Source organism: Stylophora pistillata, chromosome 7, assembly GCF_964205215.1.
Source record: "Stylophora pistillata chromosome 7, jaStyPist1.2, whole genome shotgun sequence".
Taxonomy (NCBI): domain Eukaryota; kingdom Metazoa; phylum Cnidaria; class Anthozoa; order Scleractinia; family Pocilloporidae; genus Stylophora; species Stylophora pistillata.
The window spans coordinates 10,915,748-10,987,836 of NC_142525.1; the positions used below are offsets into that span (position 1 = coordinate 10,915,748).

At 38.3% G+C, this 72,089-nt stretch overlaps 2 protein-coding genes and 2 pseudogenes across 8 annotated transcripts in view; 2 read left to right on the top strand and 2 right to left on the bottom strand.

The window, feature by feature from the left end:
- Positions 1 to 15,833: 15,833 nt before the first annotated feature.
- Positions 15,834 to 17,296, top strand: LOC148726590 (uncharacterized). Its single transcript, XM_088728835.1, has 2 exons — positions 15,834 to 16,194; positions 16,662 to 17,296. The coding sequence occupies exons 1-2, from the start codon at positions 15,966 to 15,968 to the stop codon at positions 16,745 to 16,747; spliced, it is 315 nt and encodes a 104-aa protein (XP_088584961.1). The 5' UTR covers positions 15,834 to 15,965; the 3' UTR covers positions 16,748 to 17,296.
- A 986-nt stretch (positions 17,297 to 18,282) lies between these two features.
- On the top strand, positions 18,283 to 56,295 carry LOC111346135 (tyrosine kinase receptor Cad96Ca). Of its 6 annotated transcripts, none has more exons than XM_088728826.1 (22): positions 18,307 to 19,098; positions 23,463 to 23,828; positions 35,788 to 36,042; positions 44,107 to 44,373; positions 44,979 to 45,272; positions 45,883 to 46,143; positions 46,228 to 46,539; positions 48,144 to 48,232; positions 48,577 to 48,632; positions 49,182 to 49,342; positions 50,099 to 50,212; positions 50,703 to 50,721; positions 50,881 to 50,911; positions 51,440 to 51,743; positions 52,310 to 52,420; positions 52,764 to 52,954; positions 53,632 to 53,754; positions 54,082 to 54,152; positions 54,354 to 54,394; positions 54,552 to 54,648; positions 55,009 to 55,108; positions 55,340 to 56,295. In XM_088728826.1, the coding sequence occupies exons 1-22, from the start codon at positions 19,005 to 19,007 to the stop codon at positions 55,403 to 55,405; spliced, it is 3,423 nt and encodes a 1,140-aa protein (XP_088584952.1). In that variant the 5' UTR covers positions 18,307 to 19,004; the 3' UTR covers positions 55,406 to 56,295. The 6 variants fall into 6 exon arrangements, 5 of the variants coding, with proteins under 5 accessions (XP_088584952.1, XP_088584951.1, XP_088584953.1 ...); XM_088728825.1 differs by having other exon boundaries at positions 18,346 to 19,098; positions 45,835 to 46,143; XM_088728827.1 differs by lacking the exon at positions 50,099 to 50,212 and having other exon boundaries at positions 18,347 to 19,098; positions 45,835 to 46,143.
- A 2,517-nt stretch (positions 56,296 to 58,812) lies between these two features.
- LOC148726591 (uncharacterized) lies at positions 58,813 to 59,619 on the bottom strand (annotated as a pseudogene).
- A 7,124-nt stretch (positions 59,620 to 66,743) lies between these two features.
- Positions 66,744 to 72,089, bottom strand: part of LOC148726592 (uncharacterized) — a 21,302-nt pseudogene continuing 15,956 nt past the window's right edge. Inside the window, exons 7-9 of the transcript XR_015990088.1 lie at positions 70,397 to 70,597; positions 69,640 to 69,717; positions 66,744 to 66,930 (exon numbers count right to left, since the gene is read on the bottom strand). The product of XR_015990088.1 is annotated as an uncharacterized LOC148726592 (transcript). The remainder of the gene's footprint in view (positions 66,931 to 69,639; positions 69,718 to 70,396; positions 70,598 to 72,089) is intronic.

Sequence of the window (72,089 nt, forward strand, 5' to 3'; positions counted from 1 at the left end):
GAACGTGACGAGGGACAGAATCCTTGTAGAAATCCCCGTTTTATTCTGAAAACAATCAGTTAACGGCTAAATCACAATGCTGCTAAGGTTACGAAAGTTACCAACATACCGACAACCGGCTAAAATAACTAACAAGAAATCCAAAAAATAAGAACGCCAAGATAAAACAACAAAGCCTACCGATTATCGACGTTTGGTAAAGGATCCGGAGGCGGACAAGGTAAAATTAAACAGCTTCGAAAGATACAAAATAGCTCGAGCACATGCACGTGGAAAAAAGGAGCCGTGTTTTTTTTTTGTATGCCCGGATGTCGGGTGAGAAACCGCTGTCCAAATGAGGGCGTTGAGCATAGGCCTCAACAAACAGGTTCTAACTTTTTCAGCCTTTTTTCAGTGACAAGCATTAAACACTGACCCCTTGTCTATGGACTTAACCCCGATGCAATACCCAAATGAATTACTCCAAAATGGACCAACCCTTTCGGTCTTTTGTAATTTGCTAACCACAACAAATATATACTCTGAAATTTAGGTGACAATTTTAAACATTTTTAGTCCTTCTTATGAAAAATACTGGTTCCAGTCATGTTACTTCCTTCAGTAATGTTGAAAAATTGATAGTATTCACTGTTTCGTGCTTCAGTATATAGATTGGTGCAGATGTTTGCAATGTATATATCGAAGATTCTTAACAGTAAGCCAATCTTTAGATTCAATGATACATGTAGTTTATAGCATCAACCTGATCGAAAACGAAACAAAACAATGCAGCATGAACTTGTTAATAACCTAGCTGACATGTTGCTATCTCGTTGCTCTTAGCAAGAGTTCAAGTGTATACAAGCATGAATGAGTTAGAATTCAAAGCAGAAGCAATATGCTCATTGAAGTGGACACAAGTATTAAGCAAACTAAGGTACTAAAAGTATAAAGAAGACTGCAGAAACAGTTTTTTGTCTTAAATAACCTTGCATGTAAATGACCAAGGCATACACAATGTAAGTGTATAGATAGAAGTGCTTTCAACAGAACTCATTCAAAATAGGATTTTTTTTTAACCGTTTTAGGGTTAGTCCATGTTAGAGAAGTCCATTTGAATATTCCATCTGGGCATTTCAGGGACTGGGGGTCAGTGTTTTGTCTATCACCTTTATTATCTGCAATTTCTTCCATTCCAGCTTACGTATGCGAGAATCATTTCTAAACTCATAGTTCACAATCAATTCAGGCAGGTGCAGTTACCTGACAAGGAAAAAGGAAATAGAGTAAGAGCCTCGTTTACGGGGAACTCTTGCGACCGGGGCAAGTGTCCCTTGAATTGGGATGAGGTTGGGATTTGTCAATAATTTAAACCCCCAAAACAAACTATCTTTTTCGTTAATTTGGCTTGAATCTGCCCATAATCCCAGGGCAAGGGCGACAGTCAGATGCCCTTGTGTTGCCTGGAGGAGGGGGGTGGGGGGAATTGGTGAAACTTCGAATTGATTGGCACATATTTGGACATGATTTACCAGAGCTGTGTATCCCGAGCGTTCGCCTGCATTTATGTCTGTTCCTTTGTCCAACAATTTCCGAACTCTGTTTACGTTACCCTCCAACGCCGCTTGCCGTATTCCGCTCTCATGGTCCATTTCAATAGTCATTTTACACTTGTGTGCTTGGTTGCCTCCAGCCTCACTCCAAATCAAAGGCTTGGCAACTAAGTACACAACTGTAAAATGGCCTATTCGCGTGCGTTGTCGACATGATTACAGAGATCTTCCATTGCTTAGTATATAAATTACGTCATCAAAGCAAAATATTTCACAGTAGACTCTGTAGCCTCAACCAGAGTTAACTCTGCCTCAACTCAACATGTACTGGCGGTAAATATCCATGTTCGTCTCTTGTTTTCAACGGTGCAAAACAGCACCATGTTGTCTTGTCTGCTACGTATACCTTATATGAGACGACATGAAGAGTACCTTTCATAAAATCACGCAATTGGTTTTGATAGTGATAAAATGTGGGATTTTTTACATAGCAAAAGTCAACCACCATTTGTTTAAAATGTGCCAATTGTGTTGTGGAACGAAAAATATACGATTATAAGAGGGTTATTAGATAAGTTCAAAACGTTGATCGTGTGGGCTCTTGAGCTATCAATTTTTTCCCTTAATTCTTAATTCCCTTGTGTTCTAGATCTCGCTCAAAATCGAGGAGTTGTAGTTGTAGTAGAGAAAAAAGCCAAAGTAGAGAGCGCTATCATTCAAACATTATTACTTACTTGTCGTGGTCGGTTTTACTCAACCAGAAGCGATTAGGTATGATTATTCAATTTTATTAAAGGTGAGGTAATGACTTTAATGCTACCTGCATTACACTAAAGCAATACCTCGATGATTAATGGGCTCAGATGGAGACATAACGAAAAAATAAAATAAAGCTGAGTGGCAATTTTCCTTTTGACAAAAAATACTTAAAAAAAAAAAGTGAACCAGTGTGTCTAATCACGGGTGTGCAAGAACAAGCACAGGGAAGAACGTTATCGTAATACCAGACCAAGGATGGCCGTTCTTGCAAGAAAACAGTTGATGAAATTGCTAGTGGCCTATAGACAACTGTGGGCCTCGAGGAGAGGATTTCAACCAGTGACGCACTGTGACCAAACTCAGTGAAGAAGAAAAAAAAAAAAACTTTTCCCGTTTTAACGGTGATAACAATTTAGCTGAAACTTCAATAGACGCGTTCATTTTGAATTTTTCTCAGCGAAGGTTTTGCCTAGCATATACTCACCAGGTGAGCAATGGAGAACTATTTTTGAATGATGAATTGTTTGCAAGGCCTAACTTGATGGCAGACCTTTTTTGTTGACACTTGGCACCAGCATAAGATCATGGGGGGGGGGGGGGCAAACTTTCACCCGCGCTTCGACTTGAGGGCTGCCATACAGGCTGGCATTCTTGAGGACTAAATTTTCTCTCAATCGCAAGGGTTTGAGAAGAATTGTTCAAACTGAATCAGGTTTATTTCCTACAAGTGCAGATTCATCGCTACACAACAAGGTCCCTCTTCTAATGAAACTGGGATGTATATTTTGACAGTTAATGGCAAACGCCAAAAATTAAACTTCTTCCTGTCCAACCTTAATAGTTTTCATGACACCGTTAAATTGTTGGCATTAAGTTTAAAACAAATGAGTGAAGTAAGAAATGAGATAACGAGCTTTCCAAATTTCATTTCACGGCATATTTCTATTTCAATTCTTTCTGATTGAAAAAACGCCCCAGAGAAAGGTTAAGAATGCGGTTTAAGGCAAACAGCAAAAAATTAAACATCGTATGGTCGATTTCGGTCTTTTATTTTTTACAGGCATTGATAGCACGACTACCATATATGTAAAAAAGGCGAGTAAACTAAGAGTTAATTTTTGCCTTTTGCCGTAAAAAGCAAGGGTAATATTGAATGAATCAAATTCTGCTAAATTCTTTCACATTCTGAACTCATAGCTTCACTGCGTGTCAAGTTGGCACATGCAGTTCTGAAACCTGCGAAATGCACATTTTCGTTGGCGACGCAAGCACGAGCGTGAGCACAAAGGCAAGGTTTATTTGCCAAAGGAAAACGAACGTCGACAAGCACAAGCACTGGCAAAAGGAAAAGGAAAAAATCTGATCTTTGTTCTTGAGCTTGCGTTTGTGTTTATGGTAGCGTCGAGGCCGTCAGTCACCGTTAAGTAAAGACTTTTATGCTTGCACTTGTGCCTGTGTCGCGTGTAAAAACTGGGCTAAGCCGAGGTTAATTATTTTTACCTGCAAAGAGAACACCTTCTATCTGATTCAAAGTTTATTGAGAGAACAAACGCTTCTTTGTAGTGTCGGTTACATCGTTGAGATAGATGATCATCTTCAATCGATCGTTTTGTCTCCTGAAATTCTTCTCGAGAGTTATAGCTATCACAGCAGATTATCTTTTATTGGGATCAATGTGAAGATTTACCAGGTCACTTTTTTTCTCTTTTTCTCAGTTTTGTCTATGAACCAGCATTTGCTAAATGCTGGTCAGAATACCCACCCCTACTTGTTGATATTGATCACTAATTCCTACTTTACACCCGAGGATCTTAGTCTATGCCAGTTGTTAATATTTTCTCTTGCTAAAAAAAAGAGAGGTTTTTCATTCCCACCTTAAAAAAATCGCTTTGCTAAAATAGCTTTTTCAAATAATTATTTAAAATATGGGTTCTTCCTTAAATTTTCTCGCTATTTTATCTATGGGTTTGTGCCTAAATGTTGATATTGATCTATCATTTGGATATTAATAGCTAATATAGTTGACACACATTACTTACCTATCCCAATTGAGTAGTGACTTCTTTGCGGAATCAGTAATAATAATTATAAGAATAATAATCAGATACAGTGAATATATGAAAGTTCATATATTTTGAACTGCGGTTATAGAAACGTATGATGCACGACCCTCGTAGTAGAGAGCGCTATTTATGTAATAGCGAAAATCAGACCTGATAAAAATCAGGCCTGTACGGGATTCGAACCACTGACCTCTGCGATACTAGTGCAGCGCTCTACCAATTGAGTTAACAAGCCAACTGGGAGCAGGCCGTTAAGTTGATTCGTAATAAACCCTTGATGATAAATCAGATACAGTGAATATATGAAAGTTCTTAACGGCCTGCTCTCAGTTGGCTTGTCAGCTCAATTGGTAGAGCGCTGCACTAGTATCGCAGAGGTCAGGGGTTCGAGTCCCGTACAGGCCTGATTTTTCTCAGGTCTGATCTTCGCTATTGCATAAATAGCGCTCTCTACTGCGAGGGTCGTGCATCATACGTTTAATAATAATAATAATAATAATATTAATAATAATAAACTTAAACATTTAAACTGGTTACAGCGTAAGAATTTTAATGACATTATGATTTGGTTTTTATGCACAGGATTTTATGGACATTTTAAGTTAAGGATATTTTAAGAACCGAACAGTAAATCAAGAACATTATAAAAAAAAAAATAAAAAAAAAAAATCTTAGTGTTGGGCCAATTGACACTTTTATCGTTTTATATTGATCATTTATATTTAAGTAGTATTAGATATTATTATAGTTAACAGTCCTGTCATGCAGATAGGTTACGAAATTTCGCCCTATCTTGCTTAGCTCACTAGCATCCAAACGTGTATACTGCATAATAATTAATCGTATTAATTTTATTTCACAAAATCAGTAAAAATACAGGATAACAAACAAAATTAAGACAAATTAAGGTATAAATATTAAAACAAGTTTAAAAAGTCTCTAGCTAAGAGAAAAGTCTTGAATCTCCTCGGTATTAACAACTGTTCTACAGAGTAGCAGAGTTCATCTTATGTCCGCATTATTTTGCTTCAGCTTCATTCAGCAGAACAGCAAATAAATTGACGATACATGATCGACGTCCTTAATAATAATAATAAATTTTTCCTTAAAAATATTTCACAAAAAGCAGTTCTCTAAAAAAAAAAGAAAATTCAGTAAACTAAGCTACATAATAAAAAATTGACTAATTAAATTCAGGCCTGCGCACTTTCCGATGTAATGTCAGTGTCAGATATATCGGCTACTCTTCTCTTTCTCTGGTTCCTCTAAGACACAGCAAAGCTGAACGTAGAATGGCAAAGGATATCTTCGCCCTTATCCAAGATATGGTTGTAGCGTAGTCATCTCCTTTCTTTAACGCAAGTAACTCGGCGAGGCGGCTATGGAATCTCTTGCATTCATCGGCCATTCCACCTGTACTTTGTAAAAACTAATGGTGTGAATGTCGCTTGCTCCACTTCCAAAACCCGCCTGCTGTATTGCCTCGTTTTTGCGCTGCAGATTCTCTCCTCACTCTGGCCGCCATGTTTGTTTAATTTTTATTCTTCCTCAGTGAGACAACAATGCGCAAGCGCAGTAACGAAAACTTGTGTCCGCGTTATCCTGGACGCCAGTGCAAGCAAATGTTCACCTTTGATATGGCTGCTAAATTCTGATCTAACAGCTCCGCTGTGTGTCAGTTAAGCTGGCAAATAAATAAACTGCGTGTGATATGATGTGCCAATGGAGTTTAATCATTTTTACATACAAAGGGAACACCTACTGAGTGGTCGATATGTGATAATTTTCTACTGTATTGCCATTGTGATCTGAAAACCATGTCGAGGATTGTAGAGAGTGACAAAATGGGTACCCAAGTATTTTACTCATGACCATGAAAATTCCTACTATCCTGTCCTTCAGACCAGCATGGAGTTTGAAAATGTCAACTTTATGTGACCTCTACCTTCAGAAGAAATCAACGCCGAGACTGAAAAAGCTATGAAAGAATAGTGGAGAAGCATCGTCCGTTGAGGCAGAGGAAATTTCAGGAGGAAATTACCAGAGACAAGACAGGAAGGAAGACAGGAGTTACTACGCGAATCAACAGTTACAAGTATGTTGAAAGCAGTAATATGTAACTGCTTACATGATATTGTAACAACTCAAATATTGCCTTAAAAATGTTAGTCAAGTTGTTTCTGAAAAGTGCAAATTAAGTCACTGTCATCTAGATTTTTTTCTACCAAAATAAGTAGGATGCAAGGCTGTAAAAACTACACAATTGGAGGACTAGAAAATCGAAAAACAATCAAAGTAAAAGATATTCAGCTCCTTAACTGTGATAGATCACCTATTTAAAAGTAAATTTAAATTAATCTTTAAGAACATTTCCAGCATATAAAACAACTCTGATGTGACAACAATAACAACATTAATTACTTCATTTTAGGGGACGAAATAGAGGCCTATGAGAGCCTTCCAGAAGAAGAAAAGGAGAAGATCCGACCAATACTTTACAGCATGGACCGATTTTCCCTTTCACTGAAGGGTTACCATGAGCGGCTCACCAAGTGGAAAAGGCCCTTCCCCGAACCCAACGGATGGAGAGCTGTGCAAGGACTCTAGTTAAGAAATGCAATGTACAAATAACCCCTGGTAGAGCCCAGGGTGCTGAACTGCCTTTCAAGCTCCTCCATGAAAAGTTTTATGTCTCTGATAAACCTTTCCATACATGCCAAAGAAAATACGGTGACTTATGGGACCACTATTTAAGAGAGAATGTTACCAACGGTCAAACGTTTGGTGGCAACAACCAAAAAATCCATTCGGCTCATATTCTCAAGTTAGGTAGGCCTTATGGTGAAACAAAGCATTGCATACTTCGTTTGGCTGAATATCGATTTATTTTCGAGAAAATCGATAAAAGCTGAATTTCGCCCAAATGCCGCTTTTGAAGCTCAAAATTTCAGGCAAATCTCGGAGCGCCCCGCCACGAATTGTAATCACTTGGACCGATATAAACTGCCAAATCTTTAGAAACAACATCAATATACATATGTTCACAGCAACTTCAGTGAGCAATTCTTGATCGTTTATTTACGCAATCTAATTGAATTTAACCGACCTTCTAGCAAGATTAAAAATAGGTCAAAAGTAACCCGTTATTTGACTATGTGGTATAAAAAATAATCGACTGAAAATCTGGCTTTTGGAAGGCGAAGTGTGGTTCTTTTCGATCTCCAAAGGATTTTTTGAGGAAATGATTCAGTGCGATTTAATCAAATTTTAAAGTTGGATAAAATGAGCTGACTTTACGATGCCGTCAGTTGTTCGAAAATGTTCACATTCACACACAAACTCAATTGCTTCGCATTTTACATCCAATCTACAGCTCATTTAACATAATCATCTTAGCGTCCATATTTCTGAATCACAAAAGGGGATTGCAGTCCTAAAATTGTTGCATTGCTCCCTCAATAGCAAAAGAACTTGTTAGGATAGTCGACACATCCTGATAATGATTGCGTACAAAGCGTATCTCGGGGTTTCTCTATTCCCATTTCGTCGAAATTCTTCCCGTAAGAGATCTTTGTTTAAATACAAGTCTACAACCGAACCGTGAACCAAATGTAAGCGGAATGTTGCTAGCTCAGAAACATGTTTCTCGCGTGCAGAATAACGCCAATTAATTCAAAATGAGGTCTACTGAAATAAAACGCAAAAATAAAACATTGGACTGTGAAGCACGTGGCTACATGAACTAAGGTCGTGTGTTACATATCATACGAAACAGGAGCAAACAATTATCTAACTCCGATCATAATATAATGGATCATAAATGAATGTTTTGTGGTACTTCGGGGGATAAAGCTCATTTTAGGACAAAAAAAGAGCGAAAGATCTGCAAAAGGCATAGCCCATCATACATCACTGCAGATGTGCGACAAAGAAGTGTAGTGTTTGAATATTTGTTTATCTAAAGGAAGTTTTATAACGGTCAAGCCTGGAGAACCACAACCTTCGCTGAAGTGTTTTTAAAAGCCAACATTCAACAGCTTTATATTTATACTACTATGACCCAGGTAGCACGTTCACATTTTTCGCACCCACCTTATCCCGGTGTGACAGTGATATGTGTACCCCCGTGATATGTGTATCCCCGCACACATATCACTGGTGATGTGGTACCCCCGCACACATATCACTGGTGATATGTGTACCCCCGGTAGGGATACACAAAACACTGAAGCTTTGCACCCGGGCCTCCAAAGTCTTCAAGGAAAACATGGCGGTTACGAGGGACAGATTTTGTGGGTTTATATTTTAAAGTTTCAACCGATCTGACAACTAAAAAGTGTGTTTACGCAATAAGTTTTTTTGGTAAATCAAAGGTCTAGAACTCTACCGCGTGTGGAAACTATTTCGTGTTCACGTTCCGTAGTTTACATCAATCACTCAGTATACATCAAATCCTTTTGAATTCATCTTTAAAAGGGGCTTCTACATATTGTTCTTGTTGTTGTTGTATTTTGTTTTGAAATCTGTACGGCCCTGGACAACCAAGTCCTTATCAAGACGACCGAAGTCTGGGTTGTCCATTATTGCCAGTATGGACAACCTGGATGTTTTTCTGATTCCGAGCATTGTATGTTGTGTCTAATAAGTGCTCACAAAAACAACAGGCCAACTAATTTGAACTACATGCGAAAGATCAGGTATTTTTATTGATAGATCAACATAAGTAAATAACTCAAAAATGATTTTTAACTGATAGTATTAATCTACTATTAAAGGTGATTTCCACTCCATGATAAGCAATATCTGCTTGCAATGTTTCAATCTTCCTCGGATGTATATGTACTATCCAAAATAAGCATTTCAGAGCAAACTTTTTTTCTACGTTATAAATGTCCCACATTCTTGCAAAACAGCAATGAAACTACAAAAAACTTAACATTGTTCCAAAGCACAATAATGCTTATTAATTTGCGAACATAAGCCACCTGTAAATCAGGGGCAAACTCTAAAACTGCATGTGTTACAAAAGTGTAACCTATCAGTCAATGCAAAAAAAATATCAACAAACTCCAAGAAGGGGGAGTACCCGCTGGAAATAAGCATCTAAGGACAATTGTTTAACTATTTTTAAATATATATTTTTAATATAGACTAGTGAGCAGCACTTCTGCGAGCAGTAGTTGTAAAACTGTTTTTATTTTCCGACGCGTTTCATCTAATTATCGTAGATTTGTTCAGGAAGTTTTACAATTATAACTAAACGCCTGTATTTATAAGCCAAAGTTACGGGGGCCGATGACCGTAGAGGCTTGGCCTTATACGTTTTAAATTTTTCACAACTTCGCCTGTTCCTGTTTGCCTTTTCCTGTTCGCAAGTCCGGCCAAGCCTCTACGGTTTACTATTTATTAGTAAACGAAAATACCAGTTTCAATGTAATTTCTGTAATTAATCAAACAATCAATAGCGATTAAAATTGTAAAAAAGATTAAACAAATACGATTCAACTTTTCAGCGTCTTAAAAAATACTTGTAAATTATTTAAAATCCCACCTCTACTCGAGGCAATTGTCATCTCGAACGGTTCCTTCCTACACAAAGTAAGCACCAAGTGTTTCCATAGATACTCAGTGTGGTTTCAGCGATTAACGATAAAAACACCCCTCTGAGTTTCATTTGGTAGGTTTGACTGCAATTCATTTTGAATATTACATACCGTCAACAGAAGAAAATTTAGTAAGAGTGCAGGGAAGTTGAAAACTTATCAACAGTAAAATGCAGTAGTAATGTAGCAAGCAGAGGTTTTAATCACCGAACTAGGTTTATCTTTCGTTCTTTTTGTCCTAAAATGAGCTTTATCAACCTAAACAATAATTTACAAAATAAAAATATGAACTCAATAAGAATCGGAGTTAAATAATTGTTTGCTCCTGTTTCTTTTATGTAACACTCGACTTTATTTCCTATAGCCACGTGCTTCACAGTACAAAGGTGTATTTTTGCGGAGTTGTCGATTTCTGTGGATCATAATTTTGAATTAATTAGCTTTATTCCACACACGAGAAACATATTTCTGAACTAGCAACATTTCGCCAACAATTGGTTCGCGGTTTAGTTAAAGACTTATATTTAAACAAAGATCTCTTACGTGATGTAATTACAGCCTCCTTTTCAACGAAATGGAACGAGAGAAACCCTGAGATACCCTTTGTAAACAATCATTATCAGGTGTTGACTATCCTGCCAAGTTATATCGCTATTATGAGAGCAATGCAACAATTTCAGGACTGCAATCCCCTTTTGTGGTACGACAATATAGACGATAAGATGATATTATATTAAATAAGCTGTTGAGTGGATGTAAAATGCGAAACAATCGAGTTTGCGTTTGAATTTATCCATTTTCGAACAACTGACGGCATCGTCAAATCAGCTCATTTTATCCAACTTTAAAATTTGATTAAATCGCACTGAATCATTTCCCAAAAAAATCCTTTGGTGATCGAAAAGAACCACACTTCGCCTTCCAAAAGCCAGATTTCCAGTCGATTATTTTGTATAGCACATAAATAAAATAACAGGTTACTTTTGACCTATTTTTAATCTTGTTAGAAGAAGGTCGGATAAATCCAATTAAGTTGTGTAAATAAGTGATGAAGAATTGCTCAAATTGCTGTCAAATTATGTATCGATGTTGTTTTTCAAGATTTGGCAGTTTATATCGGTCCAAGTGTTTTCAATTCGTGGCGAGATGCTCCGAGATTCGTCTGAAATTTTTAAGCTTCAAAAGCGGCATTTGGGTGAAATTCAGCTTTTATCGATTTTCTCGAAAATAAATCGATATTCAGCCAAACGAAGTATGCAGTGCTTTGTTTCACCATAAGGCCTACCTAACTTGAGAATATGAGCCCAATCGATTTTTCGGCTGTTGCTACCATATTTTGAAAATGTTCGATTTTTGGCCACATTTCCTCTTAAGCATTGCTCATTATCTCCTCTTGCCTTAGGTCTAACACTTTACTTCTTCTACAGGTTAGCAATGCAGATGGCACTACTGAAGTGGAACTATAGAGAGCAGTAGAGGAAATCTCTCTCTACATTCACCGGCGCGAAGCGGATCGACAGACCTGCTCTCGAAGGCAGCGATAAGATCTTCCAGCAAATATTCATACGTGGTTCCCACGTATTTTCACCAGAGGAGTAATTCTGCCAATGGATGAAGTATTCTGTTTTTATTCCTTTAACTCGTTTTGCAACAATGCGCTCTACTTCGTGAACCTCCATTACAGTTGGCTTTACCTTCGGACGGTATTTTGAATGATAGGCACGATCGCAAATATTATGCAGTAACGGTGCGTAAATGCCTGGCTGATGTCTCGCACGCTTCGACATGTTAATTCGAAGGTATCAATTATGAACTGTCCTTTTTGTATATTTTGATTTATCAAAACGGATCCAAGTGTGAATAATTATTCAACTGTTCCCTCCGGCGCGAAGCTGTTTTAGGCGGTCGCTTACTTGTTTGTTGTTCTCTCGATGTTTTTGTTACCCTTAATTCTTCTTTTCTTTTCGGGAACAAGAAAGACTATTTTCAAACAACTATTAGGGCCTCAAAAAAATCGGCGGACTATAAAAGTGCGTTTTTCAAGTAAAAACGAGTGACTTATGCATCGCACTGCTCAGTATGATCCTGAATGATTAAGCAATTTTTTCGCGCTTTTAGATCTCTTATCGGGGTGCATCTAACGGGCAAGTCAGTTCCCAGAATAAGTTAACGCAAAACAATTCAACTAGTCACGGGTAAATCGCTGATTGAGCACCGCTATTTCTAGTCCCCTGCCGCAGCCTTTCAAACTCAAAAAGAAAAAGGGGCCGTCAAATGGCAGGTTCTAAACCGCCTGGTCGACATGAAACAATATTGACAATTCAGGTAAAGTTTTGAACAACAGGAGCTTGTTAGTCGTCTATTAGGTCAAAAAAAAATATATTGTCTCACACGAATTTGCAAACGCTTTGTGAACAGTGCGGCCGGCCTTTAATTAGTGTGCTGTTGTTAACTCTATCGCACCTTGGGACTGACATCACACACCAAACCGTTTGATCGACAGCAGCTAAAATCTACAGTGTTACTCAAGTATTCCCAAAGCTAAATTTGTTGACCAATCACAGCTGATAAGTTCTAGACATGCAAATTGATATTCCGCTCTTTGATAAACTGGGAACTGTAAGTACATGTTGAAAGTTTTACCTGTGTCACCCGATAGCCTCGTTTCTAAACTTCAAAGTCCGCTGAGCTCTCGTACAGTGGGCGTAAATGCGATAAGGGCAATAGCATTTTGCGCGATGTGACGACTGTCTCGTTGAAGTGACAGATATTTAGGTGTGAACATATGCAGAAAAATATGAAGCAGACTCAGAAAACGACTTCTCTGAATGATAGGATGAAGATATTACCTCAATTACGGTCTCTAGAATCTCTAGATCCGGGTAGCTAATTCGTATACATCTTCGCTTAGATTTCTAAGGTCGGCTTACTGTAGTTATCTCTGAGAACCTAATTGTAAAGAGGACAAAAAAACATTCTTTTTTTATCATTTCGTCAGTCCATCGCAATCGATGAAACAAAAAATATAACCAATATATTGTGCTAAAGGACTCTTCACAAGTTTGTTTTTTTTCTGACGTTCTTCTTTCCAAAATTTTGACCAGTTAAGTGGTTGAAATGGAATGTTTGGATGCAGAGGAATTGTAACTTACTAAAACACCTTTCAAACAAAGGCTGAAGGTCACTTGGAAGATCTTGAAATTATTTCATTCCAGAATTGATAAAAAGGGGTTCTCATTGACAGTGTATCAATTTTTTACTTTATTTTCGAGTTCACTCTATACGTGCCTTTCACCTACCAGTAGGAATGATTAAATTGTTTTCTTTCAAGTCCACAATGAAGCTCAATTTTATCCTAGGCCACGGTAGCCATTTTGTCGTCTGAGGTTGGATTTGTTGTTTCATATGATGTGATCCTACTTAAGCAATGAAACACATTTATTCTTTTTAATTTTTTTACTTTTCTCGCCAAGCCACAGATGGCTATTTTATCCTTTAAGGTTGGATTTCTGAAAAAAAATTTATAACTGTGAAGATTTTTTCAGTTGACGTATAATAGCGTCATGACTATATTCGATATCAAAATGGAGTCTACAAAAACATTGAAAAAAAGAATATAAATCTCACTGCTGTAGTTATAGGAAATGTTTGTTGGGGAGTGAAGAGAAGCAATATGAAAATTTTAGGAGTAAGAGGTTTTAACCAGTGAATCAGACTTTGTACAACAACTTTCAGCTACTTAACGTGAAAAGTACCACTGGATCGCATTCCTTTACCTTGTACTGCGATTGGTCTAAATCGTTGCACCGCATTCACAACCAATCCGATGCTAAATACCAAAAAAGGGCACCTTGGTGACTAACATTTTCTTGCAGTAAAAGCCAGTTTATAATGATGTGTGAGTTCATTGATCAACTTCATTGTTTCGTTATGGGTTTTCCTATGTTCTGATAATAATAATTGGTGACAGAACCCAATGATATTTTACGGTGGCAACCAAATTGAAGATTTTAAATGTGGCTCATATGTCACGCGGGAATAATTACTAACGGCGTATTGTAGTACAAAAGCGCCTTCCCCGCATAAAATTAAGCAATAAACCACACTTTCTATCGGTTTACCAGCTGATGAATCACGCAAGTCCTCGTCGTGTCCTCCACACCAAGGGCTTTTAACATATCAAAATCTGGGAACTCGCCCCGTGTGCAGCCATTTCGCGGAACGGGAAGATTTTTAATTTTCGTATGGGTATACAGGCAAATATACAATATATTTTTTACGAATCCAAGCGCGCGTCGTGTCTAAGTAATGTCATAAAAGGGGGATAACACCTCGGGTAAGGCAAGTCTCGAAAAGGAGGTGAGCCAAAACCAGGAGAGGGAGGAACGTCATTGAAACACTGGGTCATGGACGGCCATTTTTAACCCTTTGGATACGAAAAAGACCATATTTTTTCAGTTATAATTTGGCGATACAAACTTAACCTCACTTTGTTGGTCCTTACATGGAGCATTCGCTACAATATTTGCGGTTTTGAGACACCATGGGCTCAGACCTTGGGGTCACATGACCTAGATCAACAGTTCGTGTTTGGATGCGTTCAAATCGATTCAGTTTCTCGCTTTTCTGGCCGTTAATAAGTGTTTTTCGAGCCATTTTCCCTCTACAGAAGCCCTGACGACGGCATCATTAAGCTGGAATGTGGGTAGAGGCAAGCCTCTGAAGGAAAACAGAGGTGAGAGATGGTTTCATGTAGACTGGACCGCCAACGATGCTTTACTGCCAGCTTGGCGAGTGAAGTGATAAAATCAAAGTTAGCAACAATCTCTCCATATCCTTAAAAACATTTACAGAATCTTGCAGTAAACACAATTGTCATTTTGGTTACTTGTGTATGCTCATAAGTCACCATAGTCTAAAATATCCAGATTTAAAACCAATTTAGCTAAAAGAAATCACACAGTATTGCTAAATTATACAGTCAAAGCTAATGAATAAATAGCCAGGAAAACATCATATGTTATATGCCCAAAATCAAACAAACCTATCAAATATATACACAAAGACACACATTCCTCTGACTATTTTCACATGAGGTTTCTATGTATATGGAAGCCACTGCCCACCTCACAATAAGAATTATCAAACTAATAGTCCATTGCAGGGTTACCCCCCCCCCCCCCCACCCTCCCTGCCAACCAGTACCCATATTTACATCTGGAAGAGGTGAGGCACTTTGAGCTTACAGTATCTTGCATAAGAACATAATGAAATGTTCCAACACTAGACACCAAAACTGGACTAATGTCGAGTCCCGGCCAGTGCACTAAACATTCAGCGACCATGCCTCCTCCTCTGATCCTCATGGTGGAACATTGTGTAACCAATAACGACTTAACAGCTGATTCGTGCAAGAATCAAACAAAATCGGAAATCTTCGGCAAAGCTGAAAAAAATCAAATTCATTCGTCTTTGCATAGAGATAGCCTTTAGTAAATATATGAATGTCATGTAGTTTTTTCCTTGAAAGATCTGTTAATTTCTGAGAAAAACGATGAAAGCCGTGAACTTAGGCACAATTTGGCGATCACAAAAACGTGCAAACAGGGTGGAAATTAGTCATGATTCACTTGACTCGCTTGTCAAAGCTGCTTCGCTAGAAAAACCCGACATAGTTCCAATTTGTTGTAAAACTTACCATGGTCTAAACGCCATGATTTGATAAATATTAGATGTATTCGAGTCCAGAAAAGTAAAGACGTTACGGCTCTCCCGTGCTTCGAAAAACGGTAGGCGAAAAATAACAATATTTTGAGCCTGCGTCTTTGTTTACAATTTCGTAAGATAAGAATGACAATTCTTCGTTTGCACGTGACGTCACACCTAATTATGCGATCTCTGAAAACCGGAAATCGGCCATTGCTGGTGGACCACTGCCGGATGCAAACAAAGCGAAGCAAAGACTTTTCGTCACAGTTGTTGAGTTTTTGTTGTTGTTTTATTCGGCCATGGGCCATATTTATGCTGTCAAAGACTGCAGTGACAAAAGTAACAAAAGAAAAGGGGATTCTTGTATACAATATTTTCGCTTCCCCGCAATAAGAAAGAACGGAGGAGATAAACTACGCAAGCTTTGTGAAGATCGTCGACGACAGTGGTTGGCAAACATTCGGAGAAAGGATTTAGATGAAAAGAAGGCTGAAAATACGCGTGTTTGTAGCGAGCATTTTGTTAACGGTGAGTAAAAAAATAAAGAATAGATTCATGGTTTAGGAAAATGCACGCGATACGATTTACGCAAATATTTTTACGGACCTCAAGTTGATCGCACGTGTTATCATTGCATTTTAGGTTCGCCTTCTAGTATTTGGGATACCACAGATCCTGACTGGGCACCAACTCTTAAATTAGGCCATGGTGATATATGCAATTCTTCAATAGCAGTTGAACGCAATGCTGGCGCAAATAGCAGAAAAAGACGTAGACAAGAAATAGCTGATATGGAGGCTGAAATTGCTGTTGTTGAAAGTGTCGAAAGCCCACAAGTAGAGACTGAACCAACAATAGTTCAAGAATTCAAAGTTTCTGAACCAACTATTAGTGAGTTAATTTCTATTATTTCTGCATTCTATGTTTGTGTTCCGATATATTTCCTACAAAACCTTATCTTGTGGTGTTATTATTTTGAATGTTTTAATCTACAGTGCGTGATTCAAGTACTCTAAGTGACAACAATTGCCAGGCAGAACAAGCTACTACTAGAGACCAGGAATGCCAAACAGACACATAGACCTTACCCAAATGGAAAATGAAAAAAACTACCTACAACACTTGATAGAAGAACTATCCAATTTAAAGGGTCAACTCCTATCTGCTCGATTTTCAGAACAAACATTTAAGAACAATGATGAAAAAACTAAATTCTACACTGCCCTGCCAAACTACAAAACCCTGATGAGTGTATTTAATCTTACCTCTCATTGTATCAAGAGAAACTTTCAGAATGGTCTTAAATCATTTAGTGAGTTTATTCTAGTTCTCTTAAGGTTGAAACTTAATCTCACACTTCAAGACTTGGCTTACAGATTTGATATTTCAGTAGCAACCGCATCAAGAATATTTGATCGATGGATCCATGCACTAAGTATTAGACTGAAGTTTCTTATACATTGGCCAGAGCGTGAAGAACTGCAAGCAACTATGCCTAGACAGCAGGATGGCGGGATTTTTTTGAGCTTTCTTCACGATTTCCGAAAAATGGTAAAAAATTCCAAATTCATTTTCCCAAACTAAACTTTATATATTTTGAAAGATCATCAGCTCTGGTATTATCAATCGTAATCTTAAGCTTTTGACTTCTCTTGAATACTGGAATTAATCCAATCTTTATGAAATCATGGTGTTAAGACTATAACAAGTTGTACAACAACTTGGAATTGTGATAACTTTTTCTTGCTCAGTTTTTTTATACGCGAGTCACTTGAATCATGACCTATTTCAAACCTGTTCGCTGTCGCCAAATCGATCCTGGGACTGAAAACGAAACGTTTTCGTTTTTTTAGAAGCAAATAATATTCTAAGGAAAAATCTGCATACTAATTGTGTACTTTCTAAAGGCTACTTGTATGAAAAAGAACAGCGAGTTTTAGTTCTAAGCAAAACTCAAACATTGCCATGCAATGTTTGATTTTTGCACGGATTTGCTCTTAAGGTGACTCAAGGCGACTTTAGGCGTCCTAAGGCGACTTAAAGCGACTTAAGGTCCCAGAGTAGGCCTAAGACATCCAAATAATCATGCACTGCCGGAAATTGTGTACTTTCTAAAGGCTACTTGTATGAAAAAGAACAGCGAGTTTTAGTTTTTTAACTTTGCCATACAATGTTTGATTTTTGCACGGATTTGCTCTTAAGGTGACTCAAGGCGACTTTAGGCGTCTTAAGGCGACTTAAAGCGACTTAAGGTCCCAGAGTAGGCCTAAGACATCCAAATAATCATGCACTGCCGGAAATTGTGTACTTTCTAAAGGCTACTTGTATGAAAAAGAACAGCGAGTTTTAGTTTTTTAACTTTGCCATACAATGTTTGATTTTTGCACGGATTTGCTCTTAAGGTGACTCAAGGCGACTTTAGGCGTCTTAAGGCGACTTAAAGCGACTTAAGGTCCCAGAGTAGGCCTAAGACATCCAAATAATCATGCACTGCCGGAAATCACTTTTATGTGACGACGAGACCGCCTTGAACAAGAAAAACCAATTACGTAGCTATGGGCAGCTTCGACGGAGCGGAAGTTTGCGAGCTTAGGGGACTTTTCCTCCTGAACAACCTCAGCGAGGATGAAATACGGCAAAAACAACGTAGTACTTAGGCTGCAGAGACAATAGGCTGGTACTCCAGAACGGACTACTGAGAAAGGACATCATACGAGAATTTAAGAAACAAGGACTGAACACTTCTATAAGCACAAACCTAAAAATCTGCAACTTCCTCGACGTCACCCTAAACCTCACGGACGGAACTCACTATCCATACAGAAATCCCAACAACGAAACTCTCTACATCGACACCAATTCCAACCATTCGCGGCCTACAATAATACAACACCTACCAGCAGCCATCGGCCGACGGATCTCTGACATTTCCTCAAGCAAAGACTTTGACTAAGCTAAACCCCACTACGAAAGCGTACTTAAACCAAGTGGACTCGACGAAAAATCAATCTACGCTGAACGCAAGAAACCTGTATCTCACACCGTACAGAACTGCCGCAAGAACAGACAAAGAAACATGATTTGGTTTAATCCGCCCTACAGCATGAACGTACAAACAAACGTTTTCTTAAAATTGTAAATCACACAACAGTGTAGGTGACGATAGTTAAGTAGTTGAAAAATTTTTCGAGAGAAACAAGGAAGACTCTAGGACGTCTGAAGATTGGGGCTGACACAGAGACCTCAGTGTGTGACTGACCCAAAGTCGTCACGCTACATCATAGTTATGATTCGTTATCGAGTCGGTTTTAAGAACTGAAAGATATGTGCTGACACTCATGCTTAAGCCAGAGACGAAACTCTCCATCATGTTTGAGAACCGAGTTATCTTTGGTTGCTGTGTGCTTTTTGTTGCTCTGCATTCCTTTGCAGGTAAGTTACGGTGTGCTGTGGGATAAGCTCACACAATATGAATAGCCATACCGAAAATGATTTAGTAAACAGACGAATGTCGTTCATCGTGCATTCTGGGTCGACCTTATTTCCCAAATTCCGCTTAAGCATGTTTGATCATCACAATAGGCAATGGTAAGAGTACTGATGCATGCAGCGTTGGCGTCAACTTTGCCGTCATTTCTTTCGTGACCATGAAGGAGATATTGTGAAAGTGCCGGAATTGTAAAACATGATCGCCCTCGCCGTTTCATTTCCGCCTACAGACATCAGACTGAAGGTCAATTCCGATGCAATCTAGTCTACACATACAGTTATAATGTTTCATAACGATGTGAGAAGCTAATTCAGCTCATAGAAAGGTTCGCCCGGCGTACTTGTCATTTTATGGTTTCCTCTGACTCGCTTACTCTTTAGTAGAAGTCTTTGATCGTTTTGGGTTGGTTACAATCGCTCTTTGTTGAGCTCAGTGTGCTCTTTTCCTTATCTGAATACAGGGAAGCTCAAATTTAGATCACATCTTGATTGACACTCTCCCTTACGTTTGGCGACTGCTTCATAGAATTTTTGTCTACTAGGTTAGGAAGTTGTTAGACTTGTTCGATTACTCTCTACTATTGAATGTCCATTCAGCCCCTCGAGAGCATCGCTTTGGTATTTCGTCTCGCTAAAGCGCTATTTGTTTCTTTTTGGATGTTCTGCGAAATTGTTTACAGCAGTGTGAAACCTGCCACGAGGAGTGATTGCTTTATGTGACCTTATCTCTATGCGTTTCTTGACGTGATAACACTCCTATCGCGTCCACCTTCGTAGAACCTTGTAGAGAGTTGGTTACACCTACGTATGTATAGTAAATTCACTACATGAAGACCATTAGGTAATACATGGGAAAGTGGCGCAACCCTTGTACAAACTTAAAGAACTGCCTTGCAACGGTTGGATAATAGTAATAGTAATATTTTGATATTTAATAGTTTTACAATGGAACTCGAGAAAAACGGGAAACTTCAGAAATAGCATTCGGCTGGACAGAAAGGTTTACAGAAAACCAACAGATACTGGGCTGCTTCTGCATTACAATAGCCACGTTGATATGAAGTACAAACATTCTCTGTTAAGAGCAACGCTGAACGGCGCTTTTAAACTTTCTTCAAACCAGCAATTTTTTCATCAAGAATGCGGACACCTAAAGGAGATCTTCACACGTTTGCATTACCCAGTGCCCCTCATACAAAACACCATCAGGTCTTTTGTTGAAATGAATGTGATCGAGAGCACACACGTACGTCCACCGCAACAAGCAGGTGAAATTCCCGTTAGGGTACACCTGCCCTTCAAGGATCAGAGATCAGCAAACAAACTACGCGAACAACTTAGTGATCTTAGCTAAATAAATCACGAACTACATCCTGTCTTTACAAGCCGCTAGATCAAAGATTAGTCAAGTCAAGTCAAGTTTTTATTTAAACTCATACAGAATAATAATTAATGCAAATTGGTGTTTCAAATAAAAGAAATCAAGAGATTGTGAAGGAAAAATAAAATTTTCAATTGTAGGTACATTATGTAGAGTTTAGGACACCTAAATAGTTCAAGGAACTAACCGAGTAGGTGATCCAAAACAAAGAATATGTTTAAGAGGAATAGAAATTCAGAATATATTTAATATTCTATTCTATTTACATGAGCTCAAAGTTAAGGAACCTAAACCTCTAATTGTCGACCAGCAAAACGATGATATCTCTTTAAGTGTGATCTGACTTGCGATACAGATTATGTCGGCTTTACAAGCCGAAACTACATCAACGTGTGGAGGAACATAAACAATCGGTAATCGACAACCATGGGAATCGAACCATGTGAAATCGCAAAGAACTTCAAGGTCCTAAGGAAATGCTCAAACGGGTTCGATTGTTTGATTCTCGAAATGTTTTCTATTCGGGACTTTAAGCCAAAATTTAACAAACAGAGCGATTCTATTCGAGTGAAGCTGTTTGCTTAACACTTCAACACAATTTTCATCCTGTTCACCGCTTATTTACACTTCATTTTTGCGCTTTGTTATTGGTTAATAGTTCCATGGAGCGGTCGAAACGTCGTTCATATTTTTTTAGCGCTCGTTTTTATCACTAAATGTTTCCATATTTAGATCGATCCTTTCTGAGAACAAATCACACAATTTTTCATCTTTTGACGATTTTTTACACTGAAAACTATTTTTCATTTGACACCTACTTTGCCTTTGCCACCATGGCCGCAATTGTGCAACTTTTTATATTGGCTCAGCACAAAATTCCAACTTCTTTCCCATGATACTTTTATTTAGACCAACTAAAATAGGGTAGAGGAGTATGGAAATATAAAATCTGTGGCAATTTTCGGCGAACTTCTAGTACACCTGGTCAACTTAATATGCACATTATTCGAAAATTTCACCCAACAATGCACGAAGTGCGGATTCAGTCATGTAAAAAAATTACCCTACAACGCATGGTTGACGCTTGAATTGAGCAAATGAAAGCCTTTTCATGCTTGATGATACCCTAAAACAACAATTAGGAGAGAAAAATCTTCACACCCATCTGGAAAAAAGCTGCTGCCGAAAGCTGACTCTTCACTCTAAGAGACCTATTGTTTTGTTTATCACGTGGTAACGAGAAAGAAGCAAAAGAAATCACTAAAAGTCAAGATACGTATGAAAACAGTCGTGCTAATTCAAAAATAGTTCCTATTGTCCATTTAGAGAGTGCTCTTATTAAATAGTAAAGAGGAGAAGCCAGGTAAATCAAAAGCATAACTTAAAAGAGGAGAGCACCGACCAATTTCATTCATTACTAGAAGAGGATCCCTGCTTTTCAAATTCCCACCTTTTAAAACTCACATATCTTGTGATTATTATTTCTTATACAGTGGAACCTCGATTTAACGAAGTGTTAAGGGACTGGAGAAATTGGTTCGTTATATCGAGGTTCTGTGGCTTACATTTTACTGTGACTTTAGTCGGACTGGAACTGAAATATCGTTCGTTATACCGAGGACTTCGTTATATAGAGGTTCGTTAAATCGAGGTTCCTCTGTATTAAAGTTTCCTTCGTGGAGGCCAGCTAAACAACATGTACATGCTCCCTGCTACATGTACAACTTTTGAAGTTTTATGGTGCAAAGAAATAAATATGGTTATTAACAGTTACAATTAATACGTAGTTGGAATTTTGATAGCAGAAAGATACTCATTACAATATAGTCAAATCCTATATTTCCTTCCAAACATAGGGTCAATAGAGCACGTTTACTGTAGGTACTCTCGACCGATATATCGGTGGATAAGTCGGTCGAGGTTCAGTCGATACTCGAGCAAAAGTCGGTTGACACTCGGTCGATAGTCGATATCTCGACTGATTTATCGACAGACTATCGACCAAGTCTCGACCGAGTATCGGCCAACTATCGACAACCTATCCACCCGGCGTCGACCGACTATGGACCGAGTGTTGATCCAGTGTCTAGACGGTGTCGACCCAGTGTCGACAGAGTGACCAACATTCAAACCATATGTCAACCGATCTATCGGTCGAGAGTACTGGTAAACATGATCCGGGTCAATTACCGCTAGAACTTCTCCCATACATTTATGCTCACAGGAAATCATTACTATTTATCACCTAGTGCCAAATCACTTACAATTAATTCTGCCAAACACAAATCCAATTTTTCAGTTATCTCAGAGTTTGAATGTACTGGTCATATGGAAGGCAGAGTCCTGTAGAGGAACTGACATGATGAAAAAGTCATTATGAATGTGAATTGAAACGAAAACATGTCTAAAATGTTGACGCAAACGGTGAAAAACCATGTAAAATAAACAACTTTAAAGCGAAAAATCCCTTGACCGGCTTGTTTAGCAACATTTCCCCGTACTTAATGGTGTCATTACTTAATATGGGTTTGGCATAGCTGAAAGGATATAGTAGAGGTTTACAAGGTCACATATAGATTTATTTAATACTCGATGTGTGTCTTACGTTATCGTTAAATTATTAGAAATTTATGTTATGATAAAATTTTAGTTCAGTAATCAATTCCATTGATGTTAATGCACAATTTAAATTAGCATGAGATGGATCTTCACAGGAATGAACACTACTTTAGCAGCTTTCGGACATACCTAATCGCTTTTAGGTCATAGGCTTCTGGATAGATCCATATCAGGCAGACACCAGAATAATTATTTTCAACCAAAAAGGTTCTTCTGACTAGTTTTTCCCTTGGGGATGAGGCAGGAGTAATATTTTTAAGTTGCTCCAAAGTCAATCATTGAATTTGATTCTTTTACCTTTTCAAAGCTGGTTTTTCTTTCATCTCCCGTTATGCCGGAAGGAATGTGACAGCGAGTGTTGGCTCTCCCCTCAACTTTTCCTGGGCCTTTAAAGCTGATAGCTTTTTATCCATCGATTTTGGCTACTTTACATCTCTTAATGCCCTAGCAGTGGAGGATAAAAACAGGCTTGTACAGATATTTCCTGATGGTACTGTTACACCAAAAAGGGGACGTTTTACAGGAACTTGGGATAAGCAGAAAAACCCTGGTCAGGTGACATTTACTCTGAACTCAGTCCAAGTAAACGACGGCAGACTGTTTGGTTGTTCCATTATGCCTAGCCTTTTATCTCTGGCTATAATTGGCGACGCGGTAAACTTGGTTGTTTATGGTGAGTATCAATATGGTTTTAAAAACGATAATTGTTTTTTACAGATGCCTGTAATAAGCTAGAACTTGGCTGAGCTCAAGGAGTGTTGTAACAAGACACTTGAATGAAATTAATAGTGGTAATGCTGAGTCAAATTTATGTTAAGGTGTGGAAATCATCTGTGATCATTTGGTATCTGTCTCAGCAAAGCTGTCAATTAGGTTTAGTTTCAAACTATACCTAATTGACAGCTTTGCTGAACCAAGCCCATTTCTCTTGTAAAGAGAAGTGCAAGTGGTAAAAAAGAGCTCAATTCTCATTTTAAGCAACATTTCAAGTAACTTCAAAATGGCTAGAAACTAAATAATTAGATTGTGACCATTCAGTTTCGCTTTAACATAGTCTCCTTACTGTTCTCCCTTCATTTCTTAAGGTGCTGACAAGGGGAATTTGTTTAACGATAAAGAGCTTCTTTTTTGGAATCCATTCCTTTTATTTCAGCATTTGACCTTAATATGGGATGTAGGGGTGATGTTGTAAGGAGAAACTAGATGATAGTCACTCTAAAGGGTCGAAGGGTTAAATTTTAAACATTGTTTTGAATTATTCATTATTCTTTTAATTCTTGTTGGTTATGCATAATTGACAATCTGTAGTCAACACCAGTTTTACTCGTTAAAAAGAGTTACTGGGCGAGTCAAGATAGGAACAATATCGGAGTTTTAGTACCCACTGTGTGTAGGCACTATGATATGGTTTTTGTGCCCACCGTGTGTCGGCTCTAGGTTATGGTTTTTGTGCCCACTGTGCGTAAGCAGTATGTTATAGTTTTTGTGCCCATTGTGTGTGGGCACTACGTAATATTTTTCTTCTGCCCACTATTTGTAGGTACTATGTCATGGCTTTTGTGCCAACAGGTGTGCAAGCACTATATTATGGTTTTTGTGCATACCGCGTGTACACTATGCTATGGTTTTAGTACCCATTGTATATAGGCACCATGTTATGGCTTTTGGGCCCACTGTGTGTAGGTATTATGTTATGGTTTTTGTGCCCATTGTGTGTGGGCATGGGCACTATGTTATATTTTTTGAGCCCACTGTGTGTAGGTACTATGTCGTGGTTTTTGTTCCCAGTGTGTTTAACAGCAGATTCGTGCAAGAATCAAACAAAATCGCAAATCTTTGGCAAAGCTGAAAAAAATTCAAATTCACTCGTCTTTTGCATATAGATAGCCTTTAGTAAGTATATGAATGCCATGCATTTTTTCCTTAAAATATCTGTTAATTCCTGAGAAAAACGATGGCAGCCATTTCAACTTGGGCACAATTTGGCTATACCAAACGCGTGCAAACAGGGTGGAATATAGTCGTGATTCACTTGACTCGTTTGTCAAAACTGCTTCGCTAGAAAAAACCGTCATAGTTCCAATTTGTCGTATAACTTGCCACGGTCTAAACACCATGATTTCATATACATTATATTTATCTGAATATTCAAAAGTAGTAAAGAAGTCACGGCTCTCCAGTGCTACGTAAAACGGTAGGCGAAGAATAACGATAATTTTGAGCATGTGCCTTTGATTAGAATTTCGTAAGATTAAGAATGACAATACCCGAGTTAACGATCTTTCAAAATATATATATGTTATTGACCAAGTGGGAGTTCCGTATTGGGAAAAACTGTGCCCGAGGTCTTGGGCATTTTATTTTTTTCTAACACATAAAAAATTGATTGTTAAAAGAACCCGAATGGTTTTGGCTACAATAACGAGTTTAGTCACGGGAAGATCCTCCAAAAACTTAACATTTTGTCAGGGAGTGGATAATAAAGAAAATATATGTTATTCAAACTAAAGAGAAAGCTTTCACCGAAACATTTTTGTTTGTAAAGGTAACTTAAAAGGCTTCCGAGTAAACTTTGAAACATTTTTTGATAAATAACTGTCGCGATGTGACACCTGTCGATTGAGGCAGAAAAAAAGCGTACGCTTTTGAATAAACAACAGTACTGCTACGGACAAACACGCACGAGTAAATGCGACGATTTTCTCGTAAAAAAAAAACACTCGGAGATCGCACGGAAAGTATTGTGTATTTCCAACGACCGTTAATCTTCGACGATTTACCTCTAATCTGTTTTGAAATATCACAGAAAAGTCAAATTGTAAGTAAATGCAAATGTGTGGTTTGGAGTTGTCAGTCTGCTTATTTGTTTTCTGCAATGGTGTGCGTAAATCAGTTTTCTTTCACCGAAAAGCTGAAGTCAGTGAGACGTACTCTTTCCAGCTAGACACAAGCTAAAGAGATTTAATGCGACTTTTATTCATCAAATTCCTTAGGTTGATAATGTGAAATTTGCGGTAGAAATGTCCAAATTCAAGAGACTTGCAAAGAATAGACGAAAGTGTATTTATAGAAGAACTCAACACTTCCCTCAACGTTTCACAAACGAACAAATTGTGATGAAGAATTCCCTGACAGATATTAACGAATGAGAGTCACACTGATTAACGTAATTGTTAACCGGCAACTACCCGTCTCGTTTTAACCTTCTGAGTTACTTTTATTGAAGGATCATTGAATAACAAATTGTTCCTATGCAGCGTTTCAATCTTTTTAAAAACAAATGTAGTACCACCAAATTTATTTCGAAATCAACTTTTGATGGAAAACCAAAGGGATTTGAGAGCGAGAGAGAAGAAAGAATTAATACTTGTTTACCGCTAAAAGGTCGTGACCAAAGTCTTTGCTCAAAAACTCTGCCCAGCAGGAAAAATGAGATGTATCGATTTTGTGAAAAATTGCAACAAAGCTTGAGATGTACTGCAAAATTACTCAAGCGAAACGGATACCGCCCGCTGTGACTGGGCTGGAGGAGGAGAATACTGCCCGCTCTCGCAACCAATCAGATTGCAGGATTTTTTGAATACCGCCCGCTCACTAACTGAGAAAAAAATAAGTTAAGTTTACTTTGGGGAAATGAATGGATGTTACTAAAACTAGTAACGGAGAACGGGGAACGGGGAACGTAGAACGGGGAACGGCGAACGGGGAACAGGGAAATGCGAACGGGGAACGGGTGTACAGCGGTAACCCACCTGAAATTCAAAATGGCGGAGTAAACGATGCTTACAAACACTGATTTTATCACTAGGTCGCCGCTTGCAGCGAAATTAGACGACTCGCCTTTATTTAACTATTGCCCAGGCGAAGCCACGAAGCCTAGTATCATATGCCGAAGCGAGAATTCGAAGTCAACGTTTCTCCAATGGCTACCACCATTTGTTCTGACGTCTCTCTTTGTTTTTCCTACCTGAAATCTGCATATTTTGGCAGAGTTTGGGTATGTTGGTTGTTTGCATTGCCCAACAGCATTTTTTGCAGATAAGTAGGAAGGAGGTAATATATTAGATTAACAGAAATGAGCTAGGAAACGTAATAACCAGCCTAGTTATTATTTGTACTCACTATACTGTTATTACAAATTTTTCTGAAAATTCTGAAGGAAACCATAACAGGGCTGACAATAAAGCCGACTAGTTCAAGCATGTGTTCCCACGCAGTTTACCGTGGACCGTTTCGAGGCTATGTGCAAATTACGTCTTGCCCGCAAAGAGCCACAAAACTTGTATACCATGCTGAGCAAGGGTTCGTGACAGTAATTGGCACATAGGGTGGATAAGGTATTCTCAGTGGCCAAGGGATGGGTCTTTTAGCCATATGTCTCTTTTCTTTGTTTTTGACGAATATTGTTCCGAAGTTTTCAATCAAATCAGTTCAAAACAGGAAAGAGATCCCGATGGTTTTACCCAACATGCACTAATGAGGTAAATTTAATTACATAAAATTGAAGTGTTCGATTCTTTAAAAGTAAGTAACAAGAGAGATAAATTCTTGGTAAAATAGTTTATTAGCGATCTAAAGAGAAATCTGCTGTCCCAAAGTAACGCATTATAGAGAGAGACCGCATACCTCCTCTCCCTCCCCCCTCCCCACTCCATGAACAAATTCACCTGTCACGCAAGCTCGTTCGGCCTCTTAGCAAATTTTTTTATAGATTCAAGCGAAACAAATTTGCATACAGTCTGAATAGTCGGCTCGATCAGGGTTTTAATGAATTTTTTCGCAAAGAACTCCATCACGTCGTATCAAGCACACAAGGAATACAAATTGCAAAGTTTAGACGTTTTCAGGAGCAGCCGTTTTGATCGAGCCGCGACATAAAGTGACGGTGCAGATGTCAAACTTACAGAGACCGCAGAATGGAGAAAACGGAAAAACAGACAAACTCTAGACTCACATGAACAGCTAAGAATATAATAGTTGAGTTAAGGTTATTCTATTTACTTTCAATTGCTATATGCATCGGATTCGTGGTAATTTTATTATATTGATGTCTTGATGGTCACATGTACACAAAAGGATGGCATGATTTTTTTTTGTCTTTCTTCACGATTTTCGAAAAATTGTAAAAAATTCCAAATTCATTTCCCTAAACTAGACTTTAAGTATTATGAAAGATAATCAACTCTAGTAGAATCATTCGTAATCTTACGAAATTCTGAGCAAAGGCACATGTTAAAAATTATCGTTGTTTTTCGCCTACCGTTCAGTACGCAACACGAGAGAGCCATAAGCTTTTGACACCTCTTGAATACTGGAATTAATCCAATCTTTATGAAATCTCGCTGTTTAGACAATGACAGGTTGTACAACAACTTGGAACTGTGATAGCCTTCTCTAGCGCAGTTTTTTGATACGCGAGTCGAGTGAATCATGATCTATTTAAAACCTGTCCGGTGTCGTCAAACCGATCCCGGGACTGAAAACGAAACGTTTTCGTTTTTTCGATGCAGAAGCAAATAACTTTTTTAAGGAAAAAACTGCACAGCAATTTTCTACTTTCAAAAGGCTACTTGTTGGCAAAAGAACAGCGAATTTTAGTTTTTGAACTTTGCGATGCAATGTTTGATTTTTACACGGACTTGCTCTTAAGCACTATGTTATGGTTTGTGCCCACTGTGTGTAGGCACTATGTTATAGCTTCTGTGCCCACTGTGTAAAGGCAGTATGTTATGGCTTTTGATCCCAGAGTGTGTAGGCACTATGTTATGGTCTTTGTGCCCACCATGTGTCGGTTCTACGTTATTGTGACCAAGGTAGGTTCTGATGTTGTTATTTAAACAACGAGACAGACTTATTGCCACAATAGAGCTTATTTACGCAGGAAAATACCCAAAGGAAAAAAGGGTGATTGTAAACTAAAATAAATAAATGACAAATCGCAAATCACTTACAAATAGTTTACAAGAAATGATTAAGAGCGTGTCCATGAGAAAACCGGGCAGAACCGGGCAGAACCGGGCAGAACCGGGCAGGAGCGATAAACCTCAAATCACCGATTTGACTCAAACTTGACTCAAATGCTAAGTATCACGAGTTAACAAATGTGTAAAAATAATAGGTAAAAACATTTAATTCCCTGGGAGATATAGGATCCGCCCGGGAAAACCCCCATTTCCTGCATTTTTTGTATGATTAATTAGCTATATGGACAGTGAAAGCCATCACTGGACTTCCAAAATAAGTAATAACATTTTTGGGCAATTTATTTCATAGCCCGTGCTGATGTGAAATTTATAACTACCTCCCGCTTTTTATATCATCAAAATTCCGTACACCACATTGTCGGTTATGATTTGTAACCTTTAACAGCGGCTACTACACTTCTGTCTGATACAAAATATACTTACTACGAAATTGATTGTTGAGCTTACCCCCCCACCTTTTATTGATAATCCGCACTTTGGCAATTGACCAATTTCTAAGGTACATCGCGACGAAGAGCCACATATTACAACAGACAGCTGCAAGAGATTACATATCAAATGTATGCAGAAAACCTCGGATAAAATATGTAAGTGATTTCTTTATGCGTTTCAGGTTTTTAACCATTTTCGTTTTCTTTGTGCTGAGAGGAGACCAATATATTACCCGCTTATCTGTTTCTCGGTGAACCAGCAACTATCATAAACTTAACAAATAACAAGTCAAATACTTTGGTCGCCGGTAATCTTTCAGTGTTGCATTTTAGACTTTGTAGACTAGAAACACGCCATACCAAATAAATTTCAAGTTCACCGCTGAACAAAATTGCAGGCGCAATCTGATCAGAGATGGCGGATTGTCCTATTGAGTAACATCAGCTTTTAGGGCATCAAATTATCTTTTTGCCACCAACGCATGGTCGATAAGCATTACACCACAAAAGACCAATCATTTTGGTGGATCTTTCTGAGAGCTCGGTCTGCGTTTAAGATTTCGACAAGGCAACGAAGTAAATCGAATCTGATACGTTGTTAACATAATGGCTACTTATCTATAAACAAATGATATCCAGCCAAAAGTTGCAACTGAGGCACCACAGAGACATGTAAGTACTATCAAGTTTCTTCCTAGATTTCTTTTGTCAGAAAGTTCGACTGCATGCGCCCTTGATGTTCACTAACTGCTGCGTTTCCTCGAGAATGTTCCAAATATAGCTGCGAAAAAAAGTTCTCAAAAATGGTCGAGCTTACGCTATTCAAATATTCTCTCCTCGTTCACGTTCGAACTATACTCTCTGGGAAATTTCCTGTAAATTTTAAGTTATTTAAAGTTAATAAAACAAAGATGTGGTGTACGGAATTTTGATGATATAGACTAAAAAGCTGGAGGTAGATGTAAATTTCACGTCAGCACGGGCTATGAAATAAATTGCCCAAAATTTTTATTACTTATTTTGGAGGTTAAGTGATGGCTTTCACTGCCCATATAAGGGTAATGGTCAAAAGTGGTTGCTTATTTTTGGACTTTGTCAAAACCAGAAAAAGTCGTCTTTACTTAAGTGAGAGGTAAGGGAAGAAATGAGATGAAAAAGTAAAAACAACTCAATTTTCTAGAAGTCTCATAGATATAAAATACAACACAGTTGATTGAATTTGCAGATGGATTTTCAGTTTGTCACAGCAGAAATGCAAAGTTAGCTAATTAAGAGCGGTCGTCCGTAAATTTCGCCCGGAGGCGTGCAATATGAAAAAATAGAAAATCCCCAAACTTTACCAGACGATAGGTCTGGATGAACTATTTCTAGAAAAAATACTTTGAGTTCAATTGCATTATTAATTTTTGCGAACGGCGGCAAAATCGGTTTTGTGGCTATCACGTCAGTTTCACAAAAGTGTAGACAGCCATTATTTGAACGTCGCTTGAAAATAAAGAAAACCATAAATGTGACCAAATATTTTCCGAATGGAAAGAACAAGTATTTACAAACAGTCTGAAGTGTTCTTTGTTCGATTCCGTTGCAATATCCATTTTTGGGGAAGTTTTGTTAATGCAATATCTCACCCATTTTGGCGGACAAAAAATGGCAAAATTGAGATGGTAAAATCGCACATTGGTACATGGCATGGGTCATCCATGGGCGAGTCATCCTACAACCCTACATCACACAAAGCTACAACTATCAGAACTCTAACACGACGCGCACAACTAGTATGCGACTCGACAGACAGCTTATCCGACGAGGACAAATACCTTCACGGTGTTTTTACGAAGAACAACTACAACAACGACTTCATACGACGAAACACTCACCGACCCACTACCACTACCGAAACAAACGACACCGCAACCCCTACGACTACAGCAACCATACCGTACATAAAAGGCATGTCTGAAAACATCTCGCGCATCTTACTACCCTTCAACATCCGCGTCGCCCACAAACCCATCACCACACTACGTCAGTTACTAACCAACGTTAAAGACAAAGACGAACCGAGGAACAGACAGGGAACGGTTTATAAGATCAATTGTTCCGACTGCCAAGCCTTCTACATCGGTGAGACTGGCAGAAACCTCACAACAAGACTGACTGAACACAGACGGGCGACGAGGAAAGGTGATGTTAGCAATCACATTGCTGAACACCATCGACTTACCAACCACAACATTGACTGGGACTCTGCGCAATGCCTAACCTACAGCACTGACTATTTTCAACGACTGACTCTGGAAAGCTGGTTTACTAACTTAGAACAGACCCCCGTAAACAGATGTCAACAACTACCCGCTCCATACAAACGACTCATTCACGACATAAACATCACAAACGACCGAAAAAGAACGACCTAACTTTACCGACAGATCGAAACAGACCAATCACGACCGACTTACGTCACTTGAGTCTTACAGCCAATAACATCACGGCAAAACCAACCGATCGTTTCACACGAACTGGAATAAGAACATTCTACTGACAACAATCATTCACTTGACTCTGATGATGACTTCCGCACAGGTTGTCGAAACGTCAGTCACTACCACCGACAACAGTCCTTCTCAGGACTACACTCACCCGGACGATCAGACTACACCTTCACATGTTACCCCTGGGTTCAAACCATTTACTGCAATATCAAGCTAGTTCAGCGAAAGAACAATGTTTCTTCTTCAAATAACTCCAATAAAATTTTTGGGCTACTCAAACTACGAAATTTTAGGACCCCAAACAAGCAAGAGTGACTCAGCTAGAGATCAAAACGCGCCATTCCTTGTCACGCAATTGAAGGTGAAAATCAACAATGCGCACGTGGAAAAGACAACAGGCGACTTTGGGAGCGAAATATCGTTACAAATCTGAATAAAAAGTTAGCTTTGATCAACATTAGTCGTTTCTGTTGCTCAGGCTAACTGAGATTTAAAATTTTAGCGGTTATTTTAGAAACAAAGCAAGCCAAAATGCAACATCGTCCATTTCGAAGTGGCCAAGGACGGACACAAACCGTAAAATACAGCACAACATCTGTCATTGCTGATGAACTAAACAATACTAAACAATGAAGACTATAGTGAAATATCCGATTTCACCAGTGAACTCGATCTAACACAATATTGTATAACATGTCTTGAGTACAGATAAATACAATGTGTGGTTCCAGAAAATATCCATACCTCCTTACGGAAGACTTTTTGATTTGCACCCCCCACCTCCCCAGGATTTACGTTCCAGGGGTCTTTGATGACCCCCCATCCCCCAGAAATTTCCACAATTTTAACCGGGGACTTCTTACCACCCTCTGAAATTAAAAGTGGTTTTTGAACTTATAAAAAGAAAAAGCGAATACTAAATTGGTTACGTAAATGCGGTAGAATTTTATTACAACATTGAAAACATTAAAGTTAACTTTAAGAAAAATATAGCGCTTTGTTAAGCTTATACTTTTAGCTTCTTCGCCATCATTTTGGCAAATCATATCCGTGTTGCTTTTATGTAAGATTATAAGCTTAAACATCTGGGTTGCAGAATTTAAACTGATTTAAAACGTCGACTGTTCCATGTACGTTTTCGTGCTAACTCCGATGAGAACGTTTTACTCGCTTGAACAACTTTAATTTACAAACGATAGTAAATAAAACAGAAACTTACAAGGTTACTTTGCCTACACATTTTGTCACTTTGTTGAGGTTGATTCTTATTTAAAGACCGAAAACCTCCCTAGCACACACATCTTGACTGGGTTTCGTGAACATCGTCACGATTTACTACAGTAGCTAGGTAGTCGGGCCTTCTGAAGGTCGAGCAAGAAATGGGAACGAAAGTACTCCAACAACTGTGAATAATAACTCCGTTCCTAACTTTGGGAGGTTGTAGCGCTATCTAACTCAAAGAAAAACAGAAACATTAAAGCTTATAATGTTCACTTAATGTCAATGGCCAGGAGTACTGACTTTTGTTTCAAAACCAAGTACGTGAGTATGTTTTTGCGCTTCAGATGGATCGTATATTGCTTTCAATGTTTTGTACGTGGTTCGTCACCCTTTGGAAAAGTAGTTTCCCGCGAAACCCCCTACCCCTCGGAAATTACTGCCCTTGAATCCCCTCTTCCCCTCAAAATTTCTAATGATCTTCCGTAGGGGGGGGGGGGGGGTATGGATATTTTCTGGAACTACACAATGTTCCAAAGGCTAAATACAATCTTGAGACATTTTGAACATGAATCAACTAAGGATTTAGGCAGAGACTAAACAATTGGATTGAGATAAGTACACATTAACTGTATCATTCTTGAACCTAAACTCTAAGACATATAACAAAGTCAAATGTGACATACCAAATCCTTAGTAAAATTGGTCTCTAACTTGAGGTTACACTGGAGTTACTTCTTGTGACCAAGAGGTCCTGAGCTTGTAAGTGCAGGTCTTGACACTCTGAACTAAACTAACTGTATTTCTTTAATAAGAAATCGAACAATATCAAGAATTTCTTATGATTTTGACGTTAGGTGTGATAGTGTGACCTAAGGGAAGTTTATGATGCAAGTCCTGTGTGTAAGATGAAGAAAATTCTTATGACTTTGAAGTTAGGTGGGATAATGGGATCTAAAGGTAATTTATGATGCAAATCCTGTGTGTAGGATGAAGGAAATAGTTTCTGCATATGTAATTCTAAACCTATGACAATTTTGCAATGCCATGTACAATTGTGAGCCTGGTTACAGTATGGTTTTAGTACCCACTGTGTTTAGGCACTACTTTATGGCTTTTGTCACCATTGTTTGTAGGCACGATGTAGGCACTATGTTATGGCTTTTGATTCCAGCGTGTGTAGGCACTATGTTATGGCTTTTGTGCCCACCGTCTGCTGGCTCTGTGTTATGGTGTTAGTGTCCATTGTTTGTAGGCACTATGTTATGGCTTTTGCGCCCAGTGTGTGTTGGCACTATGTTCTAGCTTTTGATCCCAGCGCCTGTAGGCACTATGTTATGGTTTTTGTGACTACCGTTTGTTGGTTTTGTGTTATGGTTTTAGTGTCCTTTGTGTGTAGGCACTATGTTATGGCTTTGATGGTAACAAGAGTACGACGTAACATTTATAGTGTCATGTTATGATCACGCTCGTCATGGTCTACTTTCCTTCTTGTTTCTCTCCTGTAAGCGGACATACACCCTATATTTTATTGGTGTCCACTTTTGGGAACGCTCTACTTCGGAACAATTTTTTCTAATTATTGAGGATGGTTACTTACGAGAGAGTTGACTATAGGGGAGACATTGCTACGTTCAGTCAGAGAGACAGTAGAGTTTATACAGCAAAGGGTCTTTTAGTGTTACCAACTTCACGATAAGATAAGAAACACTTAGACTTCTGCTTGGGCTTTTGAAAATGCGAGAGATCTGTTATTCTAAATAAATTGTTTAACCTTAGTTTAAGCAAAATAAGTGTTCTCAGTATTATCACCCCATGCGTGGTTTTGCCCATTTTGTCTTGGACAGCACAAATGAAAACAAAAATAGCCTTTCATGTTAATCACAGGATATTTAGTATAAAACCCAGCTTTTCCATTGGTTTATTCTATGTTTTGCATCACCTGCAAGCAAGATTTTTGAAAGCGATACTTGGGGAAAAAACACAGAATAGGTATAAAGTATCTGGAACTTATGGAAAGATGCAATATCTCACTTTTGGAAAAGAATTATGTTATTTTCTAATTGACTCAAAATATTCCTTGAGCTATTACAGCTGTGAATTAGCCTCAGTCTTTAGGGTTTACACAAAAGTACACCTAAGCCTTACCTCCCCACCCAAGGTGCCAAATTTACAAAGCGTGTCAACACTCGTATTCATGTCGTTGTTAATTTGCTTTACACTTTTAATACGGAGGTGTACAATACCATTACACTCTGTATCAAGCAAACAAAGGCAAACTTCCTCTTGTTGTTCATTCGAGATTGGTTTTTTCACTGCTACTGAGAACTAGTAGCTCTTGATTATTTGTGAAACTCAGAGGGCTTTCAAAGAAAATTGTAAAGCCAAGAGCCAGCTGGTGAGGAACTAGGGTGTAAAAACTAAGCTTAATTGCTTTTGTTTGTAAAGCTATGTTATCATTTCATTAAGCTGGATACATTAATCTGTGTGCTTTTTAATTTGTTCAGAAAAACCAAAAATTGATAACCCATCTGTTGGTAAAAGTTACAATGAGGGATTATCTGTGAATATAACTTGCATTGCAAGAGGAAAACCTGCACCAAATGTGAAATGGCTGCGAAATGGAGCCATGTTGTCTTCTGCTACTAAAACTGCCAGCTTGACCTTTGCAAACATCAGTAGGAGTGATCATGGAAACTATACTTGTGAAGCTTGTAACAGTGAAGGATGTGAGGATATCCACATAGTTCTAGTTATCAACTGTGAGTATTGCACATTTACAAATCATTTGTTAAAATTGCATCGTTTTTAGTGGTAGAAATCTGCAGATATTTTTTCCATGATTATGCATCATTTGTCGGGATCCCGACAAAAAAAAAGATTTTGAGAATGTATCCACAGAGTGTTTTAAAAAAATAATAATGGTTTATAAAATTGCAAGAACGTTTTCCATGTGTTTAGTTACTGCACTTTATACCTCTACTCTTCATTCAAATGCTGACTGTTGAAATCGACAACACATGTACACTCATGGACCCACAGAAAGTGCAGCCAACAACGAAATACAGAATACATCAATAACAATGTTTCTTTTCAATATTTTGGCTTTATAAGTTACTAAACAAAGCGGCTTGATAAATAGGAATTACTTTAAAGGATTTGCTAGCTCCTTTTTCACAACAACAGCCACTGAAATGTATATAATGGCACTCCTTACACATGTATACACGGACTCTGCCTAGACATGCATCAAGGTTACTGTCCACAATATGCACTTGAAATTTCGTTTCTTTGCTCTTTAGTTAGAGAAATCATAGTAGGTTTAATTTTCCGAAAGATAACATACAAAATCTTGTAATGAATGCAAGATACGATTGAGAGAGTGTTTTAGGGTTGCTGGTAAGGATGGGCCGATACCGATACCAAATATACGATACCAGCGATACCGAGGTCAGATCGGGAAATATCGATACTGCACGTGACCTGCCCGCGCTTTGTCTCTCGCCAGCGACTAACCGCTGACAAGGAGTCTAAAAGACTCTGGGCTCGAGATTGGGTTTGGTTTTAGCTGCAAAATGCACTTATTCGTGTTTTTTGTTTGTCTGTTTTTGTTTTTGTTTTTTGGAAGAGGGGGGGGGCTATTTTCACGCCACAGCTGGACTCTATTTTCTTGAAATTTGATCAGCTATAGCCAGAGTACTCAAAAAACGCCTTCCCCTCATTGCAAACAGACAATTTTAGCATGCGTCTGACATAGTTGGTGTGGCACAACAATCTCTGTTATTATCCTAACGTTAGTGAATCCAGTTTAAAAACTTTTTTGGTGATGGTCTTTTCTTCGGGATAAGGCCCTGTTGCTAAGAGAATTTCAACAAATGAGTGATGATAGTACTAACTTTACTGCTGGTTTATCAAGTGCGTGACGATAACTTTTTCTGCCTCAAACTGATCTCGGAAGGCACAACAACAGTGGGCGAAAGACTGGCTTGGTAGAGACGACTCGGCAGCGGGAACGGTTTCGCCACGATTTCCTGGTGCACGGCGATCTGCTACAAGTGAGCTTTTAAGGACTTCAAGGATAAGAAAGAGTTTTGTTCCACAGTAGTTTGACAAAAAGTCAGGCCAAAAACCGAAATGACCTCTAACGTACTCAACTTCATAATCACTACTGTAATCGTCAAAGCCTCGCAATGTACTTGCTTAAGTATTATCGAGCGCGTGGTTGTATTGTTTTCTAAATTTACAATATTTGAATAAGAACACAAAAGAGCGGAAGAAGTCTCTCTGAAATAGACTGATTTTTACTTTGATATTGTATCTCTTTCTACGACGGAAAGAAAGCGGATACAATAAACTCCAGGCCATTAAAAATAGGAAACTTAGGAGAGAATTTACAGCTCCGATATTGAAAACATACCTATCTTAATTACGATAGAATAATTGAGAAGTCTCTGCTTATCTATGCAAGGTTAGTGTTAAGTTCGATCGTATGAAAGGAATTGAAATTACGAGTACAAATTCAGCAGCCAACTACCATGGGAACCAATTTTTCCAAAAAGACCATTAACACTTATATTTACCCAAAAATTTCATTAGCAATGAACAACATAGGTGTACAGTGAAGACAAAGTAACAAAGAAAAATGTACTAGTTGATTATTAAAATTATTCACAAGAGTGGCTCGTTTTGCTCGGTAGTGGTAGCAAAGGAGCAAACGAGCTAAACGAGCGGGAGGACGCAGGAGGATGCAGTGAAGCGGACACAGTGATGCGGACACAGTGAAGCGGACACAGTGAAGCGGACACAGTGAAGCGGACACAGCGATGCGGACACAGTGAAGCGTACAGAGTGAAGCGGACGCAGTGAGTCGGACGCAGTGAGTCGGACCCAGTGAAGCGGACACAGTGAAGCGGACAGAGTGATGCGGACACAGTGAAGCGTACAGAGTGAAGCGGACGCAGTGAGTCGGACGCAGTGAGTCGGACCCAGTGAAGCGGACGCAGTGAAGTGGAGGCAGTGAAGCGGACACAGTGAAGCGGACACAGTGAGTCGGACGCAGTGAGTCGGACTCAGTGAAGCGGACGCAGTGAAGTGGAGGCAGTGAAGCGGACACAGTGAAGCGGACGCAGTGAGTCGGACCCAGTGAAGAGGACGCAGTGAAGTGGAGGCAGTGAAGCGGACCCAGTGAAGCGGACGCAGTGAGTCGGACGCAGTGAGTCGGACTCAGTGAAGCGGACGCAGTGAAGTGGAGGCAGTGAAGCGGACACAGTGAAGCGGACGCAGTGAGTCGGACGCAGTGAGTCGGACTCAGTGAAGCGGACGCAGTAAAGTGGACACAGTGAAGCGGACACAGTGATGCGGACACAGTGATGCGGACACAGTGAAGCGGACACAGTGAAGCGGACACAGTGAAGCGGACACAGTGATGCGGACACAGTGAAGCGTACAGAGTGAAGCGGACGCAGTGAGTCGGACGCAGTGAGTCGGACCCAGTGAAGCGGACACAGTGAAGCGGACAGAGTGATGCGGACACAGTGAAGCGTACAGAGTGAAGCGGACGCAGTGAGTCGGACGCAGTGAGTCGGACTCAGTGAAGCGGACGCAGTGAAGTGGAGGCAGTGAAGCGGACACAGTGAAGCGGACGCAGTGAGTCGGACCCAGTGAAGAGGACGCAGTGAAGTGGAGGCAGTGAAGCGGACCCAGTGAAGCGGACGCAGTGAGTCGGACTCAGTGAAGCGGACGCAGTGAAGTGGAGGCAGTGAAGCGGACACAGTGAAGCGGACACAGTGAGTCGGACGCAGTGAGTCGGACTCAGTGAAGCGGACGCAGTGAAGTGGAGGCAGTGAAGCGGACACAGTGAAGCGGACGCAGTGAGTCGGACGCAGTGAGTCGGACGCAGTGAAGCGGAGGCAAATTTCACAAAATTTATCATCAGTTTCTGAAGTGTGAGTGCTTATTTATCTGTTATTCAACATGGGAGACATTGTTAAGTTTTAAAGAAAACCCAACGATAACGTCAGAAGGCAGTTGCAAGATTTAGCGACAGATTTCTAAAATTTCAAGAACAAGATGGCGGAAAAGAATGAATCCGTTAAAGCATCTTTACCGACTGAAAATGATGTTCAATACCCATTAATGGTTATGATGCTCTTTTGCAGTCCAAAACGAATATGGTAGATGATTTACTAAACCTATCGGAGCGATTGGATATATTGACGGAGAATATCACAAGGATCGACAAAGCCATCGACGAAATGCTGTTCTACAGTTACCAATATATTATGAATACATATAATACACGATCCTCGCAGTAGATAGCGCTATTTAAGCAATAGCGAAAATCAGACCTGAAAAAAATCAGGCCTGTACGGGATTCGAACCACTGACCTCTGCGATACTAGTGCAGCGCTCTACCAATTGAGCTAATAAGCCAACTGGGAGCAGGCAGTTGAGTAAATCCCGTACCGCAGTTCAAAATATATGAACTTCATATATTTCATTGTATCTGAATATAATATGAAAATAGTCTGTATCCCACACATTAGAATGAATCTTTCGAAGAGACTGTGGAACTATGTGTCATGTCATTCTCGGCCTTGAGGGTCGAAACACCAATCTCTCATATAGACATAGAACCCAGGGTCCCTCAACGAAACAACAAGAGCAGCAATGGCCGCTGAAGACCTAATCCAGTCATCTACAAATTCGCGAGAAGGATCGTGAAAAATTCTTAGCCACGAAGAGCAATACCAGTACTCTAACATTGGATGATTTGGGTCCACCCACTACGGCAACCGTTGATCGTAGCGCGATCTACAGCCACCTAAGTTACAGGAGTTGCTATATGCCGCAAAAGTCCACCTGCAGAAGTCGTTCAATTAAAAGTGGTACTGAGCGAATGGGGCGGCTGTATATCTTCGCAAGACAGATACATCTGCATGACTCCGGCTGAGATCAACAAATGATTTGGCAAACCTAAGAACACGTGAATCCTCTCCATCTGGCCATCAATCCAGCGATGGCTGGCTGAAGCTTGAACTGTAAACAACTCATTTTTAGCCGCTAAGTGCACTTTTATCTAATTTAGTCCTCGTAATATTGTAATTCCTAAAACATGGAAGGTACGAGTAGACGTTGATAAATCTAGACGATCTTTCTAGAAAGAACTGTCATATTTTAGCTCCACAGGAGATTTACCCGAAAGATTTCCATATAACCCCATACATTAATTATGCATTCCATAAAAGTTTCTTTGCAACGCTCCATGCAAAATTAATGTATGGGGTTCTATGGAAATCTTGCCAGTTTTCGAGTATTTATGACCTGGATTTGTTTACTCTTAAAACACAAGTATAGATCATAATCTTTTTCCTATGGGACAGTTTCGTATGCGAATACGCAGCCGATATTTCTCCCCGCATAGTTTCACGGAAATGGAAACCAAGCATTTGGAAGATGAAATTAAGACAAGTTTTTTCTGTTTTTCACAAGAATGTAGTTAGTTTAGTCCGGTACCTTGAAAATCTTCAAACTCATCTTTTGCTTCAGCTTGATTTTCGCTTTAATGTTATTGGTGTCACAAAAATTACCAATTCCAATTTTAACACATGTAATGCAAATATTCCTGGCCATGTTTTCGAATGTGCTCCCCACACCTCTAGCGTCAGGTAGTGTTGGGTTGTTTATTGACCAGACATTAAGCTATTGTGTTTAAGAAAAGATCTCGAGTGAAGCCTTTCAGTCGCTGTGGACTGAGATTTCTTTTATCAATAAGAAAAGCGTTATTTGCGGCTACTTATACAGGCAGCAAATTCACCTAAACACTTTCAGCAATATTTTGATGAAACAAGTGAAAAATTTACTTCTTCGGGAAAACACGTTGTTATCATGGGTGAGTTCAACATAGATCCTCTTAAATATGACTCGTCCTCTTATAGCCAAAACTTTATGTCATCTCTTGAAAACTGTTGTCGAATCCCTACAATTGACAAACCAACCCGAGTTCGTAGCTCTTCTGCTACTCTTATCGACAATATCTTTATCAACGATCCTGACCAAGTTGTGACTTGCGGAAACATAGTATCTGATGTTAGTGATCATTTCTCGGAATTTTGCCTCTTAAAATCTGTGAAGGTTAAAGTAAAGGTTAACAAATTTAAAGTGTGAAACTTCTCGCAGTTTTCAGCCGATTGTTTCACTTTCAAACTTTCCCAAGTGGACTGGAATGCTAGTGTTGAAACGAAATCGTGCGATGTAAATGTTTGTTCCCTTCTTTTATAAACAAGTTTAATAAGCTTGTCAACAAACATGCTTCTATGAAGACAATTTCAAATAATAAAGCAAAAGAGCCTTCCAAACCATGGATAACTCAAGGTTTACGTACCTCCATTTAAAGGATTAAAAACAAATTATATGCATCTGGTGATGTCTCTAAGTACCAAAATTTTAAGAATAAATTTTTTTGCTTAACACGTGTAAATAAACAATAATACTATTTAAAATTCTTTGTCTCTAACCTCACTGATATGAAAAAAAAACCTGGGAAGGAATTAATAGCATACTTGCACGCAAATCAAAGAAGAGTTAATCCATCAGTCAATTAAAGATCCCTCGGATTCTGACAAAGTTACCAGAGACCCTATCAATGTAGCTAATCATCTCAACAAATATTTTTCCTCTGTTGGACCAACTCCAGAAAAAAACCTACCACCCGCAGAGCGCCTTTATGTTGACTTTCTTAAAAGAAATGAATCAACTGATTCGTCGTTTGGTTTTAACCTAGTTACTCCAGAGGAAGTTAGACTAGAAATTTCTTGCATACCAAAAGATTAATCTCATGGCTTATACTCGTGTCCGACGCAGATATTAAAGTACTCTTCAAATCTTATAAGCGGCATTCTGGTGGATATTCTAAATATATATATATTTCAATTGGAGTTTATCCCTCCAAGCTAAAAATGGCAGAGATTATTCAGATTCTCAAACAAGATGATGATACTGACGTTAACAATTAAAGGCCGATCGATCTGCTTTCTAATTTCAGGATCATTGAAAAAATAGTGTTTAAAAGAATGGAGCCTTTTATTGAACAGAAAATCCTGCTCACTCCATCTCAATATGGCTTTCGCAATGTACACTCTACTCTACTCTACTCAAAATGCAATCCTAGATATTGTCAATGCAATACAGACAAATATCAACAACCGTTTATTCTCATGCGGGATTTTCATTGATTTGAAAAAGGCTTTTGATACTGTATATCACGAAATTCTTTTGCGCAAGTTACATTACTATGGTTTATCGCGATGTTATAAAACATCTGATTTTCTTCCTACTTGCGAGGGCGAACTCAAACAACTCAAACTGGTCTTCATGTTTCTGAAAGGTTAGATTCTACCTTTGGAGTGCCTCCGGGTTCTGTTCTAGACCCATTGCTTTTTTTGTTTTCTAAATGACATACAGGAATCGTCAGATAAGCTTAGCTTTTACTTTTTGCGGGTGATACAAATATCCTTTTTGCTGATAAAAATCTGAAATCGTTGGAACTCTACGTAAATAAAGAACTCTAAAGTATATGATTGGTTAACTGCAAAGAAACTGACCTTGAATAATAATAAAAGTAATTTCGTTGTATTTTGCGCTGCCCTAAGGAAACTTACTTATCAACCTGAAATCGTGATATTTGATGACAAACTGAACAAGAAGGTGGCTCTGGAGCATAAAGATTATGTCAAATATTTCAGGATTGATAAAAATTTGTCTTGAAAACACCATATTGACCACATAATTATTAAAGTAAGCAGAACAATAGGATTGCGGCGCAAAGTTGAATATATGCCAAACTCTTATAGCTCCTTGTTTACATACGGTCTGACAGTATGAGGTCAGGCTTGTAAATGTTACATTAACAAGCTCTTAAAGTTGCAGAAACGAGCTCTTCGCTTTATCTACTTTTCTAATTATGATGAGCATGCAATTCCTTTATTTGTTGACGCTCATATCTAACCGCTAAAATTTATTTATTATTAGGAGTAGAAGGGTGGGATGCAAAACCTCAGGAATTGAGAAATCTTTCCAAAAATGCGTTGAAAAGAAAAATCAAACACATTTTATTCAAAATATTAGGTTTATCTGAGATTTTACACAATTTAAAGCCCTGCCAATACTTCTCCTGTAGCTGTATCTTTGATATTTGAAATTAGGTTAATGTAATGGGTTTTCTTGTTGTCATTCAATACTGTCTCTCTTCCTTCTTTAGTGGTTAATTTCTGTTTTAATATATTTTTGTAATTCTGCTATTAATCCGGCATGGTCCGCCTAGATTGGCCTTTGCTATTGGCGGGCATGCCCTTTTCTGTAAAATATAATTGGAAACTGAATAAAGTGTGTGTGTGCGTGTGTGTGTGTGTGTGTGTGTGTGTGTGTGTGCGCGCGTGTGCGTGTACGTGCGCGCGCGCGTGTGTGTGTGAAAACTATGTGGCTTTTTAACATAACAACAAAAGAAACTCGCATGAGTTGAGAACGCTAAATTGACGAAAGAGTAATGAGTGAATATTCTCCAAAAGACACGGAAAAATCACTCATTTTTCCCGTAACAGCTGCAACATGAATGATGCAGGCAGCTCCGAATGCCTGTTGGCCTAGGAATAAGGGGTCGATGGCGACTGTCTTTTCCTTAATAATGCCGTCTACGTTTGTTGGAATAGCTTGCATAAAGGTTGGACTAATAGGAAGTGCGTTATATGTGAAATTTTTAAAATTAACGTAGACTGCAAGGCCACTTCTTCTTGCAATTATTGGTGATTTTGAGTCCTACTCATTTGTAGACCCGCCAAAAATTCAGAATGTCACCGCTTCATCTCTTACGTCCTGGATTGGTCAGACAGTGACCTTAAAGTGTCAATCAGATGGTGTTCCTACACCGACACTCGCCTGGTACAAACCTGATGGAAATGAAATATTCCGTGTCACGAATAAAGAAAGTACAATTCAGCTGCTGTTGAACGACAGCGGTGATTTCGGTGATTACAAGTGCGCTGCTTCTAATGGTTTAGTTCCTCCGGATGATAAGATAGTGAAGATGAATCAGATAAGTAAGTTAAATGGTCGGGACAAGTTTAAGATAACTAAATGTGATGTTTAATTCCTACCCTCCTCAAACGAAATAGGTTCTTAAAAGGGAATCGTTAGTAGGTCAAATTCTGACTGATCAACGGACTATTCCACGGTACATGTCTGCATATCCACGAGTGAATATTCATCGACCTATAAATTGCGATAAAAAGAAGAAACGACTGATTTTTCATTTTCAGTTGCTTGTTGTCTTCGTTCTTCGTCATTTAAATCATTATGGATCGATGAAACTTTAAGAACACTACCTACAGTAACCGGCAAACTTTTATACCGCCTTTTCCCCGTGAACTTTGGAATAAATGAAATATATCACTGAGGTAAACTAGTCCAGTATATTTCTAAGGATCCAGGATCAGCCTTTTTCAAGCGAATCCACTTGTTTCGTCTTTCACCGATTAGAATTCCTGCACACTCTACTTGTTATGAAACAGTGATGATTTAACTACTTGACGTCTTTCATAAGAGCAAGGATGTCATCTTGAGAAGCGAAGAGGAGTAAGGTGACGCAGGCAAATCCATGTCGGCATAGTTTAAACATAAATATTATTGTCTTCTTTCTATACAGAAAAACCCAGCCAGGCATCCATCATATCAACAGAAAGAGACATTCGAGTCAGTTCATTAACAGTGAGATGGACTGCACCAGCTGATGATGGAGGGAGTCTTATCACAGCATACCGAGTGATTATACTAAAGGGTGACACCGAGAAAGGCAGTGTTAATATTACTGATCCTGTTAGCACAAGCTACACTTTTGGGAATCTGGACAGATATACAAACTACACAGTGAAAGTGTTTGCTAGAAATTTTGTATTTGAGGGAGATGCTGCTGTAAGAACATTTAAGACAAAGTCTGAAGGTGAGGAATGCATATTCCATAATGCTATTTTGTAGGACAACTGAGCACTTAAAACCATTCACCTTGTTTCTAACTAAAAAACTTATAATTATGGAGGATGACAAGAGTGTCACCTCTTATCGTAAATAACTAGTATACTTTCGATTTATAGATAATAGCATGAATAGCTGTCTCAGATTTTATCATTCTTAAATGTCTTTTCTAATTCCATTAAATATCGCATACATGAATTACACATCACTATACATTTTATGCTTTTTATCCTCTTCGTTTATTTGCCCTTCCAAATATTCAAATTTATTTAGCTTGTCACCTCAAGCTGCTTTCTCTTTACGGACTCTTGTGTTACTAACAATGAATTTCAAAAATATACCAGAGATGACGAGAGTGGATACTTTGCAGGTCTTTAATGAGATCGGATGTTTCTTGAATTAAGAAAACACTAATTGCCCCAGTTGCAGATTATCATTTGTCTCTGGCAGTAACTATATCAAGATTTTCAGTGATTAGGTGAATAATTAGAGAAGAACTGTGGCGTTCTTTGTTTTTGTGATTGATCCAGGGCCACCGTATATAGTAAAAATAAACGACCTCCCCAATTTAACAACAGCGGATACAATTACCCTGACTTGGGAAGAGCCAGGAAATAATGGAAAAGTTATCACCCAGTACACTGCGTACCAAAGGACAGTGACTGATACGAAGGTGGGAGACTGGAACGAAATAGGGAAAATTACAAATATTAAAGACAGACAACTAGAGGTGAAGCTGAAGAAAGGAGAGGTGTATGAATTCGCCATTACTGCTACCAACGCCGTGGGTGAGAGCTTGAAACAAGATGCATCAAAGATCAAGAGAGTGAAAGCAATAGGTAAACTTCTAAGTTATTAACAGTTGTCATCCTCTTTTTGCCATTTGTAAATGAGGAAAATTATTACTTCCATGGTTTTTTAAGGGACCCCGACAGCAGTGGAGATATATGGCTTGCCTAATGAAACAACAGAAGATACAATTACTCTGAGGTGGAATGAGGCAGAAGACAATGGAATGAAAATAACGCAATACACTGTTTACCAAAGAACAATATTTGATGGGAAACCAGGAAAATGGACGATAATAAAGGAAATCTCAGGTGCTGAAGTCAGAGAGTTTCAAGTAAAGTTGGAAAGAGGAAAAGTGTATCAATTTGCAGTAACTGCGACTAATGGTGTTGGTGAAAGCTTAATACCAGATGAAAGAAACATTCCGAAAGTCAAGGCAATAGAAAGTATGTTAAAATGAATTTTATTTCTCTTCAACAATTACAATATTTTCTTTTGCAACGTGGTTTTAATAGCGGGGCTCCCACGCGCGCGGAGCGCGCGTGGAGCAGAGCCCCATACCCATGCAATATGGTCAACCTCTCTTGGTTTGGTTGTCACGTGACTGACCGAACGTACGTACGTACGTACGTACGTGCCCTCTGTCATGTATGCTATCACGAAAGTATGATATGATCAAATTTGAAAATGTGGCGTCCGCGCGGCCGACCCTCAAAATTTTCAGGTCGGATTTTTCGTTCATTTGCGATCGAGTTAGACTGTGTGGAACTCAGAATGAAAAGTGACAAATGTTATAGAATATTCTGCTTAGAAAAAAATGGATATCAAGGTCTTAAAAGTGACAGAATAAGCTCTCGAGTAAGCGACACCACGATTCTCTAAGGCGATGCGAATTATGGACGTAAAGTGAAAACTTAACTTTCGGACTTCAAGCAGGGCCTAGCGACAATTTGACGATTCGATGACCCGATAAGTATTATATTCGAGTAACAATGTGTTCAAAAATTGTTGTTTAATAGAATATTTTCCACCAAATCGAAGTTTTTTCAGAATTTTTAACATAACGCTGTGCAATTTCTGGCCTTGAAGGCGAGTAAACAACGATCTAAGCATGATGAATTTTACCGCGTGGGCTTTGTGCACGTAAGAAATTCGTACGTTTTTCACTTATAACAGCAAATCAAAAACTGTTTTGAATAAATCTGTCGTCCAGAAATATTTCTTGGCCATTTTAGTCTTGCTTCCATGGAACTTGAGATCTCTTCACACACAGACAAATTCGTATATTCCATTTTGAAACATGATCCACATGCCCATTTGCACACATGCGAAAATATTTAGCGAGTTTTATCTTTCATCTTGATTTTTGAGTTAACCTATCGCTTTTTTCGTCGGGAATAAGTTCTTTAATTAGTCTTCTTTCGCTGGAGCTTGTTTTTTGGAAAAGATGATTTTTAAAAATTTACTGCGCATTGTGCTTGCTTTCTCGGTTTCTCTAAAATTTTGACTTCTCACAAGCACGTGTTACACGTAAGTGTCAATGGGTTTAATCTATACTGAATAAATTTTTGCACTGTGAGAAATAAAATCTTCTGCTTGCATTGGTTTCACATTAACTAACCAACGTAAAGCCCTCGTGTTATGCTTTGCTTTGTGCCCGCTGTACGCTGCACTGTGTTTCCACATTCAAGTATGTGCACTTTATTATGTTTCTCATGTGTTTACTGTAAGTACACAAGGATATGAAGTTATTCTCGAAGCTAAAGTCTCCTCGGCTATATGCAGGTGATAAGTAACTCATTACGCTTAAACGTTCTGTGAGCAAATGCAATGCTACGGTGTAGATGTGTTCGTAATGAGGTTGGATGCGCTTTCTAAAAGTAACACCTTGTGCTTACGGTCGGTCGGACGGTCACGTGAAAAACCAAATTTTCTCGGCCTGCTGGGTTACTGACAAATCCTACACGTATGGGGCTTCGCTACGAACTCCACTATATTTGTGTTTTCTGTTATCATTTCGAAAGACCCTTACATCTACTGCTCTGTTAAGTTTCAGGAAACAGAGAAGTTTACTTAACAGCGACCATAAATGAGAACTGTGGCAGACGTTTATTTGTCGCAGCCAAATTCCCAAATGTGGTGAGATGTTTATTTGGTCTGTCGAAGGCTTGTGTATGATGGTAGTTAAAATGAGGTGATGAATAAATAAATAAATAAATAAATAGAAGAACTGAGAAAAAATAAACAATTAGCAAAAAAAATTGGATGAATGGTTTGATTAAGACCTACTAGTGAATACATAAATAGGTAAATTTGAAGAAGGCTGAACATGACAAGAGACTGACACAACCACAGATGAATGGATAAATTAATAAATGAATTACGACGCGGCTGCATAACTTTAGTATATGGAGATGGAATTGCTGTCTTATACAATGATTTTGTACTTTTCAGAGTGACACTAATAGACATGTACTTTTTAGGCATGCGAACTGGTCGTCAATTATGGCTGTATAGCTGCTCTTACTGTAAACAGCAGGTATTATAAAGAGTAAATATTCCTTTGAATCGCTCAGTAAGGTTGTTTGAGAGATGAGGAGAGGGAAACTGAAACCCCCTAAAATGTGTTGTGTTTAAAACTTGAACGATCTGCATAAAGAATATAACATGCTATAAATTTAGAATGGACTATGTCCAAGTCTATTGTAATCATTTATGAAATTTACGTGCATTCAAGGATATATAGATTTATGACATAACTTGGTGATAACGTGCGCTTTGCTTGGTCAAAAATATATTGTCTATTTGTCTGTATACCCGAAAAGAAGTGAAACAACTCCCGAGAAATGGAGCCACACTGGGCGAACGGGTCGAATTAATTCCCAGATTTTAATTTGGGAAGGGCCTTCGGTTTGGAGGAAATGAAGAAGACACTTTGAATGCCGAAATCAACGATGAAGACTTTATTTTTTCAACGGGAGTTCAGCTTGATTATAAGACCCCAACATGACAAGTAAGTTCACGACGGGGTCACCTTTTTAACTCATAATTCAATAAAAATGTTTTGTTGTTGCTCTTCAATTCATAGGTGTGGCAGTGTTATTGTCAACTTCATAATGTACTTTAACGAAAGTGTAGCCATTAGCGCGGTGTTGACTTCACTGAAGAATGCTGCAGAACAGAACAAATTCGGGGTCTTTAGTGTAAACTCAGCCTCGATCAAACAAGTTTCTTTACCCACTGTGCCAGGTAGAAGCCAAAATCATATTTAATACCTCAACATTGACTCAAATGGATTTTCATATTCTATAAAGTAGTTAACTTTGTTCCAGAAATATAGAGTGCTTTTCTGATACATTTAATTCAATTAAACTTATAATGAAATAACAGAGCGCCTTTGCACCTGACTAGAAACAATAAAGGTCTTAGTGCTATGTAACGAAAGTGTCAAGTAAGATTGTTTAGTCAGCTTATTCAAACAGAGCCTTTCCTATCTTACTGAACTGATTTTAAAGTTTAAACGGGAATTCAGTGAAAGTACAATCCAAGCCAATCATAAGCAATCGAATGAATTGACATTGGTCCAAGAAAATTTTAGCAAGTGACAAAGTTGAAGTACAATGAGTACCGTGTTTATGATTTTATCGTTTAAATGTTTTGATATATATATGATGTGAATTGGTTCATCTGCTGTAGCAGTAATACGAGCCACCTTAACCTTCTCTAGTAAAGAACCAAGACAGTTGCCACAGAACAAATTGATAACACATAATAATAACACGTATAATAATTATGGAGATTCAATTCCTACCAGTAGACTGACATTAGATCGTCTTTAAATATTCAGAATCATATTTCAAGTTTTCTGTCAATTTGTAAACTAAAAATTGACATATTTCACTCACCGTCCTTTTCCATTATCATGAAAGGCACATCGACCAGCATTACTTTGAAAACCTTGTTGGAATTTGACCTCACTAAGCTTTATGAAACCAATCATTTCAGGTCCGGAGGAATGTAACTGCCCATGTAACGACGTCTTGTTAAAGGCCATTATTGGTGTTCTTACCTTCATAATCTTTCTTCTAATAATTTACATAGTGTGGCAACACAGGAAAGGTAAGCGTTCATCCATTAGGGAGCTTTAGCATTGACGACGGCGACAGCAACGAGAACGGCAGAAAAAAATAGGCGTAATGAGTAAAAACAATCGCCTTGCACGTGCGTTTGCCATTTTGGTACATTTCTTTGCCGTTCTCGGCAAAACAACAACGTGAAATAACCAAACTTTAGGTTTTCTCGAGAATGTGAGCGCATGACGGTTAATTTTTCTTTCTTTCTCCTTACTTTAACACCGTTCGTAGTGATATAGTCCTTGAATAGTTCGCCAGCATTTTCGAAGTGAAACACATCGAAATAACCTCGAAAGAGTTACAAAAACCAAAAGTTAGATTTCGACACGACGTTTTCCTTGCCGTCGCCGTCGTCGTTACTAAAAAGCTCCCTATTATTTGTGCTTTGAGATGTGCCGATAACCTCCATCATAAATACGGCATATAAAACTTTGGCTCCTGTCCTTACAGTGTTTTTCCTCTCATCTATATTCTAGGCACTGTTGGAAGGCAGAGGTAAGAATCTGTTCTAATTTAGAATGTCTGGAGACAAAGTAAACGTAGACCTTCCTTGTAAGATTCATAACACGATACCATCATATCAAATATGATATCATCTGTCGTAACTTAACATAAATAAAAGCTAATACAGTTTCTCAATTTAAACATTCATAGGACATACGACGATGATAGCACTGATTATGACGTAAGTGGCAAGCTAAAACAATGACATTATGTTGCTGTTCAAATGAAATATTAACTCAATTCATTTTGGACTCCTTCAAGATTAAAAAAATTGTTTTAATCATTAAGAAGATTTACCAAATGCGTAAATACGCGTTTACGCGTCTATAAACGAGTGGCGGATGAACTGTGGCTACAGAGGCTGTTTCGCCGAATTGCGAGTTAACCTGGATAAGATTTGTCGCCTTTCGGTGCCAAGTTAAAATGCTCGGTTGCGCGTCAAGAAATCAAAGCTCTCATTGAGAACGATCACATCGAGAAGTTACAGTTCAAAGTTTTAGCGAAGATGCTGTAAGTTGTCATCAGTTTCTTTGGCATAAATAATTGGTTTAACAAAGAGCATACTAATCATTAGAATAAAAACAGAAGAAAAACGGAAAGTCTGATATAAGAGCACAAACTGTTTTTAATCGCCAAGATTGACCTACTATTAAATTGAAGACAGGTTTATTCCATGATAAATAATTGAGCGGGTACGTGTAATTCGCAGAATGAAACTGAATTAAAAGATCTTCAATCCAGTCAACCTGATTCAAGCAAACTCGTTCAGCCTCATGAAGAATACATGGATCTCAGAGAAGCTAGCAGAGATAACAGAAAAGCACAAAGTGCCGCTGCAGGTGCTGATTACGCGCCTCTTAATCCATTAACAATCTCCTGGGAAGTTCCAAGAGATCAAGTGACCATAGAAAAAGTCATTGGTAAGGGTGCTTTTGGTCAGGTTGCTAAAGGAATAGCGATTGGACTTCGAGGAAGGCCTGAGGCGACACCAATTGCCATTAAAATGCTTAAATGTAAGATCTTGTTCTGTGACGTTAGTTCAAATTGCACCTTAGACAGTTATAGAACATAGTAAAAAAATTCGGTTTTTTTTTTTCAATTTCTTTTTTCATACATTAGAACCTCTCTAACTCAAACTCCCAATAGAAACGAAAAAGGATTTGAGGCAGTTGGGGTACGAGTTATCACCATTCTTACACAACCAACAATTATATTCGCACGTTAAGTTGGTTTTAATTGAGCTTTTTGATAAGAACGTTCTGTTTAGTAAGTTCAGCTAAATGTATTACGTCTTCATAAATGTAATCACGTTCGTATCAATCGCGATTTAAGACTGGAGATGTTGATCAGCTATATTCTGACACTTTGACTCGGGTTTTTGAGTTTGTAGAGAGTTTCAGTTCACTGAGTTAGAGTTAGCATATAATAAATGAAAATGGGAGTCAAATCCAAGGGAAAACGGTGTTTGGTTCTAGTTAGCGGGGACTTCGAGTTAAACCGAGTTCGAGGTTCTAATGCATTGCCATTTTGCGTGTAATTGTAGTTAAGCAATGTTCACCATTTGGTTTTAACTCTCCAGGCAACGCCGCCGAATCTGACAAGCGAGATTTAATGAAAGAACTCGAAGCAATGAAGCAACTGGACCCTCATCCTCATGTTATTAAACTTCTGGGATGTGTCACGCAATCTGGTAAGCTTCTAGGATGTGTCACGGGATCTGGTAAGCTTTGGTTGTGTAGGCTTTTTTCAGTTGTACACGGCATGCTGGCTTATGACGATTATCAAATTGCAAGTGGTTTTTTATTTCCCCTCTATGATCTTTTTTGTGAGACAGTCTTGTGAACAACGAAATTTGTTTCAAGTTCAGTAGCAATTCTTCTTTGGCAGAGCCACTCCTGGTGGTAAATAAGGTTGACTTTCTCACAACTGGTCCTCTCGTTTTATTTTGCTACTTAATTTTTTGGGACTTTTAAAATGTCTCTCGTCAGTGATAACATGCTTCAAATTTTAGAGGCACTTTTCTCTTTTTGCAGAGCCACTTCTGGTACTGATCGAATATGTTCCTTTTGGTGATCTGCTTGGTTACCTGAGAAAGAGCCGTGGATTAAATGACACTTACTACAAAGACCCGGATATCAAGCCACAAACAAATTTGACGTCACAACAGCTAATGAAGTTCGCTTGGCAAATTGCTGATGGCATGAGTTACTTGTCCTCAAAATCTGTAAGTCAAAAAACAAATCGCAGAGCTTAACTCTAACCTATTACAACAAATGGAAGGAAGAGTTTACGTTAAAAAATACCCCATTTAATTCTTTACTTGCGGATCGATTACAAGAAGTAAAAAACCGTTGGACTAGGGCTTGCGAATGCATATATATATATATGTAAGCCACAAACATATACACATGCACATGCACATGCACAATAATAAACACTACTAATTATCTCACACTAACCAAATACCAAACAATATGTAGTAAACACCACTAATGATCTAACAATATATCGTCACATCTTCCCTTTCTTATCATTAGGTTATAGTTTTCGATCCTAAGGACAATGTTCAGTTTGATCACGACATGAAAAAGTCTTTAAAAAGGTCAGGAGCTTTTCTCTGTCTCGTTGATCTCCTGACATCCAGCTCGACTGACGAGTCTGGAGTTAAGTTAGATTCAGCTGCAGGGGGTAACACTGAGGGTGTGGCTAAACGAGTCTGGGAATGGGTGGACGAGTTTGGAGTTGGCGCGGAGTCAGCTACGGGGAGCGACACTGAGAGTGTGTCTACAGGGAATGGCACCATGGGTTCAGTTACAGTTACAAACAAACAAAAATAGCACAACAATGACAGATTATCACTCAGGGGTACTATACTAACTTACTTCTCAACTCCTACCTCAGATCATTCACCGGGACCTCGCAGCTCGTAATGTGTTGGTTGGACAAAAAGAAACGTGTAAAGTGACAGACTTTGGAATGGCCAGAGATGTGCAGCTGGAAAATGTATATGAACGAAAGACAAAGGTAGATTGAAGACGAGTGGTGTTCAGTCGCATGCTTACATTTTGTAAAATCATCGTCTTTTGTCTCCGTTGAGGTGTTCTTGACCTATTTAGGATTTTTAATCCTTGCATCTTTGTAATTGGGCACCTAAGAATAAAGATATCAATCGAGGTGACTAGGTTATTTCCCTTTGATTTTTAATCGAATTTTTGTCATTGGAGATGTTTTACAAATTCAGGTGAATTCCTGGAATATTTTGATAATAATAAAGGCTTTAAGTCATTTTTGCGTCAACCATACCTTTGCCAGTTATTTCAAACCGTTAATGATGTGACTTTTAATCCTGAGGGTCGTCTTCCAGTGAAGTGGACAGCCTACGAGGCATTGTTGTATGGCACATATACCACCAAAAGTGATGTGTAAGAATAAATTAAACATTTCCTTTAGTGATATCTCTTCCTGGTTCTTTTTTTTTCCAGATTTTTCCAATTGAACCAGAATGGAATCTTTGAACAATTTATATTTCCTTTTGTAATGATGATATTTTCAAATTTTGTCATGTCCTCAGTTGATCCTCTAGACTAAGTCATCTTATTTCTGTTTGCATTACCTCTCTGCAGATGGAGTTATGGAGTTGTCCTTTACGAGATTTTCACTATAGGTAACATTTCATTTAAAAATTGATGGGAAAATTGAAAATTAATCAATAAACTATACTTTGGTTGACATTCAACTTATTGAAGAAACTTCCTCACATACAGAATTTTCTTGAGGTTTGTATGTATTTATATTTGGATGCATTTGTGATTAATTCTCAGGGGGTTCTCCGTATCCACGGATAGATGGAAGAAAGATTGCCAACTTACTTCAACAGGGATACAGAATGCCTAGACCGCAGCACCTGGATGATAAGTTGTAAGTTTTTTCCGTCTCTTTTTCAATTATCAGATGTCAGTTGCATCTCTCGCATATAATTCTGTACTCATTTCTCCCGATAACAAAATGGTTGTAAGCATTACATTGTATAAATCAAGCAATGAAATTATCCCCGCAGGTTAACTACAAATTAAGCAATTGCACTAATCAAGCTTTAAAAATTCTGTCTTCGACGGGAATAGAACCCGTGCCTCCTGGATACTAGTTGGCCGCCTCTACCGACTACGAAGACTGACGTTGGGAGAGGAGCAAATTTTGGAGACAGTTCTAAAGGAGTCTGAACACAATATGTAATGACATAAATTTCATTGGACCTGTTGATGATTTTGCAATTACTAGGTATCAGATCATGATGAGATGCTGGCAAAATGACCCCGACGCGAGACCAACTTTTGTTACTTTGAAAAACCAGCTGAAAGACATTGAAACCTTACACAAGGTGAGACTTGTGCGATGACTATTTTTATCTTTACGTTTCTGTGGAAGGCAATAAGTGGCTTCCTACTTAAGCTCTGAAAATGCTGTAGAATGCTAAAACTATAATACACTGTGTTACCATCGTGTGTTTGATTAGGTTGAAAAAGTACACAGCTTATTTTTAACTGCTTATAGCGTGATGGGAACATATTCAGTCAACTTATGCATGTAATTGATTTGTTTTTTTCTGCAGAGGCTGATCAACATGGAAATGTACGATAAGAGTTTGTATGCAAACCTTAAAGATTTAACAGTGTAGATGGTAACGCTTCCTCAATTATGTGCCCGACTGTTTGAACACTTTGCCACCATAGGGAGCAATTTTTTTGTACTGAATGCAAATACTTTTGAACTCAAAAGCGTGTGGGTCTTACTTTGTGGTTTGTTTCGAAATCATTGTCCTTTTTTTCCCTTTTGAAGTTTTCTAGAGAGCCAGGTGGATAGCTCTTCAAGACACTCATGCTCAACCTTATTGCTCAAAGGCTTTTTTGTATACGATTTTTTCTACAGTGGTATTAACATTTCCAAAATGCAGCAACTTAAAAAAAAAGTCGTTAGTGCTATTTCATGTTTGCTCACTTGAGTTTTTAAACCTCGGACACACAAGTTAACTGAAGGAAGAAGTATTTTAAGAGCAGAATTAATGGTATCTCTGGAAAAAATGGTTCTCATGGTAGTTGGCAGCTGAGTTTAAACTCGTAATTTTAATTTCCTTTCATACGATAGTTTCAACACCAATCTTGTATAGATAAGCAGAAAATTTTAATTACTTTACCACTCTTATTTCCTAAGCTGCGCTACTGCAATTAAGATAGGTATATTTTCTATACCAGAGCTATGGATTCTCACCTAAATTTCCTATTTTTAATGGCCTCGAGTTTATTGCATCCTTCCTTTTAATTTAAAATTCTTTTCATCGTAGAAACAGATGGGAATATTTAAGTAGTTTTCGTTTAACTTCAAAGAGATCTTTACCGCTTTTTTTGTTATGTTGTTCAAATATGGTCGATTTGGATAACAATAGCACTTCACACCAGTTAGTTGATAAGCAGCTACCTTGTACGGTTTTGATGATTACTAAACTGAAGAGGCTAGAGGTCACGTTGCTTGTTGGCCTGACCTAGAATAAAGTTTACTGTGGAACCAAAATATTTTCTCATCCTTGACGTCCGTAAAAGTTCACTCGAGGTAGATCTCCTTGTACCAGGAAATCGGGACGAGTTTCCGTTCTCGCAAGCGGAGTAGTCTCTACCGAGTTCATTTCCCCCAGTTATTGTTGTGCCGTCCGCGAAAGTTCTCTTTCCCAGTTTTGGCGCCGAAACCTATCGTCACAGTTTGTTTTGGGGACCGTGACAGACTCTGACACAGAAATTAAACGAAAAATAAAATTAAAATACTATGATTTAATCGAAAAAATCCTTTAACTGTTGAAAAATACATATGTTTTGAGTTACGTATAATGGGTTAGTTTTGTTTCTGCCCACCGCACATTATGTTAAAAAAGAAAAAAAAAAAACATTTTCGGGCACGATCCTCGTGAAAGTTTTTGCTTTCTGGTTTGTTCGATAGCAAGCACCGCCCTGACTATCCCGTATCGCAGTTCTTCGCAAAATGCAAAATGCAAGTTATAACCATACAAGGAAACATATTATAATACTTTGTCTAAAAGGAGTTATCACTACCAACTATGAAAACGTTTAGGTTCGTCTTTAAATTATTATAAAATCTGTACAGTAGAAAAATTAACACGGTGCAGCACGATAAGTTGGAACACTTTCTTGGTCGAGCTAGCATTCCAAAATTGTCAGAGGAAGAAAAATTAAGTCGTGAAGGACGAGTAGCTATTGAAGAATGTGCAAAAGCTCTGGATATTTTTGAAAAGGTAGTCTTGGTAACGACGATATACCTGCCGAATTTTATAAAGCTTTTTGGAGCTCTTTAGGCAACCCATGACCGATGCTTTTGATTGCTCTTTTGACTCAGGAGAAGTGTCAAATTCGAAAAAACAGGCAATTATCACATTCATTTTTTAAAAAAGTTAAAGATCAAATATATTTGGAAAACTGTTCAGGCCGATTACATTAGTCAATGCTAACTCCAAGCTTTCTTCTTAGGTCATTGCCGACAGAATCAAACTCGTCATTCCAAGAATAATCCACCACAATCAATCCGATTTTATCAAGGGCAGATTTATTGGAGAGGTGGCTCGCTCAATTGTCGACATTATTGATCACACTGAATCGTGCGAAGGGCTAACGCTCTGAAACGTCAGCTTTTTTATTCGTTACTGTGGCCAATTTACATAATCCACCACAATCAATCCGGTTTTATCAAGGGCAGATTTATTGGAGAGGTGGCTCGCTCAATTCTCCTCATTATCGATCATACTGAATCTGCGAAAGGCTAACGCTCTGAAACGTCAGCTTTTTTATTCGTTACGGTGGCCAATTTACATATTTCAACCGAGTTGATAAAAACAAAATTACCTTTGTCACCCTATTTGTTTGTTTTGGCGATTGTAACTTTGGCTACATCTCGTAGATCAATTCAGCACGTTGAAGACATAAAAATCGATAATGCCGAAATTAAAACACTTCTACTTGCTGATAATATGACTGATACTCTGGTGAACACCTCTTCTGTAGAAATCTTGATGCAAATCCTGAACAATTTTGAAAAATGCTCTAGTTTAAAATGAATACTTCAAAAACTAAAGCGATGTGGATTGGGGCAAATAAGAGTTCATTAGAGAAACCTCTGGGCCTTGAATGGTTCACTGAAGTTAAAACGCTAGGACTTCACTTCTCTTGTGATCAAGGAAGGGTTATAAAACAAAATTTCATAAAATATTAAATTACATTAAAAAAAAAAAGACCAACCTTTGGAGTTTGAGCGGTGACCATTATAGAATCGTTTCTTATACCAAAGCTCTTATATGTTTCGATAATATTGGAAACACCACAAGAAATCTTTAAAGAGATGAAGAGGATGATACATAAATTTTTGAGGAAAGGTCCAAATATAGTGACCAGACTCTCAGTCACTAACTCGCTGAAGAACGGTAGCCTGAATCTTAAGGATCTTGAAACCCAAATGAAAGGTATATGGCTATCCTAGATTCCACGGTTTCTTCATGAGTGGGTCGGTCCATGGAAGTCATATTTCGCATTTCATTTGGGAAACTATAAAGGGACAGTCTATTCTTAAAATGCAATTATGATGTAAAGGATCTCATTTTATCAGCAGTTATTTGATTGGTGGGCAGATTTTAGAAATGCTTTCTCTGGTATTAATCACTAATGCCCATTATATAGTTGGCATAATAAAAAGATAAGAACTGATAACAAATCGATCTTTTATAACAAATATGCAGACTGTTAGATAGATAGATAGTTTAATCTCAAAAGCATTGCAGCCCAAGGGCTGAATTGCCCATTTTTACAATCCAAGAAATTTAAAATTTAAATTTAAAATTCGAAAACCTAATTGCACATCTTATTATATCAGCAGTTTACAATATTATAACATAATAATAAATTAAATAAAATATATTAGCTATAAATGTAAATCAATTAAAAGTATCTATATTATCATCATCATCATTATTATTACTATCATTATAACGCGTGCCGTAACAAAAGTAAAGGATGTCGTATCGATAAAAATCTAGCCATTAGACTTCTTTGCCATAGCAAATATAAAAGTGTTCATCGTTCTGGAAGTGCGAAGGCGTGGCATGATTAAATTGGCGCTTATTTTTGAAGTTATAGCTGGGTTTATGTATGGGTGGAAGAAGCGCCTTTAACTTATGGCTAAGGTTGTCTAAGATACCTTTAAAAAGCTTCTGACATAGAAATTCGTAATGCTCTAAGAATTGGTCGTATTCCTAAATCTTTAGCAACCGCGCAATCACCCGCAGTTATAATGGAAATTGACCGTTTCTCAATACGTAAAAGCTCATTCTTCAGATATTGCGGAAGCGCATTATAGAAGACAGGTATCGCGTACTCTGTTACAGATCTTACACATGATGTGTAGAAAAGTACTAGGTCTTGTAATGGAACCCTAGCTCTCTTTAGTTGTACTAAAAAATACAACCTCTTACTGGCCTTTTTGATTACTTCTGATACATGACTGTTCCAGGTCAAATCGCTAGCTATATGAAGGCCCAGGAGTTTTACGCTATCAACTAACTCCAACTCTTTGCCTTCAATTACTATGGGATCAAAAACCCGGGCCTTTTAGAAAATGAGATCTGAAGCTCTTTACACTTATCAGAATTCAAGTGAACTCTATTTTCTCGTGACCACTCAATAGCACAATCTGCTATATTTTGGGCGTGACTTTCACTCTCTTTTGGTACCATTTCCGAGGCTGTTGTATCGTCAACGTATTTCCATAGTGGATACGCGATTTCAAGGTCATTTATCATAAGCACAAATAACCATGGGCCCAATTTTGTGCCCTGCGGTACACCGGAGAGCACAGATCCCCAATCCGAAAAGCACTCCGTTGAATTATTCATTTCAATTATACCGCAATAATACGGGGCTTGATTCAAACTCTTTGACCTGGTCTGCCTTACGGTTGTCTAAGCCTAACGACAAGTTATCCTCTTTTCAACCGGTGGAATTTAATCCTATGAAGTTCAAATTCAATAATACCGAATTCGACATGTACTCAGCTAAGTTAAAAGAGTTCTTTTCACTGCTGATTGTTAAAAAAGCTAAATATCTGAATAAATTCAAAACCCTGTCAGCCGATTTGGAACTTTCAAACCCGTTCCATGAAGTATTCTCGATCCCCCTTGACGCGGCAGGTAAAACTTATGTCTGGTCTGTTGAGTATAGATTATTAAAGAACATCTTGTTTACAAATACCAATTTATTTAGAATTGGGTTAATTGGGTTAGAGATGTGTTCCTTCTGTGCAATTTACAAAGAAGACTTGTACCAACGCTTTTATCACTGCTCCTATGCGCGAGCCTTTTAGATCAGGTTTAACAATTGGTGGTCTAATTCTTGAAGTAAAAATCTGAACTTATCTCTAAAAGAAGTTATAATTGGCACTTGAAATGGAAATTGTTATGGAGAGTGTCCATCTTTTTCTAGAAAGCGTTTTGTTACATAATTACTAAAAATAGAACTGAGGAAGTTTCTGGAACGCTTAGTCACGCTGACTCATTAAGAACTCTTAATGAAACCTTCTAAATATATAAGAATAAAGGCTGATAGTTTCGAAAGAAACTGTTTGGAGCTGCGTCGGTGGGAGTAACGAAATAATTTGGATATATCAACAAAGTTGAAATGGTAAATTGGCCACCGTAATGATTACAAAAGCTAACGTTTCGAGCGTTAGCCCTTCGTCGGAGCGAATAGAGGAATTGTGGGTTGTGTGTGCTTTTAAAGGCAGAAAATGGAGCTACGTTATTGGTGGGTGCATGGCAACGAGAAAAACATGAATAAATTAGTGGAATGAAAAGCGTTCATTGATCCCTGTGGGATTTAGACTGCCGGTTTGAAAGATGAGCTTTTGTTCAAGATTTTTACGGCTTTCCGTGCCACCTAAGTGCAAGGAAATACCGCAGATTCCCATATGTTGCTTAGAATGATTAGGTAAATTAAAATGTCTAGTGACTGGTTTCGATGTGTCCTTGTCATTCCTTTCCACGTCTCGAAGGTGTTCTCGGAATCGGTCACCTAGTCTTCTGCCTGTTTCGCCGATGTATATCTTTTTGCAATAAGTGCAAGTTATGCAATAGATTACATTAGCAGAGGTGTATAGTTGTATTACCGCTCCCTGGAATATTCCAGAACATTTTGTAAAACATATAGAAGGAGTCCCGATCTGGTAAAGTTAGCCTTTTCAGTTAGCCTTCCATTACATTATGATTATTTCATTATCAAGTGACAATGAAATAACAAAACTAAGATATATATAGATGACAAAATAAATAAATTAGGGGTCATTGAGAGTCAAACAAAGAGCTTAGCCTTAATGGAGTCGCTCTGGGTGTTCAACATTTCGTTCACCAAGCAATTTCATTTCGTGCTGCATTTTTTAAGCACCCGAAATTGGCTCTCATTGAGTAAGTTAACGTTCCCATGAGCATCTTTCAGATGACGACCAATGGCAGAATATCGATGATCAGCCTTCCTCGTAGTCCAATTACTTGGTTCATTATGACTACTTACATGGTACCTGTAAGTATGGTGGCTGTGTTCAAAATTGACCCATATATTTTGAAACAAGTGGAACAAATTTTGCGGTAGTTAAAATTTGACTCAAGGTGGTCAGGTTGTTTCTATTGTTGTAGCAATATTGTCGCAATGGTTTTGCACCTTCACTTGATATACAACGGAAACAGCCTCACGTCAATAGTAGTTTGAATGGCGTCGGTTGATATGTCTAAAGGTCGAGCTGCGGTAACTTATTTGGGACAGTTGAGGCCTAGGATACATGCTATCACTACAATGTCAATTTGAGGTCTGAATGTTATTTTGTTTGTTTGATTGTTTGTATGTTTGTTTTTTTGCGAGGAAAGAAAAATACTACTTAGACCTCGATCCATGTGCTTCACATTTATCAAAATAAAAACAAAAGTCGAGTCTACGGCTGTTGTTTTTGTGACTTATAAATATAAGTCAAATAAGTAAATAAAGGCTGATAGTTTCGAAAGAAACTGTTTGGGGCTGCGTCGGTGGGAGTAACGAAATAATTTGGATATATCAACAAAGTTGAAATGGCAAATTAGCCACCGCGCTTTTCATTCCACTAATTTATTCATGTTTTTCTAGTTGCCATGCTCCCACCAATAACGTAGCTCCATTTTCTGCCTTTAAAAGCACACACAACCCACAATTCCTCTATTCGCTCCGACGAAGGGCTAACGCTCGAAACGTCAGCTTTTGTAATCGTTACGGTGGCCAATTTACCATTTCAACTTTGTTGATATATCCAAATTATTAAGTCAAATAAGCTTTCGGTTCAATTTAAAACAATATGGACCGAGATTCTGAAGAAGTTCATGATCAATCCCAATGGGTCTGCTCGGCAGACAAATGAATGCTCTTTCGAGTCGATCCGAGAAAACTCAGATGAATAAAAAGTTATTTCAAATTCTCTCTTTTTGTGGACATCTTATCGTAAACAAGATTGTCCTTTTGATAACTAAGAACTCCGGAAACTTGGAGCGGGGCTTGTAACGCCAGCCCCGACAGAGAAGGAATGGGCCGAAGAGACAAAAATCACGCTTCAAGTTTGAAGTTAATGTAGGAATGTGCCGCATTTGATTTATTTTTCTTGCTAAAGATTCAGAGGGTCAGATTCGTTGATAAAAATCGAGTAGCGAGTTTTAACCATATATCATTCATCACTCTAGTAATCTAGCAAAACTTAATATAGAAACCTTTAGTGAACTGAAATGCAACATGTTAGATTGTGCCAGAGATAAGAAATCCAAGCACATGTATTCATGTTGCATACCGCACCTTCGTTCGATGGTAATACTCACTTGTCACAATGGGCATGAGCAGTTTAAATTGTGCAATGGCAGAAAACAAATTGCTGAGTTTGATGTGTTTCTGACAATCTTCTTCCCCGCCACTGATAAGTACAAGTGCATTGCGCGTTTTGTCTGGGCAGTTCTTGGTTTCTCCAGCAATGAGGCACATACTTATATATCAAATTTATGTGACGGTCATTTCCGTGTGTATATAAAAGATTTGTCAACTATTATGGAAATCAAGTCTTCAAAATATTGTACATACCGGGGCCATGAGGGCGTGGATTGTACCAACATACTTTCCCGATGGGCAGGGTAGTGTACACAAATGTAACACTGTCAAATTGTTACATTCCCCGCTATGTCCTGGGGTTCGGGGGGGACGTGGTTTTAATTGACTAGAGCATAAACATGTCTTACAAGCACTCTATCGATTGAAAACTGTTTCGAAAAGAAGGAGTTCAGTTGCAAACTATTCCTTATCTTGCATTCTTCGTCTGTAGTCCTCCCGCTCTTCCCTTTCCCTCTCGGCATCTGTAAGTGATGGCGAAATTGTATAAAATCGATCGTGTCGTGAACACGTGGGGACGTAATTTCCTGAGCCAAAGACCCGAGTCTTGAAGACGATGAAATGACCAAGGTTTATTTCGTGTCAACGAGGAAACGTTCAATGGTACTCGTAAACTAAGAACAACAATTTTAAGTAGAGGGCTTGCCCCTCGGCTTGCTTATTTTTCTGACACTTGAATAAAGTTTCTATCTATCTATCTATAACAAAGTAAAGGGCTAAACGAAAGTAGAGACAAAGCACGAAGCAAGCTACATACTGACATTAGCGAACGCACGAGAGGAGGGCGATAACAATATTCTTGACCCTAAAAACGAGTCATGCAACTAAAAATCAATTAAAACAAAGTATCAATAACGAAAGAGAACTTTCACTTCAGTCACTATGGTTTTCAGGATACTAAGGTTTTCTCTCCCCAGATTGTTCTGTTGTTCTAACTCTGTGAACAATGAGTTGACATTTGCGATATGTTCTTCTCTTTCACGAGCCATCAGATTCTGCTTGCTAGTGCCTGGACACTAGCAAAATTAGGCCCAACGGGTAGCCCCACGATATGAATGATTCAGTCAGAAATAAATATCAACCCACACGTGGAGTAAATATTTTGCTAGATGGCTATTGTCAACTGCGGCCAATGTTTAGCAAAACAGCACGCCATTTAGCAAAATATTCCCTCCACTTGTGGGTCTGTATTTATGTCTGACTAATCATTCATATCGTGGGGCTACCCGCTGGGCCTAATTTTGCTAGTGTCCAGGCGGACCGCGTCGTAACAAACTTTTGACTGCACAGGTTTTGATGGACGCGAATTCTAACGGCGTTGAACTGGCGGTCAATTCGAAATTTGCGCTGGGCTGGTTGCTCCACAACCCAACTTTTGTGGGATTTGTTTTGATGAACTTGAAGGGGAACCATTTGGCTTTCGTGCTGCCAAGTTTTGATTCAAGGTGAAGTATTTAAGTGTGTTTTTTGAGCAATTTTGGCGAGCGTGTGTGAGACAGAGGTTTTCTACCTTCCCTTTCACTTGGTAGTGCTAGGACGTTGAGCTGAAACACAACAAAACGGCCTCCAATCGCGAAAATAACAGCACAGACTACTCTGTACGAGGGTAAGACTTCACACAACTTTATATTTACGGAGCTCAAAAGCAAGTCCAACTAAACCACTATACAAACTCTATAATAATCCACTGTGAAAGAGCCTGTGACAGAGCCTGGGCCGCCTGTGTTTAAATGTCAATCCATATGAGCACATGTCATTAAAAGGAAATAAGACTGGATTGACTGTTTGTAGAATTGCTGAAACAACAACAAAACAAAACGGGGTAAACAAAGTTCGCATCAACAAATCAGTCTTCAAAAATTTAACGGTTGTGTAAATTCAAATGGCTTCTTGGTTTCGTTTCGATTGTACCAGACTACAATAATAGGGAAATTCTTCTCTTTCTCTCTCCAATTTTAATTGAAAGTTCATTGCCAAATTACGCAGACGGTAATGAATTGTCAGTTTAATATGGCTGTTTTTTCGCAGTTTGCCAAACGACTAAAAAAAGTTATGTCCTCTTACAACAATGTCTGAATGTAACGAACTCAGACATGTTGTTCCTGGAGGAGGAAACCGAAGGAGTCGTTTCAACCTACGTTACAGTTACTGAAAATCGGGAACCCTTCATTGTTATTTGGTAATTCAATGGGGATAATGTTGCGAAAATTTAAAGAAAAACTATTTAAAGGAAGAAGCAAGAAAATGGGCGTAAATAAGAAATATTAATATCAAAATATGAAATTCTACTGACGAGACTTATCGAGAGAGGATCCTTCACTTTGACAATTATACAATTGTGGCTACGTGATTGCGTTTCTGATAATTTGGTCGCATCGAAAGAGACAGATGGCTATTTATTTCAATTGGGTGTACCCTGCAATATTCACAGAGTAAAACTGGTTACCAATGGAGGCCCAATAATTAATAATACGAGTAATTAGAAGGAAACAGAAACAAATTGACCAGAAAAAAACTCGATTTAAGTTTAAAAAGCAATTCAAAACGTGACATAAGCTCTATTTACGCTGACGCCTGACAAGCTACACAAAATAGGACTTTTTGAAGCGACCTCTGGACCTCTAGACCTCTGAAAATATGCCAGTATCACAACCCATGAGTTACTAAACCAGATATTTGTTTCTTTTCTCAACCACTAGATATTGCAATATTTTTGGATCGTGTGCGAATCTTTCGCACCTAGTTAGGTTTGAGGACTAATTTTTCTCTCAAATGCAAGGATCTGGGGACAATTCTTTCAAACTGAATGTTTATTTCCTAGCTACAAAAGCCGATTAATCGTTATACTTCAAGGTCCCACTTCTAATGAATCTGAAGGAGAAATTTTTATACTATACACCAAAAACCAAAAATAAACTTCTTTCGGTCTACTATCAATGGTCTTCACACATTTTCATTAACTTTAAAATAAATAAATGAATTAAAAATGACGCTTGAGGCAAGCGGCAGAAATTGAATTTCGTGCTGTCGGTGAGTTTTTCGTCGATTTAAAACTCTAGTGTTAAAATATTTGACTTAACTGTGAAACAAGGGATTGTTTATTTATTTTACAGTCATTGATATAAGGATCGTCACAAGAAAGTTGCCGTAAAAGCATGGTGCTATTGACCTACTCAAACTCTACTAAATTCTGCTACATTCTGATCTAACAGCTTCACCGTTTGTCAGTGCAGTTTGCACATTACCTAATTGGGAATAATATGCAGTACAAATGGAGTTAAATTATTTTTACGCATGAAAGGAACATCTGCTACCTTGGGCAAAACTTGCTTAGGGAACAAACGCTTGTGTGTACTGTTGGTTACGTTCTATCGATATGTGTTCATCGTCACCGTTATGAAAACGTTGTCAAGGTTTGTCGCCATTAGATCAAATCATCTTTCATCGGAACGTTATTGAGAAGATTGAATGTGCCCCCTTTTTGCTTATTTTTTTTCAGTTATGTGTATGTACCAACATTTGCTAATTGCTGGTCGGAATACGCACCCCTCCATGTTGATATTGAGCAATGATTCATATACCTTAAATCCGGGGATCTCGATCTGTGCCCAGGTATCGATGTAGTTCTCTTACTAGATATCCAGTGGATTTTAATTCCCACCTGAAAAAATTGCTATATAAAAGTTGCCTTTTCCAAATAGTCTTTGAAAATATGGGTTTTCGTTCAATTTTCTGGCTATTTTTATCCATAGATCTGTGCCCAGATGTTAATATTAATTTATCTTTTAAATATTAATGGACCAACGTAGTTTTTATTTCAAAGACACGCATTATTTACCAATCCTAATTGAGTAATGATTATTGACGTCAGCAATAAAACAACCATTTGCGACTAATGAAAGTAAAAATGCCAATATTACCCCAACACTGAGAGACCAACACGCACAGTACCAAATTACCCATCGACTTGGGATGAGCTCGAGATATCTTTGAGATAACTTCGGGAGCGGGTAACATCGAGGACTTTAAAGTTTATCGGCAACGTGAGTCAGCCCACGGTCACCTAGAAAGTCATACAGCTCCCCCACTGTTCTTAAGTCGTATCGCTTGGTGATGTTATCCATTGAGTTTCTTCCCATTCGTAACGTATGAACATCACTTGGACTTCAATTCAGTAGCTGTAAAGTACGAAGATTTTCACTAACGTAATCTGAAAAAAAGAACACAAACATTCACATCAATTGCGCCTGACGAAATATGACTCGTTCATAATCTAACGCCCGTTACACCTTCGAGTTATATAATTGGCCTACTTTATAATCTGCCAACAGGGAAATACGAATGGAAGTTGTTATAAAACAAGAATAACATATCTGTAGTATCGATTCATTTTCTAATGTGGCTCTTAGTGATACAACCTACATGTGAAGTGGAGTAGGTGTAAAAGTAGAGGCGTCATATTCCAGACTCAGTGGTGATAACAGAAGTTGTTCTGTTGTTTCAATATTTCATATTTGAACAAGAACACTAAGCTTTTGTCGGCTTTTCCTTAGAGACGTATTATGTATGTGTCTTCTCATAACGCCTCATGACTAAAGGGAACAGAAACAAGGAAGTGATTGAAAGTATAAGACTGAAAACATGATATTAACATAAGCAAAGGGTCCAATAGCAGCATTTCACAGCGGTAACATTCCAGCCTGGCGTTCCTTGAAATACAAAATCCAACAAGAAATAGCGAAGAGGAAGAAGTATTTCTACAAGAACAAAGTACAGCACTTAAAGTATGATGACTGCCGCAAGTGGTGGAGCATTATTAATCAAATGTCTGGCAGATCTGCATAGTCCTCCTTTTGTTCACTTGAACGAGATGGAAAAATTATGTTCCAACAAGATCTTGATAATAGTTGAAATCAGTTTTACGTTTCAGTTAATGCGGACATCCCTCCACTTGACAGTAATATGCTACCAGCTTTTCTTCCTGCTTAAGGCAGGTGTCTTAACTGTGCAGCCCCATGAAGTCTGTGAGAAGTTGCTCGCCATCAAACTTTCAATGCCTGACGGTCCAGACAACGACCGTGTCCCATTGTTGAAGAATTCGCATATGAACTGACTGAACCTATTACCACTATTCTCAACACATCACTTCGAGTGGGTATTGTGCCAGTAGTCTGTAATGAATCCAATATAATACCCATCCCAAAAATACAAGTACCTATAGATGAGGGCGAATTCAGACCTATCTCGTTGACTTCCTGTTTGTCTAAAGTTCTTGAGGATTTCGTAGTCACATGGTTAATTGACGATGTCAAGGAAAAAATCGATCCATATCAGTTTGGATGTCTGAAGGGAACTTCAACAACGTATTGTTTACTTGACATGATTCACACCTGGTTAACGTATCTCAATCCACCTGGACGTCATCTCCGCCTTTGCTTCCTTGACTTTTCTAAAGCTTTCGATCGTATTGAGTATAATATACTAATCGAAAAACTTTTTGACTTAAGCGTTCGCACATCTTTAATACCGTGGATTATTGGCTTTCTTCCTAACCGCCGACAACGCGTTGAGTTAGCTGGCTCGATTTCTGACTGGCTTCCAATATCTGCGGGCGTTCCCCAGGGAACAAAACTTGGCCCAATATTGTTTCTGGTAATGATCAACGACTTGAATATTTCAGATCCCGAATCCTGTACTTGGAAGTATGTTGATGACGTAACGTTGCCCGAAGGACTTGTAAGGAACAGCAACTCAACCATCCAAACCAGTCTCAATACCATCGCCTCTTGGAGCTCTAGTAACTGGATCAAAATCAAGGTAAAAAAGTGTAATGAAATGTGGATTTGTTTCTTCAAGGACCCCACAGAAATCCCTCATTTGAACCTCGACGATCAACAATTAGAGCTTGTAACTTCACACAAAGTGCTTGGCTTAGTCATTCAAAATAATTTAAAATGGAACAATCATATTGAATATATAGTCACCAAGGTCTCTAAACACCTTCACATACTCCGAGTACTCCGTCGAGGGGGCGCTGAGATTAATAATCTAATTACTATCTATACTGTCTTGATAAGATCTTTACTAGAATATTGTTGTGTAGTATGGCACCACGCCCTACCCTCTTACCTCTCACAGGAATTAGAACGTATACAGAAACGTGCTGTTAAAATTATAGTCCAAGCGTTTCCTTACTTAGAAGCTCTTCATTTTTTAAACTTAAGAACATTAAACGAAAGACGTAGTGAACTTTGTCTTAAAACTCTTGAAAAGATCTCAAGAGGAGTTCCTCTTGTTAAACATCTCCCAATGACAAGTCAGCACATGCATCACTATCAAACGAGACGCGCTAGCAAATATATATTGCCTAAATGCAGGACAGAAAGATTGCGTCGTAGTTTTTTCCTAAGTACTGGCCTAGCTTTTAAGAATTATTAGACTTTAACAATATATATACGCCCATTCAACTTGTATAAATAAACCTTTTTGTAATTTTATTACAAAACCCATTGTAACCCTCCCTCTTCGATCAGCTTTTGTAATTTTTATTGTTGTACGATTGTAGCCATATTGTAATTCAGATTAGCTGCGATGATTTTGGAATTAAACTTTCTTTATATCTTCTTTCTTCTTCTTCAATACATGATAAGGCGCGATTCCACGAGTCTGCATGTTCATTAAAAGTAATAACAAAGGAAACGTATCTCTCAAAGGAAACGCTTCAGCCAGTTGCCGTTAAGTTGCAAGTAGAATTACTCACATCTTAGCAACCTGATTCAGCTTAATCCAAGCTGGATTCGAAATAATTGTAATCAATGTGAACGACGACAGCCCGGCTGAAACATGCAACTGGCCCTGTACAAATGTACTAACTTGTAGACCTTTCTATCGGGCCACTATTCTACAAAACGTTACTTACCTTTTAAAATACGTGAAAAATTCTCTTTTTCTTGTTTCGAGATCTCATCGATGAGCAAGTTTTCAGGTAGTTGAGGACCTAAAAGAAAAGACGAATCGTCTCAGGAACAAATATTGAGTTTGACTCACAATAGGCTTCACATACAAAAACAGAATCATAATAAAGCCTCGATCACACCAATCAAGTGATTCGAAACAGTGTAGTTTTTTTTTTTTTTTTTTTTTTTGGTAAACATATGGATTGTCTCTTACGCTTCACAACTGGTTCAAAACAGAGGCCTTCTGTTACCTAGAAAGCAGCAGAATAGATGATCACCGGATGGGCCATGTCAGAGGTTTTTTTTTTTTTTTTTAACTTTTTTTTTTTTTTTTCAACAAATGTTTCCCCAGCCGAGTATAACGTTAGGTGTTTTCTGTTTTGGTTTTTCCTGGGTCTCTTCAAAATACCCCTACTGCTTTCTCTTCTTCTGTTATATCTTGTTCAAAGAGTTCACATACATTTCAATTGAAATTAAAGAATAACAGGAGCATTATTTTGCAACTGAACATAACATGAGTGATATTGCAACATGATTTTTAAACTTCAAAACTGTTGTTTACTTAATGCGAATTGTTTTCCATTTAAATTTCGCGGATTGGAGAGAGTTTGATGTTAAAACTTGATTATTCTGTTTCACAAGAAATCATGTTCCTCTTCGTTTAAACATCAATACATAAGTATTAAGAGGGATTTAAGAAGATTGTGTCAAACAACGTACCTGTTGTTCCTGTTGGTGTGATCTCTCTTAAGAGATAAAACACGTCCATTCTTTTTAAATTCTTTGCTTTTCTTGCCAAGACACGGATGGTTGTTTTGTCCTTAGAGGTTGGTTTCCTGAAATAATCTTCCTCTAGCTGTAGCGAGTTTTTCAGTTGTTGTATAATGACGTCAGGACTACTTGGCGATGTTAGAATAGTTTCTGCAAAAAACACAAAAAAAAAAGAATACAAATCTCGTTTTGCTATTAATGAATTATAAAAATACACAACACCCATATCAAATCCTGAGAGAATTATAGTTCATAACGAATTCTTCGAATATTTCAGATGATTTAAAGTTAAAAGACGTATGTCAATGAGAGGCCGACGCATTCTCTGAGGCCAAATTTATTAAGAGGTCAAATTGAACTTTGAAAAGATTAACTGCTAAAAGAAGAGTGACTGACATTTATAGGAAGCCTTCAAGGTAAAACTAGCGCGTCTCATCCCGACCAAATATGAAAACGCATTTGGTCAGAAACACGTCCATTCACCGGCCAATTTACATCTGAAGGCTCGGCCCCAGATAGACCAAAAAAAAATAATTCAAAATTGACTGATAATCGTTTTTTTTGACAAGAAAGTATTTCAATAAAAATAAGCGAACTAGTGTGTTTTGCCAGGTCCATGCCAAAATTATCATGCAGGCTGCGAGAATTTTCTTGAAGCACAATCTGTTAGGATCACAAATTCTTAGTCCTCTCTAGTAATTTCGCAGACAAAGTCACATTATTCGCAAATGCTTAAGTAGTGTTATAACCCTTAGCATGTTTTTCCCACCTGGGTCGCATCTACATTCTTTATTAAAAAAAATAAAAAAAGAAAAAGCCTTGACTGTGCTCGGTTCTGTTACAAAGCACAAAGGAAGCGGCTAAAGCTCGAAAGCAGTGCAGAGGGAAACACGAGATGTAGTCGAGTGTTTATTCATACGTCTGGAGTAAGACTAAAGCTGTCAAATATGTCAAACCATAAAGGTTCACAATCTGTAATAGTTCACAAAGCGAAATAGTTCGGCAGGTCGAATCCCAAACTCTTGCTAGTAGCTTTTTAGTCTGAATAGAGAATCTGAAAAAGAATTGTTCAGTGAAATCGGGCCGAATCGTGGTTCATAAGAACACGCATTTTTTTTTTTTTTTTTTTTTTTTCATATAATAATTAGAAAACAGACTGCTTTAGGCGTTTGTTTTTTGAATGAACAAAAGTCGAATTTACAGGAAAATGAAAATTGCTTAAGGTAAGAGCGCCGTAAAACTCGACTGTGGTGACTGATTTGGCCTTCCACTCAACGCACCAGAAAAAATAAAAGAGCAATTTCTTAGTTGTTCACTTGACAGGTGGAAGGTGTCTTTCTGAGGCTTGCTTCACTTCGATGACCGGAGATCTCCTTGATGATCGCAGTCGCTCTGACACCGTCATGACTTGTATGAATTTCAACAGTAGTGCTTATTTGGTTATATTCTAATTTCATCATTCATGTTTCGTTCTATTTAGTATTTTGACACAAAACTATATATACTATACGAGTGTTAGCTGTGTTCGAGTTTTATTACCATACGTAAGCTTGAAAACTAACTATGCGTGAAAACCTTCAAACCTCGGAGTCCATTTCGTTTCTTTTTTTTGTGATTTTCGTCTCGGCGCTTGGCATGCTTA

What these genes read in the sequence shown, in the direction of transcription:
- LOC111346135 (XM_088728825.1), top strand. Translation starts at nt 19,005, where the DNA reads ATGCTTAAGCCAGAGACGAAACTCTCCATCATGTTTGAGAACCGAGTT. An exon ending in CATAGTTCTAGTTATCAACT is followed by an intron (nt 36,043 to 44,106) that starts GTGAGTATTGCA and finishes ACTCATTTGTAG; the next exon opens with ACCCGCCAAAAATTCAGAAT. An exon ending in GGGATGTGTCACGCAATCTG is followed by an intron (nt 52,421 to 52,763) that starts GTAAGCTTCTAG and finishes CTCTTTTTGCAG; the next exon opens with AGCCACTTCTGGTACTGATC.
- LOC148726590 (XM_088728835.1), top strand. Translation starts at nt 15,966, where the DNA reads ATGGGCCATATTTATGCTGTCAAAGACTGCAGTGACAAAAGTAACAAA. An exon ending in TAGCGAGCATTTTGTTAACG is followed by an intron (nt 16,195 to 16,661) that starts GTGAGTAAAAAA and finishes TTTAATCTACAG; the next exon opens with TGCGTGATTCAAGTACTCTA.